At 37.0% G+C, this 72089-nt stretch overlaps 2 protein-coding genes across 2 annotated transcripts; one reads left to right on the top strand and one right to left on the bottom strand.

Moving 5' to 3' along the window:
- The first annotated feature begins 28066 nt into the window (after window positions 1-28066).
- Window positions 28067-30564, top strand: LOC143573452 (chaperone protein dnaJ 6-like). The gene is made up of 8 exons (XM_077058327.1): window positions 28067-28309; window positions 29216-29314; window positions 29406-29507; window positions 29601-29660; window positions 29750-29856; window positions 29942-30024; window positions 30090-30180; window positions 30271-30564. The coding sequence occupies exons 1-8, from the start codon at window positions 28193-28195 to the stop codon at window positions 30467-30469; spliced, it is 858 nt and encodes a 285-aa protein (XP_076914442.1). The 5' UTR covers window positions 28067-28192; the 3' UTR covers window positions 30470-30564.
- A 2118-nt stretch (window positions 30565-32682) lies between these two features.
- LOC143573451 (carboxyl-terminal-processing peptidase 3, chloroplastic-like) lies at window positions 32683-36194 on the bottom strand. The gene is made up of 11 exons (XM_077058326.1): window positions 35686-36194; window positions 34784-34865; window positions 34504-34634; window positions 34335-34421; window positions 34167-34245; window positions 33990-34078; window positions 33758-33913; window positions 33591-33677; window positions 33366-33515; window positions 33167-33274; window positions 32683-33095 (listed from the first exon to the last, which is right to left on the bottom strand). The coding sequence occupies exons 1-11, from the start codon at window positions 36031-36033 to the stop codon at window positions 32877-32879; spliced, it is 1536 nt and encodes a 511-aa protein (XP_076914441.1). The 5' UTR covers window positions 36034-36194; the 3' UTR covers window positions 32683-32876.
- Between the last annotated feature and the right edge of the window lie 35895 nt (window positions 36195-72089).

Here is a 72089-nt window from a genome sequence, read left to right as displayed (position 1 = left end):
TTGTCAACGTCTGGAATATCATGTTCTACACTATCGTCCACAATCTAACCTTCTTCTATCTCACTATCAATCACAATCTGTTCTCCTATCTTTTCAATCTCCTCAATAGTTAACACATCTTCATCACCCACATCATCATCACCCAACAGTTCCTCATCATCAACAACCACGACATTTCACCACCTGATCCACCTGCCGTACCAGTTGACTCCCCCTGAGATGTGGAAGTCCTAAGAGTTTGTTCAGTTCTTGGAAACTCGCCACCTGCACCTTTCGATGCATTGGGATCATCGTCTCTATCTTGACTCTTCTTTGTTCTCAACTCGTCGCCCTTGCAGCTCGTCTCCCCCTGAGATGCTAAGAACTGTTTTAGAGCATCAAATAGTTTACCGTGTTCAACAAGGAGGGACGATTGAATCTGATTTTCTGCTACAAGTCGCTGGATAGCTTGAGTCTGGATTAGATTGATTCTTGACTGTTCAGCAACTACCCGTTCAAGAGCCGCTATCCTTTCAGAATCAGACAAGGTAGCATCAAAATCAAAACGCATGTGAGAAACGTCTTGAGCATAAGGTGGAGGTATTCCCAAACTGGCTGGAGTATCAGTAGCAGGCTGAATAGTAACCGCGGGTGGTATTGTGACAGATAACCCCACAGTAGCAACTAACGTTGACTCAACAAATCTTGCAACAACCTCCGATGGAGTAACAGTAGGAGGTGGCAAGGAAACTATCTCCGGAGCAGAAAACTGAAACGTGGTTGGTGGAATACCGAATGATGATGACGTTGTTACCATGGGAACATTGGAGGTAATCGGTACTGTTACAGTCATAGAAGCAGTAACCATAGTCATACCAGATAACGAGGGTGGAGAGAAACGAACCACCCTTGAGCTTTCACCAGCTCCCGAACTTTCACCAGCTCTGACCTTCTTTGATCTTCGTACCAACTTGTCTAACTCCTCCTCATAGTCAGATTCACTGTCATCCGAGCCATGTATTCTTTCTTGTCTGACCAGAATCTGTTGTGCTTCGGCGATATCATCAGTGGAAGAGTCAGAGTCGGTTCTCTCAGAATCCGCCACAACATTCACACCAGATGCCTCAGCTACTGGGGCTCGAACCTCAGCAGCTGGATCAATTTGTTCCATGTAAAAGAACCCTTGCCCACCAAAGGCTGCTTCAAGATCAACCTGTTCTTTCGGAGATCCAACAGGATCAGCAGGCAGTGTTTGCTGTACCACAGGTTGTAGTTGAACCACAGGAGGTGGTTGAGGAACATTAACCTGTTGCGGTTCCGGGTCACGAAATTCATCTCCTAGAGGAGCAATATAAGCAGGGTTCACCGAATAACCAAACAATGCTGTGTGCCGCGGACGAAGCTCTGGTTTGCTACGAGCACTTGACGACCTATATTGCTCAAAGATTCTCTTACTTACACTCTCAACATAACGAATAGGTAGTCGTTGAGGCAGCGTAGGGGCTACATGATTCAAAATCATCTGTAAAAATCTCGGGTACATTAAAAATCTTTCCCTGGCTACCGCACGTCTCTGACGATCAATTTCATAAAACACCATCCGACTAAAGCTGTATGGCTTGTTGTAAGTCAGGGCTGTCATTGCAGATTGCATCGTTGCCCCCATACCATCTGTACCAGCTTTACGACCCGACATGCACACTATCATCACGTGCATCAGAAAACGCCACTGATCAAATAAAAATCCCTTTCGCCTCTGAGTGTCACCCAACGGAACCGAATAACCCATACGTGAAACACACCATCTCTGAATGGAGCCGAAAAATCTGTTGGATCATCTGTAGTTTCAGCCCCGAACTACAAAGCGACCCTTATTTGATCTGCCGAGAACTGTACCACCTGATTGTTTACTGTAGCGCGCATAACTGGAGGATCAACTGTACAGTCATATTCTACCGTTCGCCAAAAGTCCTCAATATTGGGTAGAGAAATGGGGAGAGTAGTAGTGATGGCGTGAAAAATACGTGAGCGAACAAGGAAGGATATGATCTCGCGATAGTCGTCGATACCACTAGCATCCGGATCCAAAGTGATATACATGTTGTGACCCGGAAAGAACTGTCGGTTGTTGTCACCACCTTCGTCACCACCAGCACCACCAGCCCCTGCCACAGCAGCCATATCTGCACAACAAACGGTCTAAGTTAGAACATTGACGTAGCAGTTCATAAGTTCGCCTGTTACCATGAGCGAAGTTATGATAACTTTTATGTTAACTTTGCATTCCCCAACTTCGCCTGAACACTTAGGTTTGATTTTCATGTGCAGGCGAAGTTAGCCATATGGCGAAGTTGAGTACAACTTCGCCCTAATCACTAACTTCGCCTGATAACAAACCAGGCTAATTAAATAAAATATCCTTGAGGAAGCGAAGTTAAACCTAAGGCGAAGTTGAGAACAACTTTTCCTAAACCCTAACTTCGCCTGAATCTGAAACGGCGTATTACTGTGATCCGATCAAGGTTTTGTTTGAAGTATTTGAGAATCAAAACATGAAAAGATAGTTCTATTGAGATCTAGAAGACTAAATGGGTTCCAAACACAGTAGAAACAGATAGTTTATCGGGTGTTTAAAGGGTTGCATAAACTATGTCACATATCGGACCACAAAGGCATCTGATTAGCACCATTAATATGAATTACAGGTTAAACCGATCCTACACACCTTTAACACGGACAAGAAACAGATAATAATGAGGTTCGATTCAAGGATTAAGTTCGCCGAGGGTTAGAGATGTGGGTATAAGTTCGTCGAGAGTTTGTAGTTAGGAAAGTATTTGACCAAGTTGACCATTGTGACACCTTATATAGTTTTTAAAGTACATGGGCGAAGTTAAGTTTAACTTCGCCCCTCTGATAGCTTCGCTGGTCAACTTCGCTGTGATAATAACTTCGCCTGATCCAACTTCTTAATAAACAACATCGCCTTGAATTAGATTAAAGAGAAAGGGATCAAAACTAGTAACCAAGTGTTTATTAAAACGTACCAAGGTATAAAACATAAAAAAAAGTAAAGATAATTAATTAAACGGGATCAAATTTCAGTCTTGACGAGGACCTGCATGTTTTAGAAAAGATCCGAACAGGAATCATACTAATTAAGTGGCTGTCACATAGATCCATGTTCAGCGGTATTATGACATAAAGAAACAAGTTGTAAGCAGGTATAAAACTTAGTATGGTTTTCATCGCTTCTGTGATACGGATTAGGTTCAATTAAGCTCAAACTTTAGATGGACATCACATGAGAGATTGTGATGCCTCCTATCTATTCTCAAAGCGTATTTGGCTTTCCCCAAGTCACCCCGAGTTGACCTCGACCCGTAGTGTCTGATTAAACAGTAAGTACATATCGATCTTTAGAGACTTCTTCCCGTTCTCTTTCTTGACTCTTGATTGATATTTGAAACAACATAAGCTTCAGAAGGCTTAACAACACATATTTTTTTTAATAAAGACAATAAAATACAGCTTCAACTTATAGACAACTGCAAGTCCCGAATCTGGATCACTGCAGGTACTTGACACTATATTCTCGGGAATCAGAACACTCACGGGCCCGTGTATGACTAGGTAATCACTTTTCTGCCTATCATTCGGAAAGATGTATATGAAGACATGCACAACTCAGAATGATTCTCCACATTAAATCGAGGAGATTTAGTTTGTATCACTTCTACTTTTACGCACCATAGAAAGCTACCCTAACATACAATGGCTGTTCTAGAGTCTTTTAGGCCTAATAACTTCACCAGTTAAGCACACAGAATTAGTTTTTCTATCACTTTCCAAGGTTGGATCAATTTTCTTTTAAACATTGTATTGAAACTTCTTACGAAGTTATAGACTTGAAAAATTATATCATCTCCCAAAAAAAAATTTTAAATTCTATCGCCCCGATCAAGTCAAAGTCGTCAGGTTAACGGCTATCCTGAAGATCCATTGGATCAGCTGGACCGACCACATACGAGTATGTGTCCTTCTAACTAAGTATGAACGACTATTTTTCAGCGAAAGAATAAAAACCCATCATAAATCGCCCCGGTCACTTTCAGTCATCTGGTTAATGGCTATCCTCATAATCTACTAGTAGAAGTGAGGACCAAACATATCCAAAGATGTGTCCTTCAAACTTAAGCAACCGACAAAATTTTAAGCGATAGTGATGTTTTTTTAAATAAAACGGAAAACAAGGTTACTCGGGATTGATCATCCCATTAAGCTCAACAAGATTTTGAAAACGGGATCGGTCAAACGCTTTAATAAAAAGATCGGCGAAATTATCCAAAGAATCAACCTTTTCAAGCACAATTAATTTCTTCTCAGCACAATCCCGTATAAAATGATGACGAATGTCAATATGTGTAGTTTTGCTGTGTTTGATGGGATTGTTAGTTACTGAGATTGCAGCAGTGTTATCAATGCAAATAGGAGTTTGAGTGAAATTCAGACCGTAATCGCGCAATTGTTGTTGTATCCAAAGAACCTGGGAGCAGCAGTTCGATGTTGCCATGTATTCTGCTTCGCAGGTGGAAATGGCTACTGAGGTCTGCTTCTTGCACTGCCACGACACTAATCTTCCTCTCAGAAACTGACATCCACCGGTTGTTGACTTCCTGTTCTGATTGCAACCACCATAGTCAGAATCTGTGTAAGCTACCAAATCCAGTTCTCCCCCTTTTGTGTACCACAATCCCAACTTAGGCTTGCCTTTGAGATACCGCAATATTCTCTTCACTCCCTTCATGTGAGATTCCTTCGGGCTTGCCTGAAAATGAGCACAAAGACAACCTGCAAACATAATATCAGGTCTAGATGCAGTTAGATACATTAAAGAACCTATGATTGCTCGATATTGGGTGGGATCAACGTCTTCATCACTGTCAGAATCAGCACCCAGTTTGTGGTTGACGCAGACTGGAGTATGATGGGGTGCTATCGTCCATCTTGAAGCGTTTGAGCACATCATGGACATATTTTGTTTGATGAATAAACATCCCATATTTCTTCTGATCTACCTGCAATCCCAAAAAGAAAGTTAATTCGCCCATGACGCTCATTTCAAACCTCTTTTTCATGACTGCTTCAAATTCCTGACACATGGCGACATTTGATGCAGCAAAAATGATGTCGTCCACATAGACTTGAACCAGTAGAAAATCTCCCCCTTTTCTCTTGACAAACAGCGTGCTATCGATCTTTCCTCTTTCGAACCCATTCTCAAGCAAGTAATCAGACAAGGTTGCGTACCAGGCACGAGGTGCCTGATGTAGCCCATATAAAGCTTTACTCAGTTTGTACACATGATCAGGAAAATCTGGGTCAGGGAATCCCGGAGGTTGTTCAACATACACCACCTCATCGACTTTACCATTAAGAAAGACACTTTTCACATCTAACTGGAACACTTTCATTTCTTTGTGTGCAGCAAATGCCAAAAATAGTCGAATTGCCTCCAATCTTGCCACAGGAGCAAACACTTCGTTGTAGTCGATTCCTTCTTGCTGATTAAACCCTTTTACTACCAGCCTTGCCTTGTTCCGTATGATTATCCCTTTCTCATCTCTCTTACATTTAAAAACCCACTTTGTACCGATAGCAATTACCTTCTGTGGTTTTTCAACTAATTTCCATACTTCCATCTTCTCAAACTGTGCTAATTCTTCTTGCATGGCTTCGACCCACGAGCTATCCGCTAGATCCATTTGATAATTCTTCGGTTCAATCTGGCTGATGAAGCAGGGTACAAGCATTCATTTATGATACCCGTGTCTTTAATGCTTGCGTAAACGCATGTGTGTTCATCCAAACTTCTTCTTGTTTGAACACCGTTAGACAGATTACCTATCACGTTCTCCAAAGGGTGATTTTTGTGAATTCCAGTAGTCTGAACCGGACCAACTTCCAGATTGTTTTCTAAATTCGAAGAGAGTTCATCAGTGGGTGATTGATGTTGAGAGTGAAATGGATTGTAAAATTCTTCTTCAGTAGAGGCAGCAGGAGTATCAACGGCACTTGACGAGGAATGTTGACTTTCTTCATATCGCGGACGTTGCACAATATTCTCCTCCTCGTCATACAGAATCTGTAAAGCAATTTTCTCATCAACTTCGGCAAAATCCAAGTAAGGCATATTAAAAGATTTAAATAGTTTATCATAGTCGAAAGCTTCAGCGGTCCCATGCTAGGCCTTGGTGATTTGTAACTCGTAATGTCAGTGTTATATACCACCTCAACCTTGCTGTTCGATAAATTAAAGACTCTTCTGTTGGGAGTTCCAACAACATATCCGACTAAAATACCTTCGTCGGCTTTCTCACCAAATTTTGAGTTTGTCTTTAATATCGTACATGGGGACCCGAAAGGTTCGAGACCATTCAAGTTTGGCTTTCTACCATGCATGAGTTCATAACAAGTTTTATTTAGTCTTTTAACAGTTAAAACACGATTAAGGATATAACAGGCTGTGGCAACAACTTCAGCCCAGAACACCACGGGAAGTTTAGCATCTGCCAGCATGGTTGTGGCTCCTTCGATTAGCGTTCTATTCTTCCTCTCAGCTACCCCATTTTGTTGCGGAGTATACAGGGCGCTGTACTGATGTTCTATCCCTTTCTGTAAGCAGAACATCTCCATCTGATAGTTCTTGAACTTTGTACCATTATCACTCTTGATGTACTTAACCTTTCTCCCAACAATATTTTCAACCTTGGTAATCAAGTTAATTACCAACTGAACTGTCTCATCTTTTGCCTTCAGAAAGTATACCCAAGAGTATCGAGAGTAATCATCGGTTACAACCAAGCAGTATGAAGTTCCACCTAGACTCTTTACATTCACGGGACCAAAGAGATCTATGTGAAGTAGGTCTAGGGTACTGACAATTTAGTTAACCTTCTTGGAGTGATGAGGTTTTTTGTGTTGCTTTCCTTTCTTGCACGACAAGCATTGATCTTCAAAGTTAAAATTCTTCAAGGGAACACCAAGCACCAGCCCATTCTTGACAATGTAATTCATTTTGCGAAGATGTATGTGTCCCATTCTTCGATGCCATAACTCTGACTCTGACTCAGTTGCCTTTGACAGAAGACATGACTCTTCTGTGGTTATCTCAGTTGACCTCATATCCATCACATACGTGTTCTTTTCTCTTGGAGATTTCATCACCACCCAGGCCTCTGGTATCTTGAAACCAGGATAGAAAACGATTGCCTCATTTTTAGTAAAATGCACCGTGTATTCTTTGTCACAAATCTGAGACACACTCAACAAGTTATGCTTCAACTCTTCCACAAAATTCACCTTCTCTAACTTCATTCTTCCATTTGTCACAGTTATAATACCACTTATTCAACCTCCACTCTCTCCAGCGAAACAAACCCTTCCTCCTTGAACAGATTTCCAGTCACGTAACAAATTCTTGTTACCAGTCATGTGCCGGGAACAGCCACTGTCAACAACCCACAGATTGTTTACAGCCCTGTTTGACTGTTCCTGCACAATTAAAGAAATAGATAAAAATCTGGGGACCCAAGACCTACTGGTCTTGGGTCGATTAAATCTGTTGACCGGCATCCAGTACTTTGGTTGCCCAAAGTTAGTTTGAGAATGGTTTCTGTAAGTTCTGAAAGGAAACCTTCTAGAAGACTGGCTATGAGGCCATCCAAACCTTAGTGAATTAACTGAATTATAATTGTTGGTTTGGCAGTTAACTGGGAAAAAATGAGACCGATTTCTTTGAAATCTTGGATTAGTCCAATGTCTGAAATTTGGTGTGTTTGCATTCTTACCATTATCATAATTATTATTCGCTTTATTCTCAGTTTTCGGAGGCCTCATTCCTCTAAATTTTCTCTGTTTTAGAGGACAATCAGCAATAAGGTGTCCTACTTGATTGCATCTGAAACAACTTCTGTTTTGAACTTTCGTCTCAACAGTTGTTGCAGATGTCGAGGTTGCATTACTACCCGTTTGCCTAACATATGGTGGGACGAACGGATTTAGGGAAGAATTCTTTTCATCGGGCTTATATTCCTCCCCACGTTTCAGTAACACCACCTCTTCTTTTATCTCAACCAATTCGGATGACTTGTCCGAATTTGATGAGACAGAGCTAGGGACAGAGATCACAATATTAGAACTTGACTTGCTCGTCTCGCTCTTATTAACTTCAGTTTCTTTAGTAGAAATTTTGATTGGAACTGTCTGACTAATCTCAACATTCGTAGATTGCTGATTACTAGGATTATAAGTATAGTTATTGTTATACGGTGGTGGAACTTCAGAAAATCCAATTCCCCCTTTGTTAACTGGGGAACGTTGAACACTTATGATGTGATCTAGCATTACTGAAGAATTTCTAAATTGTTCAATTTTTCTGTTTAGTTCCACCACTTTTACCTGGTAATCAGCTATCTGTTTATCTTTTTCAGCAATTAGTTTGGTTTTTTCTTCTAACACTTCATAACTAAGATCAATTACTTGTATTTTTTCAGCTAGACTGGCTTTAAGACTTCTGATATCCTTTTCACTAGCTTTTATTTTTACCGAGTAACTGTTTTCTCTAGTTTTAGTATAGTGATGATCTTCTTTTAACGTTTTAAATTGTGCGTCCAAACTAACAAACTGATCAGTTATTGTTTTCAATTGTTCAGACAGATTTTCACATTGCACACAATGAAGTTCAGAACTTACCTCAGAGAGCTGATCGTTCACTTCTGCCATATATGCTTGATTTTCTCCCGTCTCCCTCTCACTTCCTCCAGTTTCGATGTTTACCAAATTAGCATGTTCGAACACTTCCTCAACTTGTATATTCCAGTTGTATCCACTATTCTGTCTAGATACCATAGCCCTATTCTCACTACCACCCCCATTCTGTTGTGCAGGTCTGTTCTGACTTCGTTCGACTATCTCATTTGTACATTCCTTTGCAAAGTGACCATTTTGTTGACAGTTGTAACATCGAACCTTTGATTTATCAAACCCTGGTCTTTCTCCAACGAATTTTCTACCCGTTTTCTTCATGAATCTCTTTACCCTTCTTACTATCATAGCCATCTGCCACTGCAGGTCCATCTCTTCCAAATCATCAGCATCGATCTGATCATAGTCTTCATCCAAAGTTGCAGGGTCGACTATTTTACCTTTGATGTAGTTCTCATAAGATGCAATGAAGGATGCATAGAGAGCAAACTGCTGTTCAGCTGATTTAACACTCATGGGCATCTGTGAGTAGTTGTAGCTTGGAACATTTGTCGAGAAATTTCCAGTTGTGGCTTGAGGTTTTGAAGGATTACTACCTCCAGCTACGAAACATACGTCGCCATCCATATTGAGAATCATATGACCATCCCGAGTTGAGTTTGAGTTTGATTCTCCCTTTGAGTAGTAGGCAGAGGATTCTGATTTTGAACTTGAGCTTGGAATGACTTTCGCACCATACATTCCCGGATCCTGAACCTGATCAGTTGGTGTCTCCTTCCGAACCATATTAAGTTCAAAATTTCGTAACTTATTGACCGCTGTTTCCAAATCAATCTTGGCAAAGTATTTATCTTTTCTCATCAGAACAGTGTACATTTCCCATTTCGGTGGAAGAGCATCAAGAAGTTTCTCTACTATCTCTTCTTCCTTGTATTCAATGGAGTAATTACTAAGTTCGGTCATCAAGTGATAATATCTTGTGATGATATCGTCAAGTGATTCATTTTTCAAATACTTGAATACAGAGAATTGGGTTTTTAGCAGCTTTGTCTTGGAAGCACGTATCCCCACATTACCTTCATATCTATTTTCTAGTGCTTCCAATAGCTCTCTAGCAGTTTTGTACTTCTTGAAGGTATGAAGAATCTCTTGTGGAAGAGCCATTGTTATTGCTGCATGAGCTTTACTCTCTGCCTCATACATTTTCTTTTCCTCCTCTTCCATCTTACTGTACTTCTTAATTTGTTCACGACCTTCAAACAAGGATGTTGGTGGAATGTATCCGTCTTGAATGCAAACCCACATCTTAGCATCTTGATACTTCACATACTGTTCAAACCGATCTTTCCATGCAACGAAATCAGTACCCTTAAGCATTTTTGGAGCTTTAGTTGCTGAACCGGCTTCAACCTCCATTTTTACCAGTTCTGTAATGTTTATTGAAGTCATAGTTGAAAGAAACACGACTCGAAATACAAAGAAAGTATATAACTTTTTATTTTGTAAACAGTGATTAGAAAGCGAAGTTATTATAACTTCGCTTGTGGCTAACTTCGCTTGTGCTTAACTTCGCTACTTCCTAACTTCGCTTCTTCCTTAACTTCGCTCTTCCTTAACTTCGCTTAAACCTTATAAGTTCGCTTAAACCCTACGAAATATGACGGCAACTTCGCCTGATGAACACGAGTTTTTGCAGGTTTTAATTTGATGTATTGTGAGGTATGCGAAGGTGTTTTGGGGTTTATTTGATGGTGGGAGATGGGCAGGACACAAAAACTAGATATTTCAACGTAAACTCGTTCCGCGAATAGTCGAACGGAACGATCTTAACACCCGTGTGATAATCCCGAACCACACAATCACGAGCAAACGCTCTGATACCAATTGTAGGTTCCCAGCCGGATCTACACAGGAGTATCTTGTAACACGAGGGTGCGGAATACCCACGTAATACGATACGAGAGTAAGATATATAATACGTTGAACCAATAAACAAACACACGTCACAATACTAATAAACACGATTGTATTGCAACACTTCAACACGTGATATCAATTATCACCAATACACGTTCGGAAAAAACTTAAACAAAATAAGCCGAAGTGAGGTTTAAATAATCTCGACAACTTCGCCTAACACACTAGGCGAAGTTGTCATAACTTTCGCTTATCTCCAAGTTCGCCTACATCCCGGGCGAACTTGTGTAAAACAATATTCAAAACCAAAACAAACAATCTAACACGATTACTACAAAACACGAGATACTGAATTACTGACATTATGCACCAACATAATTTATAATGGGTGCTGCTAAACGTATCCCCCTTACTCTATTTTTATTAAATATACTCCCCCCTGAGCCTATTACATAAATTACAATTAGCTCTTAACATTATTTATATACATATTAGTCCCTACAACATTACTTTCATTTGCTAACTTCCACTACATATATCAAATTAAAAACTATCAAGTATTACTATTAATTTTTTTTAATATTAATATTATAAATATTTATAATATCTTTTTTTAATTTTAATAGTATATATATTTATAATATCCTTATTTTACCACTTTATCTTTTACAAAATAAACCAAAACCCAAAACCCAAAACCCTAACCCCTAAACCCTAAACCCGAAACTGGACCCTAAACCCTAACCCCGAAACCGAACCCTAATCCCTAAACCTGAAACCAAACCCTAAACCCGAAACCGAACCCTAAACCCTAAAACCGAAACCCTAAACCCGAAACCCCAAACCGAACCCTAAACCCTAAACCCGAACCCTAAACCCTAAAACCGAAACCCGAAACCGAACCCTAAACCCTAAACCCTAAAACCGAAACCCAAAACCCTAAACTCGAAATCATAAAAAGAAAACGCAACTTGTAAAAAAATAATATTAAATCCTTACTTTTGTGCTAATTTGTTAATTATATGATTTCAAGAGTTAATATGAAAGTTGGTTTTTCCAAGAGGGGGGGGGGGTATGACAAGCAACCAAGGGGTACATTTAGCCTAACCCTTTATGATTTACTTAAAGCTTAGGCCATGTGGTATACTCTAACCCATCTTAATTCCACATAAGCTCCACATCATCATTTTTTTCTCTTTCACTCTATATCATCCAAAGGAAATGGTTTAACTCATTTAACACATAATTAATATAACAAATCAATTAGTAATTAATACATAATTAATACATATTGTTCATTTTAACCCGTTAAAAGCATAACCTATGGGTCTTTTTAACAAACTTAACACAAAAGGGGAGTGGTTTAATCCATCTTTAAAGTTCCATGTCACTTTAACCTATGTAGAGGTTAGGGTATACCCCATGGCCTTAAGGTCATGTTTGGTTCCTGAATACAATAGATTTTCTATTTTAGTAAGGCCAACTTTTATAAAATTACTTCAATAATTGAAATCAAACAATATTACTTCTTTCTGATGCTTGAGCCACATTTTAAGGCAAGATTCGTATGATTTAACGAGCGCTAAATAAAATTGTGAGATCGACGTTAATTTCTTAATAACTATTATTCATAATATCCGCACCAAACTTTTAAATAAAACAAGGAAACTCAATTTTGTAACTTCCTTTCTCAAATTTTTTTTTCACGAGATTGTGTTAAACATTAACGTTTACAGAGAATTTAATATGAAAAACCTATTTAGGGACTTTTATATATGACAACTAAAAAAACAACAAAGAACAAAACAAAACTATAGGTTTATTTTTTATGAACGACCAACTAAATTTTTTTGTATATATGAAAACAGTCACTATGATCGACTTTATAACGACCAAATCACCACAACATTTTTACACGCCTACAAATTAAAAACCACTCAAAAGCTCTCAAAATAAACAAGCCTTCTTTGATCAATTATTCACCCATAGAAAACCAAGTGGCTGTAACTCCCCCACCATATTTGATAACCATATTCGCCTTCCGTTAAACACCAACTCATTTCTAGCTTATATATGCTCTGCATTGCAATAAGATAAACCACATTGAATATCTTTTGTTTTTCATCTTAAAGAGACCTGATGTAACACAAAGTGTACATATTTTGACATCGAACTATCTTCGTATTTACTTAAAAACTCCATGCAAATTCATTGTATTTCGTACTTATTTGAGTTATTTGTGAATTGCCATGTCTGGGCGCCCGCTCGAAGAAGAACTGACGAAAAGACGTGTTTAGGAAAAAATTCAAGAATCTGCCAGATGTGCATGATCATGCCGAGCAAGTGCATGACCATGCCGAGCCAAGACGACCCTCCATTGGTAATGCCAAGCCAAGAATGACAAGGCACGACTGTGCACTTCCGAGAAGACGAGAAGATGAGCCAATGCAAGCCAGCCGGTGCACCGGCTGGTGCCGACAATTGACCCAACACGACCATGCAAGTTTCCGCAGACAAACAAATCAAGTATGATAGTGCAGCCGATAGTGTCGGTCATGCACGACCGTGCACTTTATGTGCATGGTCGTGTCGTTCAGAGAAACTGCAAATCTGGTCATCAGAAAGTGAAACATTGACTTACTAAATCGGTGCACGACCATGCACTTTATGTGCATGATCGTTCCTCGTCCAGACAGCTTATAAACATTCATTTTTCTTCATTTGTTTGGTGTGGAACCGGTGATTCTCTCTCAACCCTTAGAGAATTTTTAGTGTGTTTTCTTGAGAGTTTTAAGGCTTCCACCATCCTTAAAATCCTTCATTCCAATATTCAGTCCTTGTTTGATCTTAGTTTAGATTCCTTTGTTCTTGAACATGTTTTGTAAGCTTATTTCTAGTTTGATTGTAGTTGTATCAAGCTTTATGGGCTAAATACTCTTGTTACTTAAATCAATGTGAAGCTTGGTGTTTTCAAGTTTAATGATGAGTTCTTGAGTAGAAATTAATGGTTGAAATGCTTGTTATTTTACATAGTCTTGTTATTTTGATAGATGCTTGACCATATTATGTTGGAAAACTATGTGTTAAGTGTTTGTTTATAAACTTGTTTGTGTATGCATGCTTAATTTATATCATTTTGTTAGGAATGACTAGTGGAAATTAACTTGGTTATGAGATTTTAACAAGTATAAAAACCTATCACTTGATATTGAAATATTGTATGGTGATAACATGATTCTTGATTTAGTTGATGTTTGCTAGAGGTTGAGGCCACAATCCTTAGTTTATATTTGCTAGTTGAAAGATTCATGTGTTGATTTTGGTCTCTTGATCTTGTTTATTTTTACATGATTTTAGGTGGTTAGGATGTTGTTTTCATGCTAGCTTTCCTTTGATTACGAGATTTGTTTTGGCAAACTTGCTAATCTATGGTTACAAATTTGAATGAATGCTCATCATGATGTTTTTATGCTAGTATTATGTCACCTTGATTGGAATCTAATATTTATATTTATCTTAATTCATGATATTTTGTCATTATCATTGTCATTAATATCACTAGTTTAAGTGGATGCATTGGTCTAGGTAACTTTGTTGGATTGATGGTTTCTTGTGTTGTTACTTGCTTGTTTTCATTATATGCTAGTTTAGTTAGTTAAAAATTCAATTTGAGATTTACTTGTTCGGTTGGTCATTTACAAAGATTTAATAGTAGAAAGTTGTCGTGTCCATTGATTCATACTTGGTTCTTATCGACACTTTATTACAAACGATAGGTACACTTGCCTTTCGTGTGTGGTTTAGTTGTTGGTGAAAATCTATTTTAAAACCTATTTGTGTGGAACTTTTATTAACATTAGATATATATATATATATATATATATATATATATATATATATATATATTCACACACGTCAAAACCTGAATACTTATACACTTATACAGGTCTAATAAATCCCGAACACAAACGACATATATAGAAAATGTTCCACACCACATCGAGATTACCCACCAAACATCTTGTGCGAACGAACACTAGAAAAATCTATGCTCTACGATTTCTTCTTGTTCTCCACATATTGAACATAAAACGACCCATATTTAATATTTTCCCTATCCAATGTCACCAATGCCGGTAATCTCTCCAAACACACACGCCACGTTAACACACAAACCTTTTCCGCGACCCAATTGTTCCAAACGTACGGATAAACCAAGGTCACATAGCGCTGCTCCTCAATTTTTCTTTTAGACTTCTCGTCGTGAATTCTTCCGAACAAGTCGATCCCCAACACATCATATCCTTAATTGAGTCAGTTTGTACCCTTCGCAAAGCCTCAATAATGATCTTAATTCCTCTACCGAAGGCGATTGCCTTGACCAATTTCACACACCACACACCTCCCCATCATACATTACCAAGCAATGTGCAATACTACACATTTCATTTTTTCCCAAGGAAAAAAGTAACAGAAAGGTGACATGTAACGCCTCGTCTCCAATCCAATTGTCAACCCAAAATAAAGGAATCATACAATCTCCAAAACCATATCTCAGTTTCGACCACAATCTAATACCCATTAAATTAAAGTCCAAATAAACCTTACCAATCTTCCTTCACGGGCTCACCATTTCCACTCTACACAGTATAAAATTCCAAGATCTAGTCGTGTTATGCGTCGAGCATACTAATTTTAGCCACGACCCATTTTCTCTTCTTTGAACCTCCACCACCACATTGCTAGCATCGCTAGATTTGCATCCTGAAGCAAACCAAACCTGAGCCCGCCCTTTCAAGGGGAGGGGGAATGGAATCACATATATATATATATATATATATATATATATATATATATATATATATATATATATATATATATATATGTACACACACAAAAGTGGGAGGAATGTACTTCTATATTTTGTTACTCCTGCTTATGTTGTTGTACATTGTTTGGTGAGTCTTTGTTGTCATACACGTGTATTCACCCCTTGCAGATGTCATTTTCTTCTTTACTTCTATATTCTATTCACTTACAGGGTTCTTAATACATTCGAAATATCAAGACACATTTTCTTGCCTCCGCCCGACGAGTCGTAAAATAATGGTGTCTTCATCGGATCAGATGAAAACATAAAGGTAACTTAAATTTGCTCTATTTTTCTTCCAAGTACAAATGCATGTTGTTGTGGACATCAATTTCTATAGTTGTTTGTTTGTAATGGTTGTTGTGGAAATCAACTTCTATAGTTATATGTCGTCATTTTGCATTTTCATTGCTTATTTGTTGCATGTGAGGTGTTCGGTGAATTGTTTTTGTTATATAGGGATGACAATGACTCGGGTTTGGGTCGAATTTAGACAATCCAGAACTCATAAACGATTACCCAAAAATTTCCCGTCTTCCAAGTTTCCTATCGGGATTTGACAACAATAATCTGCATGTCAAGTGTATGATGAAATGTATGTCGTCATTTTGCATGTTCATTGTTTATTTGTTGCATGTGAGGTGTTCGGTGAATTGTTTTTGTTATATAGGGAAGACAATGACTCGGCTTTGAGTCGGATTTAGACAATCCTCAACTCATAACTGATCACCCAAAAATGTCCCATTATCCCGGTTTCATATCGGGATTTGACTACAAAAATCTGTATAAAATAATTCAGTAGAGGTTGATCCATATTAATATAAAAATACATTTGACATTATAGTTTAATAATCATTTGTTCAGATTAGAGTCTGCATGACAAAATTAAATTGCTGAGTAGCATATGTTTGGTAGTCATATTATGGGTTAATATGGCAGTCGCCACAAACGAAATCACATAAAAATGTTAACATTAAATAAAACTCATCAACATAAGAGGTGATATAGTTATGAATCTTTCAAAACATGAATGAATATATATTGTTTTTGGATCACCATTTCTGTCAAATTTCTCTTAACGGGTCAAAGTATGTAAAAAGGATTTCATATTCTTTGGTTAGTTTCTGTTGGCAGAAACATATGTTAATGGTCATTTCGGACTTTATAGTTCCTAAATCATTACTAGCGGCTTAAAAAATGTATGAATACACCACCTCTCACTCGTGTTGCTATATAGATTTCATGTTTTAATGATTAATTGTATTGCATTGGTGCCATGGTGATAACCATTTTGTACAAGCTTCTTAACATTTATATTAACTTTGCAATTATCATTCAAGTTTTTTTTAACTGTTGCGTTAACCATTTATGTAGCTATTTAGCGAACTTATCATTCAAGTTTGGTTTAAAGTGTTGCCATTTATGTAGCATTTGATTATTGTGTAACTAGCATTTTACTTTATGTATAAAGCCTTCAAAATGTTTGACCGCTTAACTTTTTTTTAAGGATCGGTTGTTATCGCGCTTCTTGGTTGTTGGTGGTTGTAGTCTAAGGGGAATTATCGTGTAATCATGTATGTATTCTCGATTCTTTTTTTATTTTTAATTAGGTATTGATATTCTAGACTAAATAAACAACTTCTGTTAACAACTCCTTTAAAACCCGACCTACTTTTGTTATTGACAATAAAGTTATCTACTAAACATGACACAACATAAACGAAAACGTTCTAATTGTCAAATACCACCATCGACCTCCTTCACGCCTATAGTTCACAATATATTCGAGTCGCCTGACCCTTCTTCAAGTAGGACTTCTGATGAACGTCATCATGATATCGTGCTGCCTTTCTACATTGGCATGGTGATTGTGAAAACGTTTGTGCCTCATGTGTTGTCTAGTATGGTGAGCGTTTAGTCTCAAGATGTTCACGTCAAAATATCAAGTATAACCAATTTTGCAAGGGTGGTATCGTTGTTCTTCCGCTTCCAACAACACCTTATATAACCATCGTCCATCTTTTCCAGCAGTTTGAATTCATCACAAACATTAGGGCTTACAACTCTGCCTTCTCTATGACTTCTTTTGGCACTAAGGTGGACAACAGTACCAACCAAGGATTTGGCCCTTATGTTTTCAAGATATCTGGCCAGATTCATCACTGGCTAGGTTCTCTTTGTCCTTCAAACCAAAGACCACATTTTTTTGCAAATGCATATTTATGACACCGAGAATGAAAACTCTAATAAACTTCATGCCTTCGCTGATGACAACCACCGCCGTCTAAATGTTGACACCGTGGATGCATTGGTAAACGTGCTTGAACATTGCAATGAGTTAGTCAAAATTTTGTGAACCGCTAGGGATCATATTTCCTCTATTGATTCCCCATGTTTTAGTGTCTGCCTTTATGGCTCTGGTAGGAACCGTTTGTACGACCGACCATTTATCGGCACGCTTGGGGCCATTAATTCTGATGGTGACGCAACATGCCATCAGTATGACATTGTCATTCGTCGTAAAGATGACATGGTACAACAGATAAGCAAACTACATCAATTGTACATGCCACTCCAATACCCATTGCTTCTCCCATGTGGTGATAGTGGATGGTCACCGAATCTTTGTCTGCATCTCCCTGATGGTGCCCGCGAAAAAAGACTCACTGTCAACATGTACTATAGTTATATCCTCCAAGACCGGCAATATATATACACCTTACTGAGAGGTGGTCGTCTATCGCAACAATACATAGTTGATGCATACGTATGTATTGAGGAAAACCAGCTGGAGTATATAAGAAACAACCAAAATTTGTTCTGTACTAAGCTCCACCAAGGTATTTTTGATGTAGTACAACGTGGTGACACTGAAGCTCAAGATGTAGGTAAACGCACGTTCCTCCCATCTTCGTTTACCGGAGGACCACGTTATATGTATAAGCATTATCAAGACGCACTGGCCATCTGTAGAGTACATGGTATTGCACAATATTTTATTACATTTACATGTAATGTTAACTGGCCGGAAATTAAAAGACACATGTCCAAATTTCCATCACTTAAACCACAAGATTGTCCAGACATAATTGCTAGGGTCTTCCAAATGAAAGTAAAATCTTTCATCATATTCCTAAAAACAAAAACAAAAAAAACCTTTTGGTGTTGTTGCTGCAGATAGGTTGCTCTAATATTGTCAAAGTTAGTGTAAAAGTTGACAATGTATTCGTGGTCCCTCATAACCCTACTCTTTCTTTGAATTTCATGGCTCACATTAATGTTGAATATTGTAGATGGAGCATGCTTATCAAGTATCTCTTCAAATGCATTTTAAAGGGTGCTGATTGTGTCCGCTACACAATAACAAGTATGCAATGCCCAACTAACACTTCACAACAACAACTGTCACGTCTAAACGAGATCCAAAACTTTCTTGATGGTCGTTGCATATGCCCACATGAAGAATCCTGGAGAATCTTCAACTTTCGTATTCATGAAAGTAACCCAATCGTTCAAACCCTCTCTGTTCATTTAGAGAACATGCAGAACATTACCTTCAGGGACAATGACCTTCTTCATAATGTTTCGTCCAACACTTTCAATGGTCGAACGACATTGACAGCGTGGCTATATAACAACAGCTATGACAGCTCTAACCACCACCTAAGATACATAGACTATGTTATAGAGTATTCATGGAAACGACAATCAAGATCTTGGGTCAGATGATCCTTACACATTGAACCCACTATTGGCAAGCTTATTTACATACACCCAAGCTCTGGCGAAACCTTCTACTTGCGTATGCTGTTAGGATATCAAAAGGGTTGTCAATCCTACGCTTGCTTACACACTGTGAATGGTCACTGCTATCCAACATTCCGTCATGCATGTGAGGTTCTAGGCCTCCTAAGAGATGACAAAGAATGGCCATCCACAATTGACGAGGCATCATGTTGGGCGTTCGCATCAGAGTTGTGCGTTCATTTTGTACAAATGCTTCTGTATTGTGATCTCTCAAACCCTCTTGAACTTTGGAACAAACATTGGCAAAAAATGGGAGACGATGGTCAACGTACACACACCATCCGTAACAAAGATGACTTAAACCAGTATGTACTGTATGAGCTATAGTGTTTACTACAGTCAAGTCCTTCTTGAAAATCGTTGAAAGGTTATATCCTACCAATGCCAAATGCTAACATGTTAAAACATCTTCAAAAGAAGGTACTTATGGACGAAAGAAACTATGACCGACAATCATTAGCTGTTGAACACATGTCTTCCTTAAAACTGCTTAATCTGCAACACCGGTTGATATATGATCATGTTATGCTTGCTATTTCTTCCGGACAACAGACCTTATGCTTTGTATATGGTCATGGCGGAACAGGCAAGACGTTCTTATGGACAACCATTATTGTTGTACTTCGTTAAACAAGCAAAATTGTTCTAGCCGTTGCCGCCTCTGGTATTGCCTCACTACTATTTCCTTCAGGCAGAACAACCCAATCCTGGTTCAAAATTCAATTAGATATGACATACGACTCAACATGCAATATTAAAAAGAACACCCAACTTGCACAACTGACGAACGTAACAACTGTTATCATATGGGATGAGGCGCCGATGAATTAGAAAAAGTGTTTTGAAACACTAGACAGATCTCTTAGGGACATATACAACAACAATCACCTACCATTTGGCGGCCGATCCATACTACTAGGAGGCGATTTCAGACACACGTTACCAATAATACCTAAGGCACCAAAAACAACTATAATAGCATCTTCCCTTCCAAGGTCACACCTTTGGCCACATTTCAAGGTCTTCAAACTGACAGAAAACATGCGAATTCATAGACCTAACCTTACTAATCAACAAAGAGACCTTATTGGCTCTTATTCGTCATGGTTAATAGACTATAAGTGACGAAAATGTAGGAACGATAGACCCTGCTGACCCGCAAAGCCCAAAAAAGGTTGAAATCTCTACACAATATTTGGTACCAAAAAAATAGGGTGCATTAACATACCTCATAAACTTTATCTACGAAAGTGAAACTTTAGAGAAACCATCAGCGACTACGTTGTCATCAAAATCTATCATCTGACGTAAAAACAAAAAAAGTACATGAACTAAACTCATCAATCCTTGCCACCAACCCTCGTATGACACAAACATATCTCACTAGTTACTCAGCTGTCGCCCAACGAGGTGACCAGAACGACCACGAATCCCTATATCATGTTGAATATCTAAACCTTCTCAACCTCAATAGTTTACCACCACACATTCTAGAACTAAAGATCCGTGCGCCAATAATTCTTCTTATGAACCTAAACCCTCTTGACAGATTATGTAATGGTACAAGACTTATCATCACACAACTCCTACCAAGAATAGTTGAGGCACGCATCATGATAGGAAAGTTTATAGGATGCCACGTCTATCTACCTAGGATAACATTAACACATAAACACAAAGAATTACCATTTGAGATGAAACGAACCCAATTTCCGATAAGACTTTGCTATGCAATGACAATAAACAAAAGCCAAGGGAAATCTCAAGACAAAATAGGTATATACCTACCACGTCCGGTATTTACTCATGGACAACTATACGTGGCTTTTTCAAGGGCAACCTCACCAGAGTCATTAAAAATTTTAATAGTTCCACAAGACAATGAACAACCCTAAACCACCAAAAACGTTGTATATACCAAATTTCTAGATGAAATACATACAACATGCAGCTACTAGCATACAAAGTACCACTATATTATCTAACATATATATTTTTTTACTTAACATACTCATTCATAGAGAAATGGCACCCATATGTATATGTGATATAAAAGAAGGACAAAATCTAGGAATCATCACTATTCAAGTACTAGAACAACGGATATTAAAAGGCAAACGTTCAGAGTTGTGCTACCTATTTATTGACGAGAATGTAAATAACAAACAACAACAACAACAACCTAACTTCTAAATTCATTATTTCATTTAATACACTGGTCAAAATAATCACATTTGTTATCATGTTGCAGGGTGATGCAATAGACGCCGTTGCGGACTTAGCAAAGAAGTCACACTTTGAATCATTGATTAAGGTTTGATCATGCTACAAGATCACTTAGTATGTTACAATCCGGTCTAGAAGGTCAATGTCAGTTACTTAACACAATGCTTCAATACAAATCAGACTCAAGGCTGAATTCGAGCTCATATCTGATGAATCTATCTCGAGGTGTTACTACGATTTCGTTAACCATGACGTCCTAAAGAAACGTCTTGGATCATAGGACATACTCAAAGGTAATATATCATAACTAACATTTTTAACAACAAATTTCAGATTACATCGGACGTGTCATCACGAACAAACTGACAGACGTGAGCATAATGAACAACAGAGCAGTCATGAGAAAGATAAAAATACAAGACACTAGGTAAACATCAACAGTCTCTCAAACCATTATATACACGAGAAGCAACATCACATTTAACTCACTTGATTCTCATGTGAAACAGCAACAACAATGTTCTCATAACCCTTTGGCCAAAAAAGATAGACTTGTTTGACCACACAACTACCTTTGGGGATATAATCTCAATCACATCAGCAAGAGTCACAAATTATGAAGGTATGTAACATCATTAAAAAAATAAACCAAACATTGGTACATACCAAAAGTTAAACATCAATCATATATTGAAACATATACGCCACAACTACAGTCAACCCATATCACAGAAATTATTGTCAACTCAACAAGCACCTACTTCCAGCAACATATTGACATGTAACAAACAAAACCTCCTTTTCAAATAGAAAACGTTCACAACTGACACAAAGTTCATAAAAAACAGATTGTTAGAGATTCCACTGGATCAGCAAGACAATGAGCACACAACACCAATAACATCCGCCATCTACTGTAGACAACACATCAACACAACCAGGTAAAAATTTACATAACAAAAATGCAATAAAACTTACAAAGGTCAAAGACGACCCATTTTCCTGTTCTCATAATAACATTTGACACTTACGCAACATCTAAGAACTATGAAGTTGAGACGGTTATGCAACATCTTAGATATACTTGTAACGCAAGCATCTATGAAGTTGAGAAGGTTATGAAAAATTAAAATAAACAATTTTTTTTGTGAAACAAGGAATCATGATAAACAAGATTGTCATCAAAATATAATTTCTATGAAAATTTGTATGAGCAAATCAAAGGCGATGAAAATTACCTGAGAAATCAAAGTAAAACTTGTCATGGAAAAATTTTAAAATGGTTGAAATTGTATGATGAAAATTTTTGTTGTGAGAAGTCATAACGAACAAAAATTGTATGATGAAAGTTGTCCTTAGGATTCAAAATGTACTACATGAAATCGAAAACTCAAAAGTAGATGAAAATACGTAATGTGTTTTTTTTGTTGTGAGAAACCAAGATGAGGAAAACTTGTGTAATAAATTTACCATGCGAAATCAATATTTACTCAACTCACTTATTTCATTCAATAACTCAAATACAACTTGTTCAAAGATTAAATACAAACAATTACAACAATATCTAATTCATTAAAGTATCCTAAAGGTATAGCCTAAGTGATAAGTCTTCAATCTTCATAAGCATCCTAAAAGATGCATAAAAATATATTTGATCAACACGAATGTTGATGAGCAATACACTAGTTTTTGTAATATGTATATGATGAGACAAAAATCACAATTCATATGTGTAAATAGAATATAGCAACAACCATTGTAAATGTAAATAACTGATGATACTTTCTATTTGGTAACAACCAAAATACTTGGATAATGAGGCCATATTTTACTAACACAAGGCTAAAGTAGTTAGGGGTGCGCATGATCATACTTATTGAGGCTCAACAACAACATTAAAATAAACACTCGTGCACATAATCAACTTGAGGCATAAACAAAAGATCAATCAAATGTTCGTATAAACACATAGTGTTGAATCGTGGATTGAGTAATGAGGTCATTAAAATATGTAAGCTTGAATATGGTACGCATGCCACCCCCAAAAGTAATAAAGCGTAAAAAAGGGGAGTGCGATTACTCATTTGGGATATGAGACTTTGGTGAAGAATTTGTTCAAGAGAAAGCTTCGGCGAAAACGAGCTCCAAGAGTTAGTGTACGAGTCCTAGGTTAAAAAGATCCTTAATTTAGTTGGGTGTAATGGGAACACTTAAAAGTAAAATAAAATGATAAGTAAAATAAATAAACAAGGTTTGGGGTTTAAAGTGTAGTAAAACTTAAGTAATTTTAAAGTGACGGTTTAAAAGTAAGTTATCTCGAAATCAAGTCTCAGTGTTTTATCCATAAGTTTTACTTAACCTTTGTTAAGTAAATGGGTGGGGATTGGTTTAATGTAATAGTGCACAACCCCTTAGATAAATACCAAAACGGGATCTAACGAGTGTTCGGTTTAGTCGGTTCGAGTCTTGATAATATGTCAAGTCCGAATCCTATATTTCAAAGTGATAAATATTATGAGATAACTCATTGAAAACAGAAAGCGTAACTAAGTTAGAAGTTCTATGAGGGAGAACTCCAAACGTCAATGTTAAGCGGGTGTTCGGTTTTGTCGGTCCCAGCTTGTTATAAGATCAAGTTGGTTCCGACATCCCAAGTACTTTAAGAAAATATATATAATTAGTTTGTAAAAAGATCTAAGAAAATATGAGATTCGGTGCCCGAAACACAACTAGTGTGTTTTAAGCGAGTGAACACGGTTTAGTTCAGTTTGTTTGGTTCAAGACTTGGCATATGACCAAGTTTGGGTCCAATAACTCCATATTATAATAACAAATTCAAAAGTAAATAAAAGATCATAAACACTTGAATCTTATATACAACTTGTTTTAAAACAATTACATAAAGAGTTAAAACGAGAGTTCGGTTTCGGTTCGGTCCTTGACTCGGTATGAGACCGGGGTTGGTTGTCACATACCCAAAACCATAAAACTAATATAAACTCTAAAAACTCAGATCTTAAACAAAAACAACTTAAATGAATCAAAATGTTGAAATGGACTAAAATAACCTTTTCATGTGCATATGCCTTAGGATGGCATAAACACCTAATTCAACCATTGTTGAAGAAGGGAAAGAAAAGAAGAAAAGTAATATAACATAAACAAATATAAAACATGAGTTTTAATTACCCAAATCAGATTTAAAAGCAATAAATAGCTTATGTTTGACTTTAAAAATTAAACCGTCAAGAACAAAAGGGAAATAAACCTCGCAATCCAAAAATTAGAAAAAGTATGAAGTGTGGGCAACTGAAAATGGGTGGGAATAAGTTGGTATTTATAATGAAGACAAAATAGCAAAAGACGTCCTTTATGTTTGCACGGTTTTTCAATGGACGTCCTTTGGCAAACTTAATGACATAAAACATCCTTTATGTTCAAAAAAACGTTGCACGGTTCGTCCTTTTCACTAACGAGGGTTAGTTTTTCTCGTTAAATCCAGTCATGTGCACCTCATGTGAGGGCAATTTAGTCTTTTTACCCCCTCAGGGGTTATTTGCGTAATTGACTTATAATTTTGGGCTTTAAATAAATAAAAGTTTTTTCTTTTTAACCATCGTCTTCTTCCCCAAATATTCATAACCCACCATCAACACCACAATCAAACACCAGCCACCACCCATCATCTCAGACCCGACTGGCAAAAAGTTCTGCTGTGTTCTTGTAATCAGCTTCTTCCACAAGCCTGTAATGAATTAGTATATTGTTAATCAATTAGTTTACCACCCAAAGAAAAGGTACTCATCAATCGCTAATCTCCACAATGTAAACACAAACAACTAACATCTAGCTTCAATTCAACGCAATTAAACAACAATTAGATCTAAACTAAAAATATCAAACCAATTTCAAACCAGCGTTGACCAAATACCGTAATCGGAGACCCGGTATTCAACACGCGTTGACCTCTAACCAATCCTTCAGTCCCATCCATAGCAATGGTCCTAACCATATTCTCACCCAAATGTTGAGCCACTTCAAGCACCAACCTTATCGAGTTATCCAACACCTCTAAAGTCGTCAGTATCGGCGTTAGACCTTCACTAAAACCTCACATCCACCACCGCACCTATCACCTAGCATACCTGTCCAATTGCACCAGCTCTAGTAAACTCATCAGTTATCTTTCCGGCCGGAGAAGATGTCGTCGGATCGACGGCGGCGGCGGCGGTGGAGTGGTTGACTGTACGGGTGAAGTAGTAGTTTGGGTTTGGTTGGGATAAGGCGCGTGCAGATCTAGTGGCGCGTGGGAGAGGTGATTGGGATCGGTGGAGGGAGGAGCTGAGGAGGGTGGCGGCGATTATTGTGATTGTGTGGTGGTGGTGGTATGGTGTATTGAGATGATGTAAATAGAGGGAGAGATGAGAGAGGGGAAGAGAGAGATAGTGTTTTAATTTTTTGTTTTAAATTATATCTATTTCTTTGTTTTTAATTATTAACAGAATATGCAAATTTACAAAAATACCCTCATGTGACTTGCACATGACTAAACTTAACGATAAAAATTAACCGGGTTAGAGCCAAATGACATAACGTGATAGGGTTTCTAAACATAAAGGATGTTTTATGTCATTAAGTTTGCTAAATGACGTTCATTGAAAAACCGTGCAAACATAAAAGACGAGTTTTGCCATTTGTCTATAATGAAATGGTTAGGGGGTTGCCACAAAGTTCCACTAATAGGATTACATGCATTTAAGATGTTTGGTTGGGGTTAAATGAAGTTAAAACCTTTAATTTAAATAACTTAATTAAAAATTTATAATAATTAAAAGAAATCTGGACATAAAGTATATTTTAAAGTTGATAAAATATTTATGTGATTTATCTTGGTTGGTTTTTGACAAACTTTGGTCCTTGTAGTTCGTTTTAAGTCGTTGTTAACCGTAAAAGAGTGTTTTAAAACACCGTTAAGAGTTTTATAAGAAAATGAAAAGTATGAAACGTGATTATAACTTAAAATACATTATTTTATTAATATCAAAGGAACCGGAAAACAAAACGGGTCGGGTTTACCGTACAAATACAAATATGAATTAAACCGAAAATGACGAATGTCACACTTTTCTACTCATTTTTCTTTTTAATTTTTTCACTTTTAACCTCAACACTTTTACAATTTAACCCCAACATTTTTTACTCTTTCAACTTTGGTCACATATACTTTTTATTTCTTACATATTTTTCGTAACAAGTCGCAACTTGCGTATGTGGTTCAGTTTTTACTATTTTTCTTGTTTAACTGCCCTGTTGCAACGCGCGGGTCCTATATCGACTTAGTTATTGTTTTCTTTTTTACATTACGTGTGTGTCAGTGTGTGGTTCAATGTTTTTACGTTTACTTTCGTTTGATTTTATTTTTCTTTCTTTTGTCTTTGTATACGAGTATTTTCGTTGTTGGCTGTCGTTGGCAGTGATGTGGCATGGGTGCTATCTGGCACGGTTTTACGCCCCCGTCGCAACACAGGGTTTTAATACTAGTTATATACCACAAAACCCAATTAAATTTTGCATTTATCCTCCATTCCACCCCGAAAGAATACATGTTCAAATCTTTAAAACTCCTTCCAAAGCCCGATATATCGAAAAATAACAAGTTGAAATTGAATTGGTAAGTTTTAAGTTTGTTATTATGATTATGATATTTGTCTATGCCTGTGTATTTGTCTCTCTCAAAACAAACTTAGTGTATGTTTGGTTGAAAGAAATGGAATGAAGGAGGAACGAAATGGAAGGAGGAATGAAATGGATCATGATCATTCATTTGTCTTGTTTGGTTAACATATGGAAATGAAATGAATAATTGCTTTATGTTGTTTAGTATTCGAAAAAAAATTTAGGAAGAAATACAAATAATAAAAATATTCTTATCCAAAAATATATATTTTTTTACAAAAAAAAAAAAACTGAAATGGCGACGGTGGTGGTAGCCCTGAAGATGAAAATGGTGGTGGCGGTGACGATGGTGGTGGTGGTGGTGGTGGCAGTCAGGCGGTGGGGTGGTGGTGGTGGTCAAGCGATGGTAGCATTAGTAGTGATGGCGGTGGTAGGGTGGTGATGACGGTGGTGGTGGCTAGATAGTGATAGTGGTGGTGACGGTTATGGTCGGGTGGCAACGGTGACAATGGCTGCCGTGGTTATGACGACGATGGTGGCGGTGGTAGCTTTGGTGGTAAGGTGGTGGTGGTGGGGGAGATGGTGATGGCGACAGTGGTGGTCATGTGGTGGTGGTGGCGGAGGTGGTGGTGGTGACGGTGGTGGTCAGATGATGGTGGTGGCTATGGTAGTGGTGGTGATGGTTGTTGTTAGATGATGGTGTTGTTGAGAAAGTAGATTGAATGATGAATGAAATGAAAAATAAAAAAGAAAAAGGAATGGTTTTGATAGAGTCAGATTTTATATGTAATAAATGAATGATTCCATTCCATTTTGCGAATCTTTAACCACCGCGGGAAGTAGGAATATGTTGGCGGGAAAATAAAAGCATAAGTTCTGGGCCCTAAATACAAGCATCCTCTGAGTCTGATTCACTTACTTACGTTATTATTATCTTCTGCTTGCTTTGAAATGGGTAAAAGAAAGAAGTCAGCAGCAGCAGCAGCAGTTGATGAAGAAAACATTGAACAAGATGAACAAAACCATGGTCAATCTTCATCCGATTCCAATGATAAGACCTTGTACGAGGTATCTTCTTCATTCATTCATTCTCTTACAATTTACTATTTCCTCCATTTTCTATTTAGGGCACCGTTCCAAATTATTATATTCTATCAAATTAGGGCTTTTTTTATTTATTTTTAATTTGGCTAAATAGACGGGAACACGATTGATGCATTGATTATTCGAAGTTTACTGTTATTGTTTATCAATGTGTTAATTGCTTAAACCCTAATTCCTTTTTACAGTTTCACTCGCTACTAAATTATTTCCCTGTAGTTAAATAATTTAGGTTAGCTCTAATTGTTTCTTGTTCTAGGGGACAGAAACTGATAAATCGATAATCGGTTTTTGGAAAATTCATAACCGAAACCGATTCCTTGAAATATCAATTTAGTTTTTAAAAGATTGGGTTTTTGCAATTCTAAAGGGGCTAGCGGCATAGCTTGTTGCCCGTTTGTCGCCTTTTGTCTCCTTTGTGAAGCTGGTTCGGTTAACAACAAAACCAAACGTGGCCTAAAATTTTGTACTTGAACATAATGAGCCACACAACTTTTTGCTTAGAAATACGTGAAATGGAGGTATAAAATAGAAGATTGGAGGTATAACAGCTAAAAATTTGTGAATACGGAGGAATAAAACTGGAAGTATATTAAAATATGAATGGTGCGATTTGGCTTTGTTTAACCAAAGATACAAAAAAAAAAAAAAAAAAAAAGAAAAACCGAAACCGTTAACTTGGTTTCTGGTTAATTTAGGTTTGGTTGCGTCAGGTTTTGGTTTATTTAGGTTCGGTTTCGGTTGATGGTTTGGTTATTGCTCACCTCTAGATATTTCTATGTTTCAACTGTTTTTAGGCATGATGCAGAATGCTGTTCTAAGGTTATATAAGAATATAAGCATAACTGTTTATGATAATTCTGTGATTTGTAGATTCTTGGGGTGAAAAAAACAGCATCTCAACAGGAAATAAAAAAAGCATACCATAAGCTTGCACTACGTTTACATCCCGACAAGAATCCTGGTGATGAGGTAAAAATATTAATCTCATTGTATCGGTTGTTTCACAAATTATTATTCAGACAGTTTAACCGGTTGTTAACTTGCTCATATGCATGTATAGGATGCCAAGGAAAAATTTCAGCAGCTGCAGAAGGTTATTTCAATACTCGGTGATGAGGAGAAACGGGCAGTTTATGATCAGACAGGATGCGTTGATGATGCTGTGAGTATTATTCTCTATGTTGTATCATATTATCCCGAGCTTTGCTTGATTTAATTTGTTTTGTTTTATTATAATTTATGTTTCCTCTAACAGGATCTTGCTGGTGATATGGCTCAAAATTTGAAGGATTACTTTCGGTCTATGTATAAAAAGGTACAGAAAAAACACTTTCAAAAACACGTATAAACGATACTGTGTTTCATTAACTCAGTTATAAGATGGAATTACAAATATTAATGTAGGTTACAGAAGCGGATATTGAGGAGTTTGAATCCAATTACAGAGGATCCGAGTCTGAGAAAAATGATTTGATTGTTCTTTACAAGAAGTACAAAGGTCGTATGGACAGGTATATACACATATAATCATTAATATAACTTATATTTAGTATAATTTCGTGACTCGTTTTCTAACATTTTATAAATATTTTACAGGCTGTTTTGCTCTATGCTATGCTCAGACCCTAAGCTCGATTCACATCGGTTCAAAGATATCCTTGACGAGGCAATTTCTGCTGGTAAGTTTAAGATTAAGTTTTCCCACATAAAAAAATAGATTTTGTAATATGTGTTTTACTTGCAGGAGATTTGAAGTCAACCAAAGCTTATGAAAAATGGGGTAAACAGGTTTCTGAAACAAAACCACCAACAAACCCGTTGAAGCGTAGGGGAAAGTGAGTTATAGATTTACGAATATTATTTCCCATTCTGGTAAACTGGTGTTTGTTATATTGTTTTGAATTGTTATGTTTGACTGTATGCAGGTCAAAGAAAGAGTCGGATGATTTATATGCTATTATTTCACAAAGGCAAAGTGAAAGGAAAGGGCGAGTAGATGCCATGTTTTCGTCTTTGGTCAGTAAGTATGGTGGAGGTGAACCGTCTTCTGAACCTACTGAAGAAGAATTTGAAGCTGCAAGGGAGAAACTCAAAAAACGCAAGGGTTCTAAGAAATCTAAGTGAAACATGATATAAATGTTATATTTATCTTGTTGGTTGTGTTCTGGTTCTCTCTGTTGACTTTAGAAACCTGTTTATGAATATTTCATGTTGACTCTGTCTGTTTTTATTTCAAAATCAAATCGAATCCTTACTCTGAATACGAGAGTAAACGAGCCGGGCTCAATCTCGACAAAGCTTGAGCTTGGCTTGTTTAACTTATGAGAGTTTGAGCTTGTGCTTGAGCTCGAGCTTGACTTTTTATCTTCCGAAGGCTTGAGTTTGGGCTCAGTTTGTTACTAATTATTAATTTATTTATAAAACATTTTAGTTATTTTTTTAAGTACAATATTTATATATATTATTTAGTTATTTTTTTTTCATGGTTTAATATATAATAATAATTATTGTTATTATAATAAATAAATATATATTTATATTTATTTTAGATAATATATTAAGTCATGGTAAAAATAACTAAATACTATAAATATAAAAAGGAAACATGAAACCAAAAAATAACTAAACTGTTTTAATAATAAATTAATAATTAGTTAACACTGTATTGAGGTCGGGTTTGGGCTTGGGCTCGGTCCAAGCTCGTTTAAGCTTGATTTATTTTGAGTTTTTAGCGAGCGTATTTTGAGTAGCTCACGATTGACTTGATGGGTTATGTTTTGGTTTGTTCGGTTATGATATATGGGCTAACCGCTAAGCCTACTGATTCAACTGTTTATGAATCACTACTTAATCAACTTGCATTTGGGATGAATAATGATTAGCCATCGTTAACATCGAAGCAGTTTTGAGTAGGATATTAATTAAACGACACATGCACACATACATTATTCGAATCCCACAAGCTTTAAGCTAACTTCCAAACCATGATTAAACTAAATATATTTAAACACCCACTGATGTTTCCAACAGTTGAAAACTAAGCACAATAACAAGGGGGCCCAAAACACCACTAAATCTAAAAGTTAACATAAACGTGTACACTCCTCCGGCTGCCGGCCACCCGTTTCACCCAATTACCACCTTTGTGTTGTCACATCTCTACACTCTTACAACTCAATATATATACCTCACAATCTGCATGTATTCTTCAAGTCATCAACACAATGGCACATATAATTAGCACTATCATGTTTTGCCTCTTCATTGCAGTGTTAGCCTCTTCGGTATCCGCATTGGCACCGGCACCCGCCCCGGCTCCTGACACGGGAGCCGGGTTCGCGTTACCGGTTCCGGGCTTGCTTGTTGGACTGGTTTTGTTCCTGACTACATTGGTTCACTTGAGGAACTGAGGTTTGATGGATGAATGTATCAACTTATGGTTTTGTTGGAGTTGACTGACTAGATGATATAAGGAAATGTGTGTTATTTTGTTGTCTAAATATTATGTTTTGTGTGTGCTGCATTTTATGTGAATGCAAATGTTTGATTACGTTGAAGTGTTGAACAAAAAATGTACTTTAATCTTGTTTGGATCTCCATCATATTATAAAAGCTCCAAGTCTTTATGATAAAGTGTTCGGTAAGCACAAATGATAAACAAATATATTTTTAATAAACTAAACATAAACTAAATGAATAAACCATTACAAGATGTGCCTATGTTAACTTAAAAACCTAGAAATGAAAACCATAAATAGCCGAATAAGTTATTCTAATCAATGATTCACGCGTTTTACTCTAAACGAGGAATGCAATGAAGATTGACGAAATTGGGAAAATTTTAACTGGTGAAATCCAAGTTTTAAATCAAGAAATTTTGGTATAACAGCTGGGTAAGACCAACTATGGCGGTTAGCCACTTGTAGACCGACTTTTTTGTCTGTTGGTTATGACTTATGGGCCCTAATACCATTTGTAGCCCAAGTTATGTCTGATAGGAGTTTGGACCTTTGTTAATTTTTCTGTTTCCTCTTATCTAAGTGGTTCAAATTAGACTTTTCGAACTATTGGATTAGCTTCTTATCACAAACCGATTAAACCAAAAATCAAACCAAATCAAACGGAACCGAAACTATTTGGAACTCTATAGACTGTTGTGTCATTGTCGTAATAATCACCTATTTGTGATATACATATTATGTATATATTAAAAGACAACTTTCAGTTATCACACAAAATTAACTTATATCACCATTAAAAAAATAATAATAGTATCAGCTACTTGTAATAGAAAGTTTTCCTTGAATCATGGATTCTATTTATAATGTTCCAAGAATAATAAAGATGCTGATACATGTAACTAGTTGGTACATTTGATAGGTCTTAAAAGCAATATTCATTTCCACCTAAAAATATACAATGATGATGCTTTGACCGAATGGTGTTATAGACATATGCATGCATCGAGTTCAATGTACAGGCTGTGAACGATTACTAAACGCGTCAACCCAAGAAGTCGAAAATCAAGATTTCATGAAGCAGAACCTTTAGATTCTTGAATATCCAACTCATGTTCTGCAACCAAAATACAAGAATCCCCTTCTAAAGATTCTTTAGGTGAATTCAGCATCTCAGTTGTACACTGAACATCAGGTGTTATCCCAACTTGATCTATGGCATGAAGTGCGGGCGATAAATACTTGGCAACCGTTATAAAAAGAGCCGAACCATCGTGTAATTCCGTCACACTCTACACAACACATCATATAATCAAGTTAACATATGCTTATAAATAATAAAAATTGTCACAAAATTAATTACCTGAATTTTTCCTTTCCCAAATGTTCTGTTGCCAATAAGCTTTGCCCTACCATTATCATGTAATGCACCTGCCAAGATTTCACTTGCGCTTGCACTCCCTTCATTTACCTATTTTCAATAAATAATTAAACAAACTTTATGTTAAAATCTTGAAAATTGAACTAAATTTCAAGAAACTTGACGGAAGTATGAAACTTACAAGAACGACTAATGGATCGTTTGTCAGAGCGTGCCCGTTAATCATGTTAATAGGTAGCATATTCCCATCTCGGTCTATCGTGTTCACAAGTGTCTCGTCTCCATCTAGCCATATTTGGGCAACATCAAGTCCAGCTTTGACTAAACCACCCTGCAGGATTGACCAAGTTCATTCAAGTATGGTTTACAAAAAGGTCAAACAAAAAGTTGACTTTCGAGTACTTGCCGGGTTGTTTCTAAGATCCAAGATGTATGACTCGACACCTTGGTTTTCCAATTCGTGAATCGCGTGTTTCATATCGGCAGCAGCCGTCTGTTTACAACAATAGTTTGATTAGTTTAAGATATGAATAATGTAACATAAACTAAAACTAGATTTTGATAATTAAGCACCTGGGAAAAAGCTAACAACTTCACATATCCAGTTTTCGACACGTGACCGTCTGGAGTTCTATGAGGAATAATAGCGCTTGATATCGGAGAAAGCTTAATGAACTCACGAGGTAATCTAACCTCTCTAAAACTAGAGTCAATTGCCAACGTTTTGCCCTGTAAAACATACAAACATCAAAATGTATAAATATTTTTGCAGGAATCTATAAATATTTTAGTTGGTAAGCTTTACATTGTGGACTTTGACTGTAACACTGGTCCCAACATGACCTCTTAGCTTCTGTGCAGCCGCCTCACCACTAATCCCGTTAAGCCGTTCTCCTGATGGTTAACATAATTAATAATTTGCATATGATGATATTGTCTTGAATGTAAGGGTATACAGTCAAATCCCAAATGAGGATCATACCATTGATTTCAAGTAACTCATCACCTACATGGATTCCAGCCCGTGCAGCTGGACTACCCTCAACACAAGATAGCACAACCTGAAACAAGAAATTTAAAGTTTCTGCACTGTGAAATCTCTTAATCGAGCATTAAAATATGTGAAAAAAAAACGGGTATGTTAGCATACCAGATGACCGGTTTCCGGTTCAGCATTGACAAAGAGACCGACTCCCTGCACGTTTCCATCACTTCCAATTCTAAAACTCTGGTATTCCTGTTTTTGTAAATCATCACTCGGTGTTTATTAATAATACAAGAAAACTAAAAAATTGGTCGTGATAATACGGGTGGTGTACCTTTGGACTAATAATACGAGTGAACGGGTCTCCAAGAGTAGAAAGCATTCCTTTAATCTTGCTGTATGCAGCATCAGCTGTGCTAAGAGGAAGCATTTCCACCATTGTTTGCTGTAGCTTTGAGTCCCAGTCTGCAAAACCAATACAGGCAAAATACTAAATACCTTATCCGCATAACATTCTGTATTCATAAAAAAGTTAACATCTAAATATCCAGTCACACAAATATACTATATTCCACCATCATCTTACAAATGAGAACAAAGCAAGTAAACCCTACCCTGATGGTTAAAAGTTGGATCAACAAAAGTCTCTCTGATCAAACCCCAAGTCTCCACAAGCGTTCGCTGCACGGTATTCACCTGTCGAAACAAATTATTATCTATTAAGCACCTCATTTTCAAGCTAGTGTCATTGAACTAGAAAGGTGCCCATGCGATGCAGTGCAAAACCACGTAACATTTTAATTTTTTTTGGAAAACGAAAACTATACAAATACCATACTAAAATTAAAGAGAATAAAATGGTCATTTTTATGAAGTAAATTTTTTTTTTAATAAATATTAGTGTATGAAAAAATTAGTTGTTTAAAAATTTTGGGGAAGTTGGTTTAAAATGACCAAAACATGGGTAAAGATGAGGGAAAAAATTGTAAGTAGTTTTTATTCGTGGAGGATTGTGTGTAAAAGTAGGGGTGTAAACGAGCCGAGCCGAGCCAGAGCGTGACTACCCTCGAACTTGGCTCGTTTTGACTTATGAGTCCTCGAGCTCGGCTGGTTTATTATTGATTAATTAATTTATATATGTTTTATTATTTTTACATATTTTAAGAAAAACCTTAAATGAGCATAAGCTCAGCTGTCAAGCGTTAAGTTGATACATAGAAGTCCAAAAGAGGAAAAAATTAAAAATAAGCAGGGCTCGATAAGCCTAAGCGCCGCACAAGGCTCGAGCTCAAGCTTGATTTATGAGGGCTGTGCTCGATCTCTCGATAAAGCTCGGCTCGCTTCGAGCTTTTTATCGATCCGAGCTCGAGTAGCTCGTGAGCAGCTCGGCTCGTTTACACCCCCAACAGCATATATGTAACTTCTAAGCATGTGCAATAACTGTTGTACATATAACAACAAATGTTGTATTACTTAAAATTATTATAAGATGCCATGTGTGCTCCTAATAAAATACCTCATGAGTCCGAGAAGCCGGGAACGCGATCGTCAACGACTCGGCCAAAGCCGGAGAATCCAAACACACGGAAACAGCAGCAGCAAGCCCAATCAAACCTTTAGCAATTGATGACCCAACCAGTTTCCTATTAGATTCATCCGATTCACAACTTCCAACTTGTGGGTTCGATTTAGTCTTATGTAATAAGGCTTTAGACTTGCTAGTACCGTAACCATTAAAACTGAAACATGAGATTCTATGTTTATAACGGATAATTGAAGCAGGTGTTTGAGGGATTTTGGAGTAAATTGATGAAACAGAACAAGGGTTGTTGAGATCAAGATGAGGCCTTCGGAGAGCATCCATGATGTTTGTTTGAGATTAATTAATCTAAGTGAAACTGTTTGAAAGATGCTTGTAATAAGAATGACTGAATGAATGAATCTTTTTTGTTTGTGGTGTAAGAGTTTGTTGCGTGGGCGAACACATTTGTTGGAACTGGAAGTATCTCAACAGCCTCATTTGTTCCTCCACGTAGATCCTAAATTGTGGCTTAAGTACTTTGTGAAGACCTTTGCGTTGAAAGATTGACTAATTTCATACCAATAAAAATAATATTTAGAAAATTAGTTAGCGAAGAATGAAATATTAGTAAACAATAAATATTGTTTATACTTCAAAAAGTAAAAAGGCATTGTTAGTAACCATTCACTATTTCACTCATCTCACGAATTGATTTTCCCGTGTTACCATCGACAAGTTATGAAAAATGTCCAGCTTATTATATGTAAGCTTTCACTCCACCATATCCCGTAACATTAGTCATAAGTTCATCACATTAAATCATTATAAAAATCATTTATTTTTTTATAATGGTTTATATTTTTAAATTTTGTAGTTTTTCCATATGCTATATAGTGAATAACCAACAAACTAATTTATTCATATATATTTTTTTATAACCTACACATGTCCTCAAGGTTGTACAAACTTAAAAAAACCTTTTAGGCAATGGCCTAGGGCCCAATTATTATTAGTATTTATTTATATACATAGCCTGGTCTAGCAACAAGTCAATAGTGGAGTCATTTTTTTAAAATTCAGCTATGGGGTTGTAGCCTGGATAAAAGATGAGGAGTGTACTAAGCTGCTCATCATCTTACCTTAGAGAAATAAAACTTGTTAGCGATCCAACTGGGGGATGGGCATTGCTTGATTCAAAATTGACAATTGGTGAGGAGAACGAGTTGACGTGAGCATTGATGGACATTCGACGGTTAAAATAATAATGCATTATCGTCTCTGATACTGGATATCAACGATGACAATCGAAACACCAATGATATTAACAGTTCGGAATTGATTTCTCTCTATTGGAACAAACGATCAACCATGAATTCGCTTGACCCTACCTTAAATCCCTTATTTACCTGACTTTTCTAATGCTTTATCTCCTTATTTGTTGACAAAGGATACGTTATTACCAAATACCAATGATAAGATTTTAGTTCACTTTTGAAAATAGAAGTGGGATTTGAAAGTTAATTTGATTTGGTCGTTGTTTTAAGTTCAATCTGTAAGAATTCTGATGTTCAAGTGATTGGTTTCTTGGCATACTTGTTGAATTTTAGAACAAAAGGTAGAATCACAAAGGCAATTTGATTTCGGTGCTTTTGATATTATAAGATTGAAGGATAACATTTGTAATGTGACGGATTAGTATTTTTTTTTTAATATTTGCGCTTTGAAATCACGTGTATGGCCTCTTTCTCATTGTCTATTGTCTAAGGTTTTGTTTAGATATGGTTAAGATGAATGCTCATCAATTTTTGCTTTCAAACCACTCATATGATTTAGGGTTATAAGATACTTAAATTGATACAAAACACAAAAGACTCAAACCGGCCTGAAGCAGAATAAAAGTTTATAATAAAATAATAGACATTTAAACACCAAAAGGAAGGGCCTGGCTTTTTTTACTTTTACCTAAGGCCCCTAGAATGTTTGAGTCGTCATTGAGCCAAACTTCAATCAACAATGACCCAAGGTCGGGCAACATTGGGATGTTATGCACCTTTGTCTCAAAACCTAGTCAATTGTGTAGTCGGCTTTTGATACGATTGAGCGATATGGTTCGGTTACGAAAAATAGAAAGTTATAAGCGTTGATCTAACCATCACTTCGAAGATTGAAGCATATCATGATGTATTTTTTTTAACTAGCTATAATATCAACATTACCCCTAAATCCACCTAACCCGCCCCCGCGAGCTTTGAGCCGTCGACCCAAAGAGGAAACACCTATTACACATCTGATTATTTGAATACCATTAGGTCAAATGCGCTCTCATAAACACAATAATTGATATTTAATAAATGCTCCAATCTGAATAGGAACTTGAATAATTTTCTTACTCATATTTCTCTTTATGATAGCGAGGGAATTGTGGTCTTAATTGTATGGAGTATAGTTTCTTAGAGTTGGTGAATCAGTTATATAGCACGACAAGAATATCTAAATAAAATCAAAAACTACCATTCCTTTTTACTTCGTGTTACATAGCTTCGAATGTATACTTGTATGGCAAGGAACAAGCAATTTGGTGTAAAAACAACTAAATCTTTGACTTCACAGTTAAAGATTTATTGGAATTTCATGTCTCAAGATGGATAGACAGACACAAGCCAAAAGGATATTTTACGCGGCATCATCATTATTGGTGGTTGATGCATATGAAAGACTACGAGTGAAGTTCAATTCTCAAACAAAGATACTAAGGTGACAAATATTGGAAGATATCAAATAACTTGGTTTCTATGAATAAAAAATAGGTAGACACACAAATATATCCTTTGAAGTTTGAAGAGAATGATATACTTTTTCTTTCTATGTAATTTGTGATCTTGTTGTAAGTTCGTTGTTGCCCTTGCTTTGACCGGATGCTTTCTAATAAAATTAGCCTTCGATCCGGAGAAAAAAAACAAGTAAATAAATAAACAAAATCCCTAATACTAATTGACGTATGGAGTTTCAAAAATCAGGTATGTCATCGAAGAACCGATCCAACCTGTATCCATGCATACGTAACTTAACAAGATCAGGAATAGGTCATGGAATATCAATCATTGATAGTGGTAGCAGAGAATCAACTTGATAATCACTTGAAATATGGTCAAATTTAGGTGCCATACGATCGTCAGCGGGTTTCTCTTTAATCTTGACACTCACTCGTGCGCGATGAACTATGATCTGAATTGTTAGGTGATGAAAGCTTGCAAGAAACGACGTCTTCGGCAACCGACTTTCTATTCGTTTTGGTCCTTGGTTTTCTGCATATTGTGGAAAAAAATGATAACGAGTTTCCAACAATATCATAGTCGACAGTTGTTTTACGCGGCCTACCAGGAAAACGTTTAACTTTCGTAGGCATAATTGTGATCAGTGTGTTATATGATAAGTAAAAGAGAAAGTAAGATTTTATATTGTAGGTCCCCTCCCATCGATTATTATTATAGTAAAAGAAGATTTGGTGATGGATTGGAAGTAGTTACCAATCTTAACTTATGTTTCTTGGGGGAAAAGCGATTAAAGAATACATAACAATTTTTATTTTGTTATTTGCCATATAAAAATTCAGGTCGGTCTTTTTAACTAATTAATAGAAAATATAACATTAATTTAAATTATTTTATCTTATTTGTTGTTTAAAAATTGTAAATCGATATTTATTCAGATAATTAATTTTCAATTTTCATCAATAAAATACCTGTATTTAAAGGGATTTTCTAACATATGTCCTTAGAGCACATGTAAGAAACATTAATTATGGTAATATATTCTAGTTCAAACTATATATTTGTATTACTTACATTAATAACTATCATATTTAACTTTATATTTTTCTTTTTTAAATCTTACATCCATTGATGATTACTAAATAAAAAAATTTTAATTTCCTCTAAAATTACTATTTCATCTTCCACCATTTTTATATTTATTTACATGTATTCATATATGAAAGTGACTTTCAAAATTCCTATAACGTCTCCAAGTGTTGAACCCCCCAATTGCATTAGTTATAGGATCATTATTTTCTGTAAAAGATGATGTAATATCCAAAGTTCATTCTTGGTGTAATTGAGAGACGTTATTGAATTGAGCATCTTCTTGTCTCCATCGTGATAGCCAATAACTAAAAGAAATTTCAAAACAACCCGTATGGAGAAGAACACTCAAAAAATGACAAAGTATCCTGAAAAATTCAAAGTTTTGCAAGTGTTGGCACCCATCTTACCATCCCAAATAACCTTATGCCATCGAGCCGTTTTGTAATGCTTGACAACAAAACTTGTGTCATTTTCTTTGCAAGTCGAATATTAAATTGCTAGAGCAAGCTGATCTTGAGTTGGACACTTGAAGACGTTATAGAAATTTCAAAAGTTACTTTCATATTTGAATATTCTTTACATAAAAATGAATATAAAAATGGTGGAAGATGAAATAGTAATTTTAGAGGGAATTAAATTTTTTTTATTTAGTAGTCATCAATGAAGGTAAGATTTAGAAAATGAAAATATAAAGTTAAATATGGTAGTTATTAATGTAAGTAATATAAATATATAGTTTGAACAAGAATATTACCATAATTAATGTTTCTTACATATGCCCTAAGAAAATCCCTTATTTAAATTATAAGGGTTGAGATCAAATAAGAAGTATGATATTTGTATATAGGATAAGAAAAAATCTAGTTCAATTCATTGATATTAGTTTTGGATGGTTGAGATTAGTTTAGTGGAACACTAGGCTACTGATCCGTGTACGACACCGGTGAAAATATAGAAGTCGTCTAACAAACACATATATTATAAATGATAAGATAATTTGTAGTATATTGTTGCGGATTACAACATGATATTTATCACGTACGTAACTTAAATAGAAAAATAAATGTAATGTAAAATCATAAAAACATGAAAAAATCTATAAAACATCTATATTTCACAAATATACGTTATAATAAATAGTGCAAACACATAATATAGAACTTAAGAACTTAGCATAAAAAATTATACTGTCAAAAACATAACTGAAACTTATCATGTCAGTCGTCCTTACGAAGCATCATGCCGAAAAATATGTACACATTATATAAAAATAAATGTAATTGGATTTAGGCGAATTGATTAAGTATTTTTAATGTACCCAAAAAATGTTATCAATTGTACTGAGGAAAGTAACTAATGTGGTGTTAATATCTGTAGAAAATAATATATTTCTAAAAAATTCATAACTTCAATAGAAATATACACTTTAAAATTTTAATAATTAGTGTTAAGGCATGAATTTTATGCTGAGGATCCATTATTCTTGACTATATTGTGGATAGATTATCCTTGAGATATATTTTAGGTTATGAAGGATCAACGATCCTCGGTATTATTTGTTTACTAATAATTGCATTTTGAATGGTGATGTGTTAGCCAGGTATAACAACTTTATGATCCAGTCTACCGTATATTTCGCTACAAGGCACCTGCAGCACATGGTCGAGACTGAAGACTAAGCTAATGGGAGTAGTGGCAGAATAACAAGACTTATTGCTGAGTCACCAATTGCTGTGTACTAAGGACATGATATGTTATTCTTGAAAACGTGCTTAGATCAATGATCCTCTGGAAGATTTCTATGGCTAAGTCTGGATCCAAGATCCTTGTCAACATTGCTATTAATGGATGATTTTCGTATGAAGACTGATGTTTAAATAACAGCAACGGCTCTTAGACTTAGTCTACCACTTATTTCGTCACTAAGCTTCTATAAGCACGTGGTCAAATAGCACGATGGAGAAGAGTGGAAGACTAGCGAGTTTATAGGACCTATTTGTTAGTTATTTTTTCTTTATATACACTGAGTTGTGATCAACATTAGACACACATTCGCACATACTCTAGCTGCTAAGTTATTTGTAACCTCACACACACATAGCTCGATTGTAATCGTTGATCAACAACTCCAACCATTGTAACCCTTTTTTGTGATTAATAAAGTGGTGATCGACGAGTTGTCATCACCCGGGGTTTTTTTCTTTTGATCTAAACAAGATCAAAGGGTTTTTCCTCGCAACAAATCACGGTGTTCATCTCCATTTCATTAATATATTTGTTGTTACCATTTTAGCACTAGACCTCACATTACAAATTTGGATGCATTATCCTTAGCAGATTTTTATCCAAAACAATTTGGAGCCCACCGTGTGACAATTGGTGTTATAATCCATATTACTCCTATCAATTTTCGATTTTTTCATACCCATATCACTGTCAATGGCCTCTCAATCAACCTCTGCTTCATCAACCATGCAGTAATCGGTTCCTCTCTCATCAAGGACTTTGCCACCGATGCCTCCGCCAATCACGGGAGCACAACGGCCTGCTGCTACTGGAAGCAAGACGCAACTACCAGTCTTCCAGAGCTCAAAAACCGCTGCTGTTGCGCCGGTGGTTAATACTAACAATGATGTTTCATCTATTATGTTTTCACAGGTAAAGGCGTACATGGAGCAGCAGAACAAGACCAACCAGAGGATCCTTCGTGAGATAGAAGATCTCAAAAAGACTAAGAGGCCAGCGGAGGATCACACCCCTCTAATGCCCAGGATGCTGGATTTCACCAGTCCAGGATCCATGGCTCAGTTCTCGCATGGATCATCTATTCTTCAACAGGGATCCATGGGTCCACATGCTCAAGGATCCTCACTGTTTCAGCTAGGATCATCTGTCCTTTAACAGGGGTCTATGAGTCAACAGGCTCTAGGATCCTCACTGTTTCAGCCAGGATCATCTATCCTTCAACAGGGGTCCATGGGTCAACAGGCTCAAGGATCCTCATGCTTCAGCAAGGATCATCCATCCTTCAACCAGGATCCTCTGGATTATATCACCAAGGATCCTATAATTCTCAACCTCAAGGATCCTTCTTCTAGAATCAAGGATCCTCAGGAATCCAACATCAACGATCCTCCGAAGTCCATGAAGGAGATTTCATTCCCATGCAAACTATCGCGTCGGGTGGTCCAACTCCTATGGCAGACTCTTCTTATCTCAGCTACTCATCCGGAATGCCGACCTTCGCTCAGCAAAGAGGTAATTTGTATGATCCTTTATCCTTAGATGCTAACCGTGGTTCCATGCAGGATGCAGGTATCAACCAAGCCGTGGCTAAGGAACTACAAAAGATCAAGGATATGATATCCAGTATTCCCGGGGTGATACGTCCAATCCCCGAAATTCCGGAGGGAAGCCACAAATTGTCCAGATTTGCTCCACCTATCTGTGATGCTGAAATCCGAAGCGATTCCAAAACCCCAACATGAAGACTTACGATGGGACCACTGATCCCGAGGAACATGTGGCACAATACAGAGAAAGGATGGAAATCAATCCTATTCCAGAGAGACTCAAGGAAGCCTGTCTATGCAAGGGCTTCGGATCCACATTGACAGGATTAACATTAAAATGGCTGCTAAGTCTTCCTCCATTTTCAATTACTTCTTTTTCACACTTAGTTAACTTGTTCAACAGTCAATTTTCCTATAGCAGGAAATTTGAGAAGTTAACTAGTGATTTATACCGAGTTATCCAACCAAGTGATGAATCCCTTAGGAATTTTGTTACGAGGTTCGGCAGGGAAGCTCTAGAAATCCCTAATCTTGACATGGCTACTACTGTTGAAGCCTTCAAGATGGGACTTCAGAGGGGCTCCCCCTTTTATGATGATCTTGTGATGACTCCTTGCAGGTCTCTAGATGAAGTAAGGAACAGAGCACTAAGGTTTAAACGGCTGGAAGATTACAAGAGGATCCAAGAAAGATTGCGGGCTCAAACAAAACAGGAATCCCCTGACAAGAATAAAGGATCCTCGTATAGGAACAACAACTCAAAGCCGTACAACAATTTCAACAATCAAAACGTACGAGCAGTCGAAGAAGGAGATGATGATGAAGACTATCCCTGCATCTCCGAGTATTGTTTCTCCGTAGATACCCATGGCTTGATTTGTGCCATGAAGGATCTAGGGGAGAAAGCAAGGTGGCCCGAAAGAACGAGAAGACGACCACCTTCAAAGACAAGTCTAAGTGGTGTGTCTTCCACGAAGATTTTGGCCACATGACAGACGAGTGCATTGGCTTAAGGAGGGAAATTGGATACCTCCTGAGCAAGGGTCACTTTAAAGAGCTCTTGGGAAGGAAGAAATCCAAGATCCAGGATCCTGAAGATCTTCCACAAAAAGCAACACCACCACCACCAGATGCTCATGTGATCAACTTTGTCTCCAGAGAATACGACATATTTCAAACTTCTTCAACCCTGCAAAAGAAAAACCCGCAGAAGAATTCAAGTTGGACGATGAAAGAAGACCGCTCATCCCCACTACTCGAATAACTGATGAGAGAATCTTCTTCGATTCGAGTATTCAGGATCCTCACCAGGATGAACTGGATGTGCCAGTGGTCAATTTCATCTCTGGAGGATCAGACATATGCGGAACTTCCTACTCCGCAGCAAAAAAGGTTTGCCAAGGAGATCAAGTTGGATAACGGAGACCGACCAATAGTATCCACCACTTTAATGACAGACAAAAGGATCTTCTTCGATGAGGAAGACAAACTAAACATCCAGGATCCTCACCATGACTGTTTGATCATTACTTTATTTATCGCTAACCATTATGTACGCAGGATCCTAGTTGACGGTGGGAGCTTGGTCAACATCATCCAGCATGATGTCCTCAAGAAGATGAACATACCGTATTCGTAGATCATCCCTAGAACATCAGTGCTAGTCGGTTTCAGTGGAGAACCAAGAAGACATTGAGGGACATAAACCTCCCAATTTATATTGAAGGGTTAAATTTATATAAAAAATTTTGTGTTATTGATAACCTTTCTTGTTGCAATGTTATTCTAGGTAGGCCCTGTCTACATGGAATGAAGGCGGTAGCCTCAGCTTACCACCAATGCATCAAACTACCTACTCCTTGAGGAGTTGTGAAGATAATTGGTGATCAGGCGGAGGCCAAGAACTATTATTCCTCATCAATGAAGCCAACAACCAAAAAAACTATAGCATAGCAACCACAACAACATCCTAGGGACGTACTGGAAGCTCAGGAGAAAGACATTAAAGAAGTATCTTTGGACCCCGAAGATCCAGAGGTAAAGGTGTTCCTAGGATCCAGTATCCCCAGCAAGATCGAGGAGGATTTGGTATCCTTTCCCGTTACCACATATAGTCTCCATGGTGGATGCCACGGCAGGACATGAAATGCTTACCTTTATGGATGCTTCCTCTGAATTTCAAGAAATTTAGATGGAACCATCTGATCAAGAGGATACAGCCTTCATGACTCCTACCGACATATGTTGTTATATTGCTATGCCGTTTGGACTAAGAAACGCAGGGGCAACATATCAAAGACTAGTCAACATGATGTTCAAGGATTAGTTGGGAAAGACTATGGAGGTATACATAGACGACATGGTAGTAAAGTCGAAGAAAGCCGAGGATCACCTTAGAGACCTCGAAGAAGCATTCAATATCCTCGACCAATATAACATGAAACTGCATCCGTCAAAATACCATTTCGGTGTTAAGGCTGGAAAGTTTCTAGGATATATGGTAACCAAAGAAGGGATAGAAGCAAGCCCCGAGAAGATAGAAGCCATCATCAACTTGAAGTCTCCTGCAAATGCTAAAGATGTCCAAAGGCTCACAGAAAGAATAGCCGCTCTCAACAGGGTCATCTCAAGATTCTTCGAGAAATGCAAAGATTTCTATGACATTCTTAGAAAGAATAAGAAGTTTTAGTGGACGGAAAAGCATGAAGCTGCGCTCAAAGCCTTGAATGATTACTTATCCTCGGCTCCAGCTCTAATGAAGCCTGTGGATGGAGAATCCTTATATCTGTACCTAGCTGTTTCAGGAAATGTCGTAAGTGCTGTCCTTGTAAAGGATCATGAAAGTGAACAACATCCCGTTTATTATGTAAGTAAAAGTCTTCTAGATGCAGATGCCATATATTCTCATTTAGAAAAGTTAATTCTTGCACTTATTATGGCTTCTACTAAATTGAGACATTACTTTGAAACTCATACTATTATTTTGAGAACTAATTATCCTGTTAAGAATGTCCTTAGAAAGCCAGAGTTGTCAGGTAGAATGGCCAAGTGGGTTGTGAAACTGAGTGCATACGATATTCAATACGAGCCAAGAATAACCATCAAGTCACAAGCACTCGCGGACTTTGTGGCTGATTTCAGTAGTGACTTGCAGAATGAAGCTGACTTGGAGGTCCAACAACTAGAAGAGACTAAGGATCCTTGGATTCTCTTCACTGATGGTGCTTCCAATGTAAGAGGAAAAGGATTAGGGATCCTACTGAAATCACCACAGGGGAACATATTACCCCAGTCTATAGCCTGTGAGTTTCAAGCAACGAACAATGAGGCAGAGTATGAGGCTTTGATCGCAGGTTTACAATTAGCTAAGTGCACGAGGATCAGGTATCTTCAAGTATATATAGATTCATTATTAATTGCTAACCACTTTAATGGCTCATATGCTGTTAAAGGAGAAAAACTAATCAAATATCTAGATGTTGTGAAGGAATTAGCAAAATCCTTCGTATTGTTTAGCATTGTACAGGTACCAAGGGAAGAAAATGTTGGGGCAGATGCTTTGGCAAATTTAGCCTCATCTTTGAAGATAGAAGACACGAAGATCCCAATCATTCATGTTCTCTCGCCAGCAATAGAAGAACAAGAAGTTGGAGAGATAACAAATGACAAGGAGATTGTACTCTGGGATCCATTATCCTCGAATAATCAAGAATCATGGATCCTCCCGATCAAGAAGTACATTCAAACAGGAGAGATTCCAACCAATGAGAATCCCAAATCCTTCAAACTCAAGGTATTACAATACATTTTATTAGATGATATGCTATACAGAAAATCTCTTGCAGGTCCGTACTTGAGGTGCATCGAGGATCCTGAAATCCAAGAGGTGCTCAAAGATTTTCACGAAGGTGATTGTGGTAATCACACCGGAGGTAGAGCCATGTTTTCTAGGATTCTAAGAACATGATACTTCTGGACAACAATGAAGAGAGATGCAACGGAATATTCTAGGAAGTGTGATGCTTGTCAAAGACGCACAAACATCCTTTATCAGCCAGCAGAACCTATGTATCCTATATCCTCTTCATGGCCTTTCATGAAATGGGGTATGGATATTGTAGGCAATCTACCTAAGGCACCAGGAGGAAAAATATTCATGCTTGCAATGACGGATTACTTTTCAAAATGGATATAAGCGGAAGCTTTTGTTCAAGTACGAGAAAAAGAGGTGATATCTTTCATTAAAAGAAATGTTATTACTAGATTTGGTATTCCCTTGGAAATTATTTGTGACAATGGTTCCCAGTTTATCGGGAAAAGAAATACTAACTTTTGTGACAACTGGGGCATCAAGATGATAACCTCTACTCCAGTACATCCTCAAGCTAATGGTCAAGCGAAGTCTAGCAACAAAATCATCATCAACAATCTCAGGAAAAATCTAGGATCAAAGAAGGGAAAGTGGGCTGATGAGCTACCTTATGTTCTTTGGGCTGACAAGACAACACCCAAGAATGCAACAGGCCAAACACCCTTCTCATTGGTGTTTGGCTCAGAGGCAGTAATTCCTACAGAAATGGTGGTTCCCACAGCCAGAACAAGCATCCGTGATCCTGAGGCCAATGTAGAAATCCTTCTTGAAGATTTGGATATTGTTGAAGAACTTAGAGACCTAGCTAAGATCAGAATGGCAACCTATCAACAAAGAGTAGTTGGGGCATACAACAAAAATATAAGGATCAAAAGATTTCAAGAAGGAGATTTAGTTTTGAGAAAAGCCTTCCAAAACACGACCAATCCGGCTGATGGGAAATTAACACCCAAATGGGAAGGTCCTTATTTGATCGAGTCGGAGGCAGGAAAAGGAGCATATCATTTGCTCATGATGGAAGGCAACATGTTACCAAGAGCATGGAATGCTATCCACCTAAAGAAGTACTTTTTCTGATCAAGACCAAGTATCCTTTGAGGATCTATTATCCTTAGAGGATCATGGATCCCCGAAATTGGTAAAATCTATCCTATCATTTATTCTTATCGATTTCTTATTGTTAATTCAAGGATAATATATTCTTAATGATTTGCTTCTTCCAAGTTTTAAGTATCAATGCACGGTTATAATAATATATTTGATGATCTAGAGGTTGGCCACCTCTCCTTTACATTCAAGGTAATTTACTATTTCCCTTGGCCTAGCCCACGATTGGATATGATCCTCGATGGTCATATCCCCTAAGGTTTAAAAGTTTTCACCTTTCTTATAAATTAGAGTTTCTACACTCTCGCCTGGAGCGCACGCTATCCAACGTATAGTCCGGGGCAGCGGGACCAGTACACACTTAGTGGCTGACAATTTCGTTGTCTTCGGCTATATGGAGGATCCTACGTTTTATGGTAGACGTACCATACCACCGGTTTATAACATTTTCATGTTATCTTACGTTTGGGCTAAAACCCGGTTTGGGCGAGTCCCCAGTTAACATCCGTATTTGAGCTTGTCCCCAGTTTTGGGCTTGTCCTTAGTTTCGGGCTTGTCCCCAGTTTCACGGGCTTGTCCTTAGTTTTGGGCTTGTCCCCAGTTTCACGGGGTTGTCCCCAGTTTCACGGGCTTGTCCCCAGTTGCACGGGCTTGTCCCCAGTTTATTATTTGGGCTTGTCCCCAGCTTAATGGGTTTAATCCTAGTTAACATTATAAGTTATTTGCAACAGATTTTCTAAGTTCAATTATGAAGATCAAGACTTAAGGATTCAAAATCCTTAAATTGCTTCTACAAGGATCACAAAAAGATCAATACTTATGGTAACTTAGGTCTACCTAGACCTTCTGGTATGGTTTCTGATGTGCTTGCGCGTGTGGTAGTAAAATATAAAGGATGGGATGGTTTGCTTTTGCACAAGATCGTGTTTTAAATTTATAAAAGTGATTTCTACAAAGACTAAACACACACAAAATAGGCAAGTGTACCTATCGTATATGTAGAATAGTATTGGTAAGAACAAAGTATCGATCCGTGGACACAAAGGTTTCTAATAATAAATCGTTGTTTTGCTTTTATCGGAGGTTTTTATCATTTTGGAGTTAATTTTAAACTTTTTCTAAAATGTAAATACTTATATATAATATATAGGTGACCAAGATAAGAAATTCTAAACGAGTTGTTCAATTGCGCGAAGGTTACCATCTAAGATCAAGAATCCACTCCATTTTAGCATTGATAATTAATATGTAGACATGTGATAAACTTGCCGTAGCAATATATGATAGATAGCTCCTTAAACCTTAAGTGAGTATCTTTGGCACTATGGAGGTAACGTGCGCATTTTAAAGTCCACCCTTTCCTAATGTCACGCCACCTCAATGATGTCAATTTAAGTTGGCAAGTAGTTTTGTAAAGTAGAAAGATTAGGATTGACTCCGATTTCTCAAATACCAATTCTAACAACTTCGGGTGGTTGTAGTTTAGTCACACAACCTCCCCTTGGTTGATTTATGTAGGTTATAATTACACATTCCGTTAACATTCCGTTGATTTATAAAGGCACGCCCCCGTGATTTTTAGTGACATGTGCTAATTCTTTTTGTCGTTTCTGGAAGGTAGGCACGGCCCCGTGCTTCCTGAGGCACGCCCTCGTGCTTTTTAGTGACATGTGCTAATTCTTTTTGTCTTTTCTGAAAAGTGACCAGAAGCACGGCCCCGTGCTTCCAAAAGCACAACCCCGTGTTTCCTGAAGCACAGCCCCATGTTTCCTGAAGCACAGCCCCATGTTTTGCTGTTTTCTTTGGTTTTTCTTTGGCTTTTCATTCGTTTCTTCGTTTGAGGCTTGGATTCACCTGAAAATACATTTTAACATGATAAGTAGTTATTTTAACTATATTATACTATAGAAGTTGCAGTTTTTTTGAGATTATTGGATGCTAAAAAGATGTATATTTTTATATACATCAGTTTCTGTTAACAGATTTACATTGTCTTAGTTGCAATAATTTTTAAACGTTTTAGGGAATATCTTTTTAAGGATATTCTATTATAAAAACTTTTATCAATCTTTGAGGATTCTTTATCCTACAGTTTGTTCCTTGAGAATATTCTTTCCTAAATATTTTTCGTAAGGATGTTTTATCCTAAATCTTTTTGCTAGATATTATTGTTTAAAACATTCAACTAGATTAAATCTGTATCAAACAAACTTTCAAAATAATAAGTAACACTCAAATAGTTAAAAGTTTTATATTATTTAATATAAGTCACCAGGACTTATCCAAAATCCTTAACCCGGACTTCACCATGCAAAAGATGGACCATCCACCCGGGTTAAGTAAGTAGTACTAACTGTTCATAAGTGCAGGAAGATTAAAAACAGGGGCACCAAAGGTTTCATCCCCACAAACAGAGGATCCATCCACCTTTGCTACCCCCGCAAATTGTCTTTAGGATCATGGATCCTTTACCCTAGTTACCACTGTCTATTACAAACCATAGTTATTGTTCATAAAAACATCATAAAGCAAAATAAAGAAAACGGGCTTGGGCCTTGTCTTCTGTATCCTTCATCGCCCGTTTATGCAGCTGCTTCAACCTCCACCGCTGCTTCATTCCCTTCATCAGCTTCACCCGCATCCTTCTCTCCGCTCGTACCTGCTCCACCTACATCAGCCATCTCACCTTCTTCTTCATCCTCACCTCCACCCAAGTCAGCCAAAGCTTGCTTCCACTTCGTGATGTCCCACAAGGATCTGTCAAAGGTTGGGTCATTAGCTTCAGTTACCAGCTTGATTCTGGCCTGAAGAATTGACTTTGCTGCCCAGATCTTTGCCTCGTTGGTAGCCCGGTTGATCTCATCCTGCATTTGGACCGCAAGTGTGGATGCATGATCCTCTGCCTGCTTCTTCTCCTTGGTCATTTTGGAGAGGGCCTTGTCTTTAGCAACAGCCATGGACCTCATCGCGGCAAGGGTCTCTTCATACTCTCCAACGATCTAGTCATGATGGCTTCGAGCAGAATTGATGGCCTATAAGGGAAAACATGATAAACTTAGAAGAATACTTGGACTATAAAGGTTGAAAGAATAAAGGATCCTTATGGTCGAAAGCATTTCCAGAAGATGTTTCTCGGTCTCAAAGGGGTTCTCTGGATCTGAGCTTTTCTTCCTCTTAGCTCCTGACTTGGCTCGGGTTGTGATTGGACGAGGCTCGGACACTGGAGTTGGTTTCAGGGTCTCCTTCTTGGTGAATATGCAGTCGATATCTTCAAGGGAGAACTTGGAAGCGGATTTTCCTGACTTTTGAGCACCTATAAACAGTAATTCACAGATAAGTTTTCAATTATTTCTTTTTTTAATAATAAAAATTTTATTCTTACTTGACATATTTGACTCTGAGTTTGTCTCCTGAAAAGCTTCGATAAACTTGGCTTGAAAGGTTCTGATTGTAGGATCCAGTGATAGGAATTTCTCAACTCTATCTTCGACTCCAGGAAGCTCAGACAGTAAAGCAAAATTTTCAAATGCATAAGAAAAGAAAAGTATTAATAGAAGAATCAAGTATCCTATTATTACAACCTAAGGATCCTAGATCCTACCCTTCTAGATCCACCTTTTGGGAAGATCGGCTCCACCCGGAATGGAATCCCTTTTTACAAAGAAAAATTGGTTCCTCCAGAGAGTACCATTCAGAGTAACCTTGGAGATAGGGATCACTTGTCGAGGTTTCGATTTAAAGACAAAGCATTTAGAGCCGTGGTTAACCAGGTTGTACAGGTATGATAACTCCGCCAAGCCGAACTCGATAGCCTCCTCTTCGATTATCCTCTCTATGGTATGAAGGACTCTCCACAACATTGGCATGGTTTGGATGTGGCTGATTCCCATCAGGGTAAAGAATCTTTGGGTGAAATCAGGAAAGGGATACTTGAAGCCTATGAGAAACGGTTGGGCTGGAAAGCAAACCCAGTTTTTTGTTATACTATCACTGCGGGCTAGAGAATCGAAGGGTCGGAAAACTGTATTGGCCGGAAAATGTGGTCGGATTTCATCAATCTTCGGATCTGTGAACTTACAGATCTCGAAGGAAGGGGCTTGAAGGATACCTTGCGAGTAGAGATCATCGGGCTCGGTACGATTAAAAGAAGAAGAAGAAGAGGATACATAAACAGTTGACATACTGAAATAAAAATAAAAAGGAGAAAGAAGGATACCTGAAAGACAGCTGGATATGTGGTTATAAGAGGCTCATGTTCATCGCATATATAGGCGGCGTATAATTTTGTTTATTAATAATGACCGCCTGGCACACGTCTAACATCTTCTTTTTTGCAGGGATTTGAAATTCAAAATGACAGCTGTGTTACACAATCACCCGCCATTTTGGGGGCAATTGTTAGGGCATGAATTTTATGCTGAGGATCCATTATCTTGTGGATAGATTATCCTTAAGATATATTTTAGGTTATGAAGGATCAACGATCCTCGGTATTATTTATTTACTAATAATTTCATTTTGAATGGTGATGTGTTAGCCAGGTATAACAACTTTATGATCCAGTCTACCGTATATTTCGCTACAAGGCACATGCGGCACATGGTCGAGACTGCAGACTAAGCTAATGGGAGTAGTGGCAGAATAGCAAGACTTATTGTTGAGTCACCAATTGCTGAGTACTAAGGACAGGATATGTTATTCTTGAAGACGTGCTTAGATCAATGATCCTTCTGAAGAATTCTATGGCTAAGTCTGGATCCAAGATCCTTAGTCAACATTGCTATTAAAGGATGATTTTCGTATGAAGACTGATGTTTAAATAACAGCAACGACTCTTAGACTTAGTCTACCACTTATTTCGTCACTAAGCTTCTATAAGCACGTGGTCAAAGAGCACGATGGAGTAGAGTGGAAGACTAGCGAGTTTATAGGACCTATATGTTAGTTAGTTATTTTTTCTTTATATACACTGAGTTGTGATCAACATTAGACACACATTCGCACATACTCTAGCTGCTAAGTTATTTGTAACCTCACACACACATAGCTCGATTGTAATCGTTGATCAACAACTCCAACCATAGTAACCCTTTTTTGTGATTAATAAAGTGGTGATCGACGAGTTGCCATCACCCGAGGTTTTTTTTCTTTTGATCTAAACAAGATCAAAGGGTTTTTCCTCGCAACAAATCACGGTGTTCATCTCCATTTCATTCATATATTCATTGTTACCATTTTAGCACTAGACCTCACATTACAAATTTGGATACATTATCCTTAGCATATTTTTATCCAAAACAATTAGTATTCATCACTTTTACTTAAAATAAACATAATAATTTAATTGGATTTAGGTTGGTGACATTATTGCATCTTATATTACACTTTTATTTATTACAAGCTAACAAAAACAAGCTAAGTTGAATTTCGGCATTAAGTATTATAATGTATATAAAATATGCTATTATAATGTATATAAAATATGTTGTCAATCAACATTGAAAATGATGGTTACAACATATTTCATTATGCTAGTTTACTTATTTTTGACTAATTATGTATGTTACATTTTTTATAATTGATAGTACATAAAAAATTTTATATATATATATATATATATATGGTTAGTATCATTTAAGAATTCTAAAGAAATAAGAACTCTTAGGAACTCATAACAACCAAACATTTTTTATTTTTTTTTATATATTAACATTATCTAAGAGTAGTATTATCATATTTTATATATAAATTTTTGATTGCATATTAGCATATACCAATCACAAGTTTATATGTGTAAAATTTATGTACTAACAAATTTACATATGCATTAAAGAAAACATAAGTATGTATAAAAATAGTCTTCAAAATTGTAATCGTAAATATAGATATGAAAAATGATAAAACTACACACAAATAACATTAACATACAAATCTTTTTATGGTTGACTTGTTGTAGACCCTGTAAGCTGTATTGCAACCATAACCAACAAAATAACACTCGTCAGCTGTGGCCCCAAATTTTGGAGTGGACTCGAGATTCAGTAGTGTGCAATGACAACCAAAAGCTCTAAAATGTGCAACAGTGGGTTTATGACCATAAACAATCTCATATGGAGTTTTCATCTTGGATTTGTTAATTATCACCCGATTCTGAACATAACAGGCCGTATTAATAGCTTTTGCCCAGAAGAACAGTGGCAGTTTAGAATCACAGAACATAGTCCTTGCCGCCTCTATAAGAGTTCTATTTCTTCTTTCAACTACACCATTTTGTTGTGGTGTTCTTACGACGCTGTATTGATGGGGCACCCCTTTGTCTGCACAGAAATGATTCAATGATGCATTCTTGAATTCCGTTCCATTATCACAACGAATTCCCTTCAGCTTCAAATTCAGTTGGTTCTCCATGAGCACTACAAACTTCTTGATTAAATCTGCAGTTTCACTCTTATTTGACAAGAAAAACACCCAAGTGAAACGTGAGTAGTCATCAGTAATAACAAGATAATAAGAGCTACGAGAAATACTCAAGACATGGACTGGTCCAAAAAGATCCATATGAAGCAGTTGAAAAACTGATGAGATAGTATTGATCAACTTTGGCTTATGAGTTTTTTGATGATGTTTACCCAAAGCACAAGCCACACACTTTTCAATAGTTACAAAATCCTTAATGGGTAAACCACATACCAAACCATTTTTAGCAAAACGATTAAGGTTTTTGGAGTTTGCATGACCATGACGACGATGCCATAGCATGGCGTTATGTTCTTACACTTTTGAAAATAAACATGTTATTTCATCAGGAAAATTTTTGTTCATCTCGATCACATAAGCATTATCTTTTCGTTGTGATCGAACAAGAATCCAGTCTTCCGGTATAATTATACCAGGTTTCAAAATCAAACACTCCTTTTTAGTAAAATGAGTTGAAAACTCTTTTTCACAAATTTGTGACACGCTCAAAAGACTGTGTTTCAATTCTGAAACAAAATTAGCATTTTCAAATTTTAAAACAATGTTACTTACAGTACCCTTCTGAGTGATATTTCCTTTCTCTCCTCCCGCAAAAGACACATACCCACCATTAAATGTTTGAATGTCGTGTAGTTTGGTAATGTACCCTGTCATGTGCCTGGAACAGCCACTATCAACATACCAAGGTTTGATGATATTCCTCTATAGCTGTCCCTACACAAAGCGCGAGATTAGTTAGATTTTGGTACCCAGTCCATAGTTACACTGGGTGACCCTGACTCATCTAAGGTTGTCACAGGTTGCCATGACATATCCTTTTGATCATCAAACGTTTGTTTTACAGACTCTTTTGCCGGAGATTTAGGCAACCATTTGTGTCGACCGTTGTACGATTTGACATTATAAGTACGAATGGTTGACTTCATCTCTGGTGCTTTTGGCTTGTGATGACATGGTTTTGTCTTTTCCGTCTGTTTCTGTTTAGAATGCGTGTTCACTTGTGAAACAGAGGTACCTTTTCTGACTCTATTTCGAAACGTGTTAGGCTTGGTCTGATGAGGACTAAACCTGCCAGATTTGTTTCGATTTTAATCATCGTCGGAGGAACTAGCCTGTTTGTGCCTGAATCTTTGCATGTATGAGTTATTATGCATATATGGCATATTCCTCTGATAAAATCCATAAAAGGGAATGTAAGGACGATGTGGACAATTTCTGGCAATATGACCGGGAGTGCCAAAATTAAAACAAGTTTGTCGTTTTATGAAATCATTAATGCAACTCCTCGTCTAGACTGGTTGTGTGGACCAGTTTGTTTCAAATTGCGAGGGTCGTTTTTCACCTTAATGGGCTTACCACCTTGTTTGTTACTAGAGCATCCCTCTTTCACAAATTTTGGTGGTGAGTATAAGTTCAAAATTTTTGAAGTTTTACTTTTATTAGAAACCACATTATTAGAATTTAAAGTTTTAACAGAATCAACCACACAAGAATCCTTGCTCTTTAAAACAGAGTCCACACAAACAGTCGGAATAACAGAATTCAAAACAGGTAAATTTAAAGAAACATCATAAACAATGTCATTATTAAACTCAAAACAAGGGTCATCATCCTCATTAGTCCATTCCTTCACAATTACTTTTTCTGCACATGAAGTAAACACATTAGAATCATTCACATCTGAAGTGGACGGACTAGCATTCACAGAACTGGTTCCATCACATTTGTCTTCTTTACCGTACTTCATGTCCTTTACCTTTTATTCCTGTTCTTTGGTAACAAGGGTATGGACATAATTGTGGTTGTAGGGTGGGGGAACTTGACTGTATCCTATTCCCTCACCTTCATTTTCTTTCCATCACAATTGATTTTCAATCATTGAGTTGACTACTTTACTGGAACCATTAAATTTATTAAAGTCTAGTTCAGCCCTTTCAAATTTACTAGTTAGATTCAAAATTTCTAACTTGGAGGCTTCCAGTTTAGTAGTCAATTCAGCGATTTCTTGTTTGGCATCAAGGTGATGACAACACTTTATACTAAAATCAGATTTAAGCTTAGAGATATCCTTTTGTTGTGCTTCTATTTTATCTTGGAAACCTTTTTCATTTTTCTTAAGTTTAAAATTCTCAGATTTTATTCTTTCCAATCTCTAATTAAGTTGTCATTATGAAGCTTATATAATTCTATTTTATCAACACAATCTAAGGAGCATGGTTGAAAACTTACCTCAGATGAATTTGGAGAAGTGAACGCCATATATGCAACTTGAAGTTCCTTGATATTCTCCTCAGTAGCATTTTCTTCTCCAGTGTCTTCAACATTGGCAAAATTTGCGGTCTGATTTCCAATGTTGAGCCCTGCCATCTGACCCTCCCAAGAGAATTGTTGAGCAACCATTCCTCTTTCACCATTTCCTGAACTACCTCCAGCTTCACCTCTAGCATTCCCAACTGGAACCAATTCCCTTTCCGTGTTTCCATCCTTTGCTGGGTTAGTACATTCACGAGCAAAGTGACCCGGCTCGTGACAGTTGTAGCATCTAAGAGTGTCTTTGTTAAACCCCACCTTCTGATTGTTAGGCATGTTCCAATTATTTCTACCCGTCCTCTTAGTGAACTTCTGTCACACCCCGACCAAAGGCGGCGGAACATGCCGGGGTGCAAAGATTGCTCATAAGCGCATGACACTATTTAAAGCGACAATATTTAACAAACTCATTTCATTTCACAACATCGAAAATGTCACATAACCAAATATTCATAAGTCAAATACAACAAATATAACCAAATATAGCAAATCAAATATTTTTCATTTTTGCTAATATCCTAACGGTATTTGTGACGTTTTCTTCACCAAACTCCAAAATCAACCTAGATGCAAACCTGTAACATTTCATAAAATAAAGTTTATCAACACAAAGGTTGGTGACCAATTCATAAGTTTGAACAATAGATATATAGTATGAAAAGCCACAAAACTAGTACACAAAACCATAAATAATAGCTATAAACTTGGATAAATAGTTATCGCTAACAAGTTAGCGACACCAAACTATAAGGGGTTGCCAAATAGTTTAGGATTTTATAGTTATCGTTAGTTGCATTACGTTAACGACACCTTGCCATGAGGGGTTGCCAAATGGTCTAGGATTTATAGTTCCATCATCCAAAAGCGATAAACACATAGGCAAATAAGCATAGAACACCAAATCGAGCAATTATTCAAGTAAAGTATACAACAACGTTTGTGGTTTAAGACCCAAGAATAAAACATTTAGTTTAGATAAGATGAAATGTCACCCCCAAAATAAAAGATAGAAAACGGGGTATGAAGTTACTCACGTTCAAGTATAAAACTTGATCGGTAAAAGATGAATAACCGGATGGATGAAGTTTAACGAGTAAGGCCTAAATGACAATAAAATCTTGGATTTAGAATGGTTGTCTTGAAGATCTTTAAATAAAATAATTGTTGCAAAAAGTAAACAATTAAGGTTCAAGGTTTAAAATGTAACTATTTAAGAATTTATAATAATAATCCTTTAAAAATGTAAGTTTGCTCGAAACCGGGTTAAAGTATCTAACCTTAATATTTACTTAACCAATGTTAAGTAATAAGGTGGGAAAAATGCTAAAATGCAAGTTCCTTTGGGACAAAGATACTAAAACGGGTCTTTAACGAGTGTTCGAGTTGTCGGTTCAGGTCTTGACAAATGGTCAAACCCAAAGTCAACTTTCCAACATATTAATTGTTATGAGATAACTCATTAAAATATACTAACACTTAACCAAGTATGTAGATCTATTGTTTAGAACTAACAACGCACGTTAAGCGAGTGTTCGGTTTTGTCGGTCCAAACTACGTGATGAGATCAAGTTGGATCCAACAATTCCAAGTACTTAAGAAAATAATTAAAATCAGTTTGTAAACTATTTTTAAAGAAATATATAAGTCTTGATAGCTAAAAACACACTTGTGTGTCTTAAGCGAGTAAAAGTCGGTATAGTTCGGTTTGGTTCGGTCTCCATCTCACAAATAGTTCACAGATGGTTTCTACATGCCCAAATATCATAGAACTTGTATATTGGTTTATAAATGAAGAAAACTTAAATTTTACAACTAAAAAGTTAACTACAAGTCTTTTAAGCAAAAGTTTAGGTTTAGTTCGGTTTCCATCTCCCAACGAGTTCATAGATGGATTCCATATGCTTAATATCAAAGGACTTGTAAAAATGATTTTTGAAACTCAAATCTAGCAATAAACATGTTTAAACAACTATTTTAACAAAACTAGTAAACAAAAGTTCGGTTTCCGGTTTGGACTAGTTTTCGGTTAAATCGAGGTTAGTCTTATACAAACCCACACCATGGAACTTGTAAATAAGATGAACAAACTAAAAAGGGTTAGAAGTTAGTCATAAGTAATATGTATAATAAGTTATGTGTGTGTAAATATATATCAAGAACACGAAGTCCTCCATGAAGCCTTGCCTTATGACATTCGAAACTTAACCAACCGGAGTCTGTGAAGTAACACATAAAGGAAACAAGGGGTGTGTATTATATATATGTTGTACCACCATATTCAAGAGTTAGTAATGTTAGATGAACAAGTTAGAATTAAAGATAAAACTCAGTTTGACTTTTAGAAGTCAAACCTTCAAGAACACAATGAAAATAACCTCAAGATCTTTGAATTTGAGAGAGAATTTGGAGTTGTAGCAGAGATTAATGGATGGAAAGGGTGGTGTATATATAGGGTAAGTTGAAATGGTCAAGCATAAAGGGCCTTGCATGAAAATGGGGTGTTTTGGTCACATGTTTGCATAAAAATAACCAAAAAACGAGTTGCTGATCTGCAGTCCGGTCGTGGTACGCTCCCAAGTATATGATGTCTGGTCGCGGTACGCTATGGGTGCAAATCTGATATTTTTCAGTTTTCAAAAATGGCAGTTTTGGTCCCTGCAGTTCGTTTTAAATGATTTTTAAGCGTTTTAAAGACCGAAATGAATGTTTTCAAGACCCAACAAGTGTAAAACAATATTGTAACATAAAATCCATCATTTTTATTATATCCAAGGTTTCGGTTTACAAAACGGGTCGGTTTACATCAATAAAGTTTACATAACGAATACGAATCGAGACCCGAAATTGACGAATGTCACAACTTCTTTGCCCGAAACACTGCCATGGTGATTTGCCAAGAGATATCCATTTCTTCAGCATCATCAGGATGGATCTGATCAAGTTCAGCAGCAGCAACCACAGGTTGAACCAAATATCCAGCTAAAAATGCATTATAACAATTCATGAATCTTGCCATTAGAGCTATATTCTCCTGAGTCTCTTTTGGGATGGAAGGAATCTGACTGGAGTTCTGATTGGAAGTTACCCCTGAGAGTGAAGCTTTTCCATTTTCAGCTGAAGACTGACCAGACTTAGTGAAGAATAGTGGAGCTAGTTGGGTTGGAATGGAAGATGGTTGACCTTGAGTGGATGTGAAAATTTGAAAGTTTCCCTGAGGTGGCTGTTGAGTAGCCTTGAACATTGAGAAACTGTCTAGAGAGATGAGGGAACTGTTGGAAGCAACGTTGTACCCAGCCGCACTGTAGGAGTTTGCATGATTTATTGCATGTTGCTTATCATACATATCACATGCCTAGATAGTGGCTATCATCTCAAAGAGAGACATTCTGTTGAGATCTTTAGTCTTTTTTATAACGGCAACATTCATATCCCAACTCTTTGGCAATGAATTCACCAGCTTGTTGTTTATTTCAGAGGTTGCCAGATAAATACTTGCTGATCTCATTTCAGTCACCAGTGATATGAACCTTTGAAGTTGAGTTTCCAACGTTTCCCCCAGAACATGATTAAACATGTTGAACTTTTGTCGTAGCAAATCTTGGCGACTTCTTTTCATATCCTCATTTCCCTCATATACCTCGATCAGTGCCTCCCACAACTCTTTAGCAGATTGAAGTTCTCTAAATTGAAGGGCAATCTCGGGTGAGAGTGCCATGGTTAGAGTAGAAAGAGCCTTTTCATTTTCCTCAACTTTAGCAAAATCATCATCGTCATACTGTGCAACAGGCTTCACAATAACTTCAGTTGAGTTTTCCCTTTGATAAGTGATTCTTTGAGCCCCCCTAACAATACTTCTCCAAACTTTGGCATCTTTCATCTTAACATATTTCTCAAAACGAATTTCCATTCACTAAACCCCTCATGAGACAGGAGACGTGGTATACGAGTGGTGGTCCCCATGATGGAGTCAAGTTCTTCATGGAGGGAAGAGTTTGTTGAACCATTACCATTAGTTAATTGATCCATTTTAAGAATTATTTTAAGTCCAAAATGTCTTATGATCCAAGTAACAAGCCCAAACTTAAACTGATCAGGCCCAAAAAGTTAACAGATTACTGGGCCGAGAACATGTCACAGTTTACTGGGCCGAGAACAGGTCACAGTTGATAAGACCGAGAATCACAATGATCAGCTGAGAACTAGTTTTGACCGAAAACCTTGACTAATCAACAAAGAACGATCTTGACCGAAAACAGTTGATGACCGAGAACCCAAGTGTTGACCGAAAACCTTGTTTTTCACCGAGAACACAAGATTTGGCTGAGAACAGGGTCAGCCGAGAACTAGTAGTAGTAGAGAACTCTTAATCAATGCCGAGAACCCTTAAACTTGGCCGAGAACCCAGTTATTTACCAACAGTCAGTCCAAAAGGTAACAAACTCCTAAGAAAAATGGGATTTGATTTATTTTCCAAATCAAAACCAATCTTTACCAAAAAATAACTTCTTCTTCTCTGGTAAAATCTTACCAGAGAAACCAACTAACACCACCAAATAATCAAGATCTTGAATCCTTGATATCACAATAACGAGCCTGAAAAGGTCTAAGGCTCTGATACCAGTTGTAAGTACCGAATCTGGATCACTACAATTATGATATCAACGACCCAAGTGTTGGTGTGGAATTCCAATACTCAGTGATTCAGCAACACAATAAAACACAAAATATAAACGAGTGACACAAGGATTGCTTCAAAACATACGTATTATTATTATACGTGGGGTGCTTAAGCACGATTACAACCTCGTCTAGTGAAGCACTTAGATGGCAAACGAACAACTCAATCAACTGAACGAACAACAAAACCCTATACAAAGTATTCTATATATAGGGAAACAAAAGAGGCTAGCCTAATAACCCAATAACCACCAAGGGATCTCGGTTTACATACACGGCCTTTTACACCCACCTAGACTAAGTACAAACCACATTAATTTAGGCCTAACAGCCGTTTAAAAAAACAATAGAAATTTTGGTGGAAAAAAAACCCGCTAATGCTATGCCTCAAACCAGACTTCTTCTTCTTGCAAACAGTGAAGAAAACCAACCGAGCCACATGGCATTCTTAAGTTCCTTGAGTTTGTTTATTACTTATCTATGCATACACCGGCGCTTATATTTTTTATTTTGGGCCCAAAAATTATTGGGCCTTGTGCGGTGGCCTAGCCTTCACATGTGTTGGCCCTAGAGGTGTAAAAACCCGTTTTTTTCCAAACTGAACCGGTTTATAAACCGAACCGATTAGGTCAAAGCCTGGTTAAAATCGGTATGACCCAAACCGGTTCGGTTTATAAACCAATTTAGGAGCAAGGAGGTCGACCTGGTCCAACTCGGTTGAGATCGGTTTAGAACCATTTTAGCTGGTTTTTTCTCAAACAAGTACCAAAATTGACGGTTTGGGTGAAACCAGTTTTTTTTGTACACCTCTAGTTTCCCCAATTGATGATTTTTTGCAATTGATTTGATAAACAAACAAACAAACAAACAAACTATTTATTGAAATTGAATCTAATATGATGCAAACTTTAATCCAGTTGTATATTTAATGATCGATGTGTTGCCCTTTTATGTAGATCACCAACATGCGTGATTCTAGGGTTCCAACCTTTCACAACATATCAACTAGAAATAATAAAATATTATTATTACTATTTTTTTATTCAGAGAGAATTTGCCATATTATCTCGCCAAGTCAGCAAAAATGCAATAAAGTATCATTTGTTTATTTAATTATTTATTTTAACTAGAATTATAATTCTTTTCTTTTCCCGTCTGCAAGAATTCGACAATAGTTTCTGGTGACGTGGTCGATGACTTGTCATTAACTAGCTGACGGGGACGATGAGTTGTCATTAACCAGCTAATGTGGCTACTGAATTGTCTCGTAACAAGCTTAGAGGGCACCCACCTCTATATCTTCATCTCCTTCACCCCACCTGTCACACCCCAAACTACGGCCTAGGCGTGTGACCCAAATGTTGGTACCTTCTTTGTAATTATATCAGAGTTACGTGTTTAATGCAGAAATATTAACGTGGATTAAAATATTATATTTACATAATCAAAACACGGGATTATAAAATACCTGATAATGTATACAAAAGATTACTTGTTTCATAAACCACCATTTACATATATTTTAAAGTTTATCAAAAGGATCTGAGCCATCAGATCATCTACCATCAACTTCGATTCTTCAAGCGCGGCTAACCTTCGTTTCTTGTAAAAATGTTTGAAAATATGTCAGCAACACATGCTGGTGAATAAGCAATGTATAAAATATTTTATTTACTTAGGTCCGGCCCATCGTGGTTTAGGAATAATTAAGTTAAACAAAACACAATTATAAACGTAAGTTCTACACGAACCACTCAGCAAACACCGCATCGTTCGATATTACTTAGATACCATCAGTATACACATGATTACCCTCACTCAGACGTAACTTAGGTCTGACCCATCGTGGCGGAGGCTAATAACCAGGTGTGGCGCGGTGTGCCCACCGACTTTGCCAGATATGCAAGGATCCAAACAAACGTACACGACAGCCTGAGGGCCAGCGATTACTTTTGTTTATAATGTTTTAGAGATACGTAATCTCATGTAATCAATTTGTTTGACACGATTATTACAATTTTATAAAGTTAGGCGTATTCACCTTTATTTAAAAAGACCAGCTTCAATACACCAATCGGTTCTTCCTTGTTATCTCGGACCTATAGTACGAGTATAACTTTTTATTACCACCAGATTTATAATCCGGCTTAAGACCTTTAGTCTCTTTTAAATAATCTTTACCTCGATTATATTTTCTTTATGAACCTTTAGTTCAAAATACTTTTCTTTCTTTTACAAGTTTAAAATTTTAGTTTAACTTGTTTTACTTTCTTAATATTACGTTTCTTCTTCTTGAAGAAACGTATAATTTACTTTCTTTTATATTATTCAAATAATAATTTAAATAATAATATCATTATAAATAAAGAATTATTAATATTCATATTTCTTATTTATTCCTTTCTTTATTCTTTCTTTTATTTATTTATTTCTCGAGGTATCGAGTATATCCTTAACTTAAGTTTTAAGCTTTTTAATATTTTATTATTATTTTATTTGGGCATTATGTCTACCTTGGTTGGCTTAAAACTTCCTAGACTCTCGGGCAACACTTCGAAGCTGTTACGTTCTTCGAGAATCTTGGTCAACAATTCTTTGGCACCCGAATCGAGGCACACCACTCTTCAAAACTCATCGGCACACTTAACGAGGCGGGACGTCTGGTCGTCTCAGGATGGCTTGGCCTTTAATATAACAATGTCGGGTTATGGCACGAAAATTGAGGAAACGTCGGTTTAGGGAACAGATTACGAGGAAATCGGTGGCACGTTTTACGAGGTAGTGATAGAGAGTATATTTTAGAGAGAGAAACAAGCTGTGAAGTTGAGTTGTGAAGGGAATAAGGGTTGGAGCCCTCAATTTATAGGCTGATCTCATCGCGATACGCGATGGTCCAATGATCAAGTCGTCGCGTATCGCGACGTAGAGTGATGACACGTCATATAGGCTTCTACGTGGTGCCACGTGGCGGATGTAGTGCCACGTGTGGACATGTGGCGGGACACGTGCCCAGCTGTCAGACTACGTCATCGTGATACGCGATGCCGTTGGGTCTTCAGCCGTCGTGTATCGCTATCCGACGGGAAGGCATAATTTTCTTTTTAGCCCTTTGACTTTGGAAATTTGGCATTTTTGTTCACATCCGCTGCTGTAAAACCACCCTCACTCAACGCCACCTCCTCCTCAACCACCGTTGACCGCCATAACTCTTAAAACTCACGTACACCACCATTGCTTATAACGACCCTATAACGAACCCATTGTCACGCTTGTAGCCACTATAGCCACCGTCTCACCCACCATTTCCACTGTCTCATCCCTTCATCTCCGCCACCGTCTTCTATCTCCACCCACCTCCACTGCCGAAAATCACCACAGCTAGCCTACCCCTATCTGCAGATCCTCATTCAACAGCCAAACACCACCTTACAATCATTATCATCTCTCTCAGATCTGTCGTCAAAACCACGATTACAATTGCTATCGGTGCCGGAGATTTTATGATTGCAAGCCCGAATTGCTCCACCATGATTTGATTGCAAGCCCTAGCGGCGGCGCTGCTGCTGCTATGGACAAATACACCCTGATTAGTTTCCGACAACCGTTATTAGGGTTCGTTATGGCCCTGGCGTCACTGGATTGGGTTTTGACCGCCATAAATAGGGTTCATTATGGTAGTCGGTGGACGTGGAGACGGACAGACGGTATCTGCGCTGGTTGTAAAGGGTTTGAGAGAGAGATTGAGACCATATATAGAGGTGGCGTTGAGTGACAGTGTTTTTTCGGCATCATATGTGAATCGTGGATGGTGGAGGTCGGGTGAAGGAGATGAAGATATAGAGATGGGGCCCACTAAGTTGGTTATGAGACAACTCATCATCCACGTCAGCTGGTTAATGACAAGTCAGCGGTCACGTCAACAAAAACTAACGACTGGTTAAGTTTCCGTTAGCTTTGCACCCACATGCGTAATTGGGATTATATTTTGTCATTTCAATAGCTTGGACTTATATTTGCCAATCATGCATAGTTGGGATTATATAAAGCCAATTGACGTAATATCAATAGAAAAAAAAAGTTGCTAAAGTTGTGCCTCCAACTAGACTTCTTTTTCTTACAAACAAGACAGAATTACAAATTTTGTCCTTTAAAAAAAAGCCTAATTACGGTTCGTGTCTTTTTTTTAGTTTCTTTGTAGGCGGTGTCCTTTAAACATTTTTTTCCTACACGTAATGTCTTTTACGCTAACTGGGTTAGAAAAACTTAGTTAAATACCCTCACGTGAGGCGCATGTGAGGGCCTATTGGTCTTTTCGTCTACACCTGCAAAAAGTTTATATAAAACTATCTCTTTCTTCCAGAACTCATCCACCACCACCAAACCCATCATCAACACCCACCTTCACACCACCATTCAACCTCCAGCAACCACCACCGCCGCCCACCAACCTCCCATCCAAAATCCAATTCCATCTTCCAGACCAAACCAAAAACCCCAAATTTTCCACCACCAGTTTCCGAATTATGGTTTCCAAACCCTAATTCCATCACACACAAACACCGTCCATACACACACACACACACCACTCTTCAGCCGGTCGTGTCCGCCGTCGGATTTCGTCCGGTCTTCTCCGACGAGTTTGACCGGAAAACTGGTTTCCGCCGTCGGAGTTTGGATCTGGGTTTGTGGTTTTGTAGTCGTTCGTCGGATCTGGGTTTGTGGGTTTGTAGTCGTTCGTCGGATCTGGGTTTGTGGGTTCGTAGTTTGGATATGGGTTTGTGGGTTCTTCTCCGGCGATTGGTGGTCGATTATTATTATTATTATTGTTATTGTTCTTCTGGTCATATTATTATTATTATTATTATTATTATTATTATTATTATTATTATTATTATTATCATCGTTGTTGTTGTTGTTGTTGTTGTTGTTGCAGGTTCCTCCATTGTTGTTGAGAGAAGAGAAGAGAAGGGTGAAGAAGATTTGGATAGGGAGAGTGGTGTGTGCGTATGTGTGTTTGTGTATGTTAATTTATTGTTATTATTATTATTATTAATATGAGTATATAAATTTGTTTTGAAAAGACCAATCTGCCCTCACATGCGCCTCACGTGAGGGTATTTAACTGGGTTTTTCTAACCCAGTTAGCGTAAATGACATAACGTGTAGGAAAAAAATGTTTAAAGGACACCGCCTGCAAAGAAACTAAAAAAAAGACACGAACCGTAATTTGGCTTTTTTTAAAGGACAAAATTTGTAATTCTGTCTACAAACAAAGAAGAAAACCAACCAAGCCACATGACATTCTTAAGTTCCTTGTGTTTGTTTTTTTATTTATTAATGCATACATCGAAGCTTTTTTTTTTTAATTTCGGACTCCAAAAATTATTGGGCCTTGTGCAATGCCCTAGCATGCACATGTGTTGGCCCTAGATGTGTAAATGATCGTTTTTTTTAAACCAAACCGATTCGATTTAGAACCTTTTTAACCGTTAATTCTCAAACCGGTCCGGTTTTAAAACCGGGTTGGTGTTCAAAGGGGGAACCGGTACAAAACCGACGGTTTGGATCGGTTCATCACTCGATTGGGTGAAACCGGTTTTTTTTGTCAAACCGGTTCGGGTAGGTTTGCCATGAACCGATCTCAAACCAGTTTTTTTAACCTCTAGTTTGCCCCAATTGATGATCTTTGCAATTGATTTGATAAAGAATAAGATGAACAAAGATTAAACAAACAAACAAGCTATTTTTTGAAATTGAACCTAATCTAATATAAACTTTTAATCTGGCTATATATTTAATGATCGATGTGTTGCCCTTTTATGTAGATCACCGGCACGCGTGATTCTAGGGTTGAAACCTTTAACAACATATCAACTAGAAATAATAAAATATTATTATCACTATTTTTTATTCAGCGAGAATTTGTCATACCTCAGCAGAAATGTAATAAAGTTTTATTTGTTTATTTAATTAACGAGAATTATAATTCTTTTCTTTTCCCGTCTGCAAGAACTCGACATATGACATATTGCTATTAGTCAAGTAAAGTTGTACCATGATAAAGTCCATGTACATTTTGGTAAAAGTGCTTGGTCAACACTGGGGGTGTTCTTTGGGTTTCAAAGTTTTAAGTCTTGACCTGAAACCCAACCCAAATCTCTCACGAGTTTTTCGGATTCAGGTAATTTGGATTCTGATTTTTTTCGCGTTGGGTTAATTGGTTTCCAGTATCCTACAAAACACAAATATTTTAAAAACTGCAATGCTAAAATTAAAACAACATATTTTTCTTCACTTGTGACAAATAATCAATATGCAATAAATAAACATTAGCTAATAATAAAATAATTCAAAAGAAGAGTAAAACGAACTCCAACCACGATCTTCTTTTATCATGTGTGATTTGGTTGTTCGGTTACGGTTGCTATTAATGGTAAACGAAAAACATAAATTAACAGTAAACAATTGATCCGTAATAGGTGTAATGACATTAGTCGATTAGAGCAAGATTCTGATAACTTTATTGGCTCTTAGCCTATTATACATAAAAATATATTTGATTTTAAAACTAAAAGTTTATTCGGGTTGACCCAAAATACATTAAATAGACCCAAAAACCGACCTGAATTACTTCGGTTTGGATTCAAGTTCGTCTTTTTTTCCGATTCATGTTTTTCGGGCCGGGTTTTATCAAGTAAGGTTTCAGGTGCAAGAGAGCCAAACACTCTAGAAAGTATAGATAAGTAAATTTCCCTTCATTTTTATATTTCAATAGTAAAAACTCTCTGAAATATAATAACTGGTTTAATAATCCCTTTCCCGCTTACCATCGTCTTTCTTCCCAACTCCGTACAATGGACGACGAGCAACGCCGGGAGGAGAAGATGAAACAAGAAAGGTTCGTCATTAGATCTTTACTATTCTTAATGATAGCTAGGGTTTGCGGGTTTTGATTTTGGATATGGTTGACAGGTCAAAGGAATACTGCGTGATGATTCATATGGGGTTGGTAGCCATGTATTCTTCTACTAGAAGAATGGGGATGCTTGTATCCTTCTTGCTTACCGTTATCTCTGTTGTTGTTCAAGCCATTGGGGCCCTCTTAGTTATCAGAAGATTCACAACCTGGTAGGATACGTGGTTCCAGTGTGCCGATATACAGGTTGTGGTATGGCTATGGTACTCTGTTTAGTTGCTATAATAGAAAAGGATACCGATTCTGAGCAAAGCAACAAAATGACTCATTTTGAAGTATCATTTACTATGACCGTTAATTTTACAGAGAATGAGTTTAGAACCTCTATTTCCGGTTCTGCTGTTAATGCATACGTCCACAGCAACGAAATACAGAACCGTGATTTTATTAGCATCACCGTGTGGACTTCGAATAAGCCAGGTCCCCGCCCAATTCGACAGCTACAGCTACAGCTCCAGCTCCTGCTCCTGCATCTGCACCAACGCCTGACTCGACTTCTTCCGTTTCTGGGGCTACCGACCCACACTCAACCAGTGGCAGTGGCGTCCGGAAGATCAAAGGTGCAAAACTTTACACTAACCCCCCGCCCACATCAACATTGTTTCCTCCCCCACCTGTGACAACACCAGTGCCCAAATATGAATCACGTCGTAAATTCGGCCCAAACTATGAATTGTTTTAGTGATGTTTTTTCTTTTTTTCCCCTTTTTTTCTGAAAAAGTAATGTAGTTGAAAGATATTGAAAAAAGCAGTGTATTGGATGATTGAGACACGTTTTTTCTTATTGACTATATATTGAAAGAATTGTAGATATATTGTGATAAAAGTACATTGGAAAAGTTTATGCATATTGTAAAAAGAATAAGTGTGAATAAAGCAACTACTTGTAAAAAGAATAAGTGTGAATGAAAAAGTTTTAGATGATCGTATATAAAAAAAAATGATATTATCCTAGAACCTTTAGAATTAGGATTGGAAAATGTCTATAAACTGTTGTATATAGTCTATAAGAGTCCGATGAACAACATATCTGTAAGAACGGGCGAAGAGTTCTCCATTGAGTTTCGTAGTAAAGTAAGTCAAGTTCATAATGCGCATGATAAGGTCCTGAGAAATGGAAACCATAATATTGGTTATGAAGAACATAGGTTATACATGGGTTGCAGGAGGGTGGATTCTGATATGGCAGAAAACATTGATGAAAGAGGATCTTGTGCTAGGCCAAATGCTTTATTTGTAGTTCTGGTGGTAAAATATTTCCTCGGCCTAGTGATGGAAAACTGAGATACGTGGGAGGTGAGACTCGTATTGTTGAGCAAAATGAGAATGTCAATCCACAAGTTGTTATTGAGATACCGAGTGTTAAACACCCTGTTTTGTACAGTCCGACAGATTAGTTGACAAGAGTACACGATGATGCAAATTGCATAGCTGAGAAGCTGAAAACAGAAAAACAAGACCTAAGGGAAAATGTTGGTGAGCAGCTGTGCACAAATTTCAAAGGAAAACATACCAACTTTTTATGAAGCTGGTCCTTTTACAGACAATAACTCATCTGCAACTACCAATGGTGACACCAAAAAAGCACTTAAGGTCAGTTATGAGTAGGGGAACAGCACACCACAGGGCCATAATCCTGAAAAATCGCTGCCTGATCTACTTTCTGGCTTATCTGGTAACACGTCCCTTGAACCTGCTGTTCAACTGTCAGGTTCACATCAGAAGGTAACAAATAACGAGGAGCCTACGCTAGCAGGTTCTAATAACTCAGGGCTAGAGTCGCCTCTGTTTTTTGGTTCTTTGATGCAGAATCCAACAACGGTTGCTGGTTTGACGAGAGAAATTTCACTGATGGATGAAGATTTCTTCAATTACACTACACAGGAAGTTGGTAACATGGGTCGTGAAGGGTATTATAGTAATATGCAGAAGGACGTCCCATCTATTAAGGATAAGAGAGAAAACCAACTGGAGTTGGCTGATCTTTTGGGAGATGGGACTGATTCTGCAGATTGTTCACGTGTGTTAGATGCTAATTAATGCAAACATATAATAGTCGTTTTTAGGAAAAACAATGCAGGTTGGAAATATTGTATATATATGCATTATACCTAAACAAATGTCGTGTTAACATTATCATCACAATTTTCAGATACACTACGTATATACATTAATAATAAAGATTCACTTTGAATAAAGGGCTACAACCTAATAATAATAAGCCAATTAAATATGAATCTATTGAGACAATTAAAAAAACATGATAATTACAAAAAATTAACAAAGTAACAGAACGAAAAGGCACATTAGTTATTAGCTATTTACCTCTAATATACAACTCGTTGAGACGATTCATATATTTCTCCAGTCCATTTTCATATTTGCCTAATTCCAATCTTTCTTTTTACATGGAGATCTTATTTTTTAGGAAGCCTCTAGCCATAGTTTTAACGCCTGATTTTTGTGCCCGTTCTTTACTCAATTGTTCAGAGCTTGCACTTCCATGTTGTATTTCGCCTAAAGGAATGATGGTAATGGTTATTTTGTGTACCATGAACAATACGTTACTCATATAAAGTTCAAACATCAACCAACATACCACATATTAACAATATAATCATAAGTTAATTCCGAAACTGCATAATACAATTTTAAATAGTTAACAAACTACATATCAATATTTTTTTATTAGTATTACATATATGCATTAGAAACAATATTCAGATATCTAATACTTAGTACTACATTTGTGTAATACTCGGTATGACGCATATGTAATACATGTATTTCACATAAGTTTATTTCTTTTTATTATTGGAAATATGTAATACCAACAGTATTACATATATGCAATACTTGACGTCAGACGCATGTAATACATGTATACACATATGCATATTGTCTATTTACCTAATTCATGTATGTAATACATGTATTAATACACTTATGTAGTACATCTATTATGCATTGTAAAAACCTAAATCCAGTACTTAGGTTAAACAGAGAACTCTGTCTTCCTTATTTCCATACGAACATATAATTGACAATTGATTATATCCTAATCATGTCGCAACTCATGATTAATCAATTAAATAATTCGGTCAATATATGAAACAAATAAATTACCAATCAATTTGTTGACTACAACATAAAAATCATAAATTAAATATTTAAAGTGAAATACACCAGACAAAAATTGCAAAATAACGAATTAGAGGTAGAATTAAGGAACCTGTAATGCTTATTGTTGTGATTCTTGAAAGGATTGATCTTCGATTTCCAACTCAATTAGAAGTATTCGATCTTCTGAATCATCCTCTTTTTCTTGCAGGTGTATCAATGGCGTCAAATAGGGAATCGATCTTCAATATACTTAACAAGTATGGTTATGAATCAACCATTGTGTCTCAATTTGAAAGTGATGTCTCGATAATTAGAGTTCATATACCAGCACAATGGTTTATGGTGATTCCATCACACAGGGGAAGGGGCGTATATGTTTGAGGCATATTGGGAAGTAATTTGACAATTCTACCCCTCTACTTAGGAGTTCTTTAGTTCTCTCCCTAATAAGGAGTTCTCTCTTGATCCTTCCCCTATATATATATATATATAAGCGCACATAATAAAACAAATTTTTAATGAAATTGTACTTTCAGCCTGGATCTTTTCTGTTGAATTGTGAGGTTCCAAGTCAAAGCTTTTCTGACAATACAAAAATTATTGTAACATTAGAGAGCAAAAGATGTTCTTCGTTTACTGTAAGTTTTTTATGTGTAAGTTAAGTGATAAATTAACTAAATCCCACTTTTAGGCGATTTTTA

Source organism: Bidens hawaiensis, unplaced genomic scaffold, assembly GCF_021521415.1.
Source record: "Bidens hawaiensis isolate Kalapana, Puna unplaced genomic scaffold, B.hawaiensis_p1.1 tig00026427_1, whole genome shotgun sequence".
Classification (NCBI taxonomy): Eukaryota; Viridiplantae; Streptophyta; class Magnoliopsida; order Asterales; family Asteraceae; genus Bidens; species Bidens hawaiensis.
Note: the sequence above shows the minus strand (reverse complement) of the source record. Positions and strands in the feature narration are given on the sequence as shown.

What these genes read in the sequence shown, in the direction of transcription:
- LOC143573452 (XM_077058327.1), top strand. Translation starts at nt 28,193, where the DNA reads ATGGGTAAAAGAAAGAAGTCAGCAGCAGCAGCAGCAGTTGATGAAGAA. An exon ending in ACAAGAATCCTGGTGATGAG is followed by an intron (nt 29,315 to 29,405) that starts GTAAAAATATTA and finishes ATGCATGTATAG; the next exon opens with GATGCCAAGGAAAAATTTCA. An exon ending in TTCGGTCTATGTATAAAAAG is followed by an intron (nt 29,661 to 29,749) that starts GTACAGAAAAAA and finishes ATATTAATGTAG; the next exon opens with GTTACAGAAGCGGATATTGA.
- LOC143573451 (XM_077058326.1), bottom strand. Translation starts at nt 36,033, where the DNA reads ATGGATGCTCTCCGAAGGCCTCATCTTGATCTCAACAACCCTTGTTCT. An exon ending in TGGATCTTAGAAACAACCCG is followed by an intron (nt 33,516 to 33,590) that starts GCAAGTACTCGA and finishes TCAATCCTGCAG; the next exon opens with GGTGGTTTAGTCAAAGCTGG. An exon ending in TTGGGAAAGGAAAAATTCAG is followed by an intron (nt 33,096 to 33,166) that starts GTAATTAATTTT and finishes TGTGTTGTGTAG; the next exon opens with AGTGTGACGGAATTACACGA.